Source organism: Nicotiana tabacum, chromosome 12 (assembly GCF_000715075.1).
Source record: "Nicotiana tabacum cultivar K326 chromosome 12, ASM71507v2, whole genome shotgun sequence".
In the NCBI taxonomy this organism is placed as follows: domain Eukaryota; kingdom Viridiplantae; phylum Streptophyta; class Magnoliopsida; order Solanales; family Solanaceae; genus Nicotiana; species Nicotiana tabacum.
The window spans coordinates 24,215,407-24,287,495 of NC_134091.1; the positions used below are offsets into that span (position 1 = coordinate 24,215,407).

The 72,089-nt window shown below is 38.9% G+C and overlaps 3 protein-coding genes and 1 non-coding gene across 4 annotated transcripts; 1 reads left to right on the forward strand and 3 right to left on the reverse strand.

The window, feature by feature from the left end:
• Positions 1-40,621: 40,621 nt before the first annotated feature.
• On the reverse strand, positions 40,622-45,989 carry LOC107824895 (GPN-loop GTPase QQT1). The gene is made up of 10 exons (XM_075226226.1): positions 45,738-45,989; positions 44,392-44,436; positions 44,180-44,259; positions 43,834-43,908; positions 42,795-42,898; positions 42,538-42,694; positions 42,316-42,403; positions 41,691-41,763; positions 41,460-41,591; positions 40,622-41,017 (listed from the first exon to the last, which is right to left on the reverse strand). Exons 1-10 carry the CDS (start codon positions 45,827-45,829, stop codon positions 40,958-40,960), a joined length of 906 nt encoding a protein of 301 aa, XP_075082327.1. The 5' UTR covers positions 45,830-45,989; the 3' UTR covers positions 40,622-40,957.
• A 969-nt stretch (positions 45,990-46,958) lies between these two features.
• LOC142167618 (U5 spliceosomal RNA) lies at positions 46,959-47,075 on the reverse strand. Its single transcript, XR_012697711.1, has one exon. It is a non-coding gene; the product is annotated as a U5 spliceosomal RNA (small nuclear RNA).
• A 2,985-nt stretch (positions 47,076-50,060) lies between these two features.
• LOC107824896 (LIM domain-containing protein WLIM1) lies at positions 50,061-52,066 on the forward strand. The gene is made up of 5 exons (XM_016651705.2): positions 50,061-50,359; positions 51,026-51,122; positions 51,197-51,240; positions 51,349-51,438; positions 51,546-52,066. The coding sequence occupies exons 1-5, from the start codon at positions 50,225-50,227 to the stop codon at positions 51,759-51,761; spliced, it is 582 nt and encodes a 193-aa protein (XP_016507191.1). The 5' UTR covers positions 50,061-50,224; the 3' UTR covers positions 51,762-52,066.
• Positions 52,067-52,923: 857 nt separating this feature from the next.
• LOC107783880 (F-box protein At3g12350) lies at positions 52,924-56,421 on the reverse strand. Its single transcript, XM_016604907.2, has 2 exons — positions 55,334-56,421; positions 52,924-53,596 (listed from the first exon to the last, which is right to left on the reverse strand). The coding sequence occupies exons 1-2, from the start codon at positions 56,246-56,248 to the stop codon at positions 53,126-53,128; spliced, it is 1,386 nt and encodes a 461-aa protein (XP_016460393.2). The 5' UTR covers positions 56,249-56,421; the 3' UTR covers positions 52,924-53,125.
• Between the last annotated feature and the right edge of the window lie 15,668 nt (positions 56,422-72,089).

Genomic DNA, 72,089 nt, shown 5'->3' on the forward strand with positions numbered 1-72,089 from the left:
AACATATGTAGGTAATGCACTCCCCTATAGTTTCTAAGAGCATGCGGGTAAGCTACAGGTAATCCATCAATCGGCAACCCGAAGAGAACCTCCACGTCCTCAAGCGTGATGGTAGCCTCACCGATAGGTAGATGAAACATGTGCGTTTCCGATTGCCACCGCTCTATCATAGTTGTGATCAACGACCAGTCGAACTGCAAGTGGGTGATCTCTATGATCCTATAGAAACTCGTATCCTGAAGGTGTCTAACTATACGGGGATGGAGTGGGTGGTCCCTAATGAACTCCCACCTATCGTCTATACGTCTGGGGCAGAATGTATGGGACAAACACTGTCCATCCCAGATGTATGAAGACCTATGGTTGCCCTGTAGCAACAGTAGCTCTCGAGATGCAGGTCCGGGATGCAGAGGGGGAACCTCCATGACGATGTCTATAAATTGAACAATATTAATTAAAGTATTTTTCTTTTTGATTGCTTAACATCTTTAAATATATTGCAATATCTTTTATATTCATAATTAATCGATATTTTTACTATATTATTACTTAAGTTGATACATTTTCTATATTATTATTTTATATGTTAATTTATTATTTTATATGTTAGGTTATTATTTTATATATTAGTTTATTATTTTATATGTTAGTTTATTATTTTATACGTTAGTTTATTATTTTATATGTTAGTTTATTATTTTATATGTTAGTTTATTACTTTCTATGTTTGTTTCTTATTTTATATATTAGTTTCTTATTTTATAACTATACATGATATAATTAATAAGTATTCATATAAAAATACTTAGTTTGAAAAATATTGTTGTTTTTTATGTTATTTTCTTAGATTTGTTGACTAAAATGCGAGAGAGTTTGTGTTTGAACTATCATCTTTTTTTTTTACATATTTTTAGGGTTAACAGATAATTAAATGATTAATTTCAATAACTACAAAGATACTATGCTAAAGGGCACTACATTTTACTACGCTAAAGGGCACTAGATTACAATTACGGGCATTACATTACAATTACGTGCACAACATAACACTAAAGGGTACTAAACAACAATAAAGTAAAACATAAAATCTAAATAACATTAATTATTCATAAAATAATAATTTATCTATTTTACTAATCTTTTAGCACATAAATAATCTAATCCGGATACAAAAAAATAAGTTAATTTAATCATAAAAAATCACGAAAATACATATACCACAGTAAAAAATAACTAATAAATATTTTTTATAACAACTAATAACATTAATTATTCATAAAATAATAATTTATCTATTTTACTAATTTTTTACCACAATAATAATCTAATCCGGATAAAAAATAACAAATTAATTAAATCACAAAACAATCACGAAAAAACATAGATCACAGTAAAAATTAACTAATACGCATTTTTTATACATGAGTGTTAACAAAAAGTAAGTCAGAATATCTCGATTTAAAAAATTTTGAAAGGTGAAGATTTGATGATTTGGGAGCCGAAACAAGTAATCCACTACGCGATAACGCCTTAGATCCGGTGTTAGCTTGCTACAATACCGAGAAGATACACTTTTTGTGGGACGGGTGGGCTCCACTCAGGTTTTTTTCTTTAAAAATGGAGGGGGGACCGCTGGAATGGGGCAAAGGGGGGGCACTGGTTTCTGGTCGGGGAAGATGGAGTCCCGCATTTTTATGTATATATAGCGCACGTATTTCCTGCGCTATACTATAGCGCGTCCTATATGTGCGCTATACAGCCCGCCTTTTTTGTTTTTTCAAATTTAGCGCAGTTATTCACCGCGTTATATCTTAACAGACAAACGTGCCATTAAGATATAGCGCTGTGAATAACCGCGCTATATATGAAATGGTACCCAATTTTTTTTATACCTATTTATGTTGCTTAAGTCCAAATTAAAGAACCACACTTTGGTTCCGGCTAAGCCAGTCTGAATTTTTATCGCGCAGGTCTAGTCTCAGGTTGTTTCGGTCCCATTGTCACCCTTAGCTGGGACTAATGAAAACACAACATGTGAGCTCAAAGGATCTATAGCAGCTGACAACTTGACAAAGGGCTTGATTAGAACATAACATAAGTAGCTAGCTGGTAGGCTTAGTTTTTGCACCTGCTAGCTTGAGAGTAGTGTAGAAATATGACTTACTGTAAGACATGAAAGGCAATTTTTGTATATAACTAGAGCAGTTAATTAACTAAGCTATTAGGAGTTGTTAGTAGAAATATGAGTTATATGAATTATATAACTTAGTTGTTAGTCGTGTGTTAGAGATTATATTTTTCTTCTCTTTGTGTACGTAGTGGTAATGTGTACAGCTATATCAGTCTATTTATTTTTGTTGATATAGAAAACCTTTCCCACAAGCTCGACGATATTCTCCACTTTCTAGATAATTATGACAGTTAAAACCACGGGTAAAAAAGGGAGCACAACCCTAAATGTTAAAACCACGATATTCTCTTAAATGTTCGCATACAATTAATTCAAATACTTAATAAAGTTATTACAAATAGAAATTAAGATAGTTAATACTTATAGTTACTAAAGTCATTATAGACAAAAATTAAAACGATTAATATTAATATAAAAAAAATAGTTTTTGTATTTCTGTAACGATCTAATCGGTCGTTTTATTTTCTAGATTCTCGTTCCCCTAAATAAGACTCCATGTACGTGTTTTTACTGTTTTATGACCTGCGGGGATAGTTAGTTCGTGATTTGGAAGGGTTCGGGTTGAATTCGGAACACTTGGTTCCTTGGTTTGGCTTTAAAAGGCTAAGTTTGACTTTGGTCAACATTTTGAGTAAACGACCTCGGAACCAGGATTTAACGGTTCCAATAGGTTCGCATGATGATTTTGGACGTGGGCGTATGTTCAGATCGGGTTTTGGATGAACCATGAGCGTTTCAACGCTTAATGTCGAAAGTTGGCTTATTGAAGGTCTAAAAGTTCTTTAAATTTGGTTTGGAGTAGGTTTTGGTGTTATCGAGGTCCGTTTGTGATTCCGAGCTTGGGAATAGTTCCGTTTGGTGATTTAAGAATTGCACGCAAAATTTGGTGCCATTCCGAGTAGTGTAAGTATGAATCGGCGCGTTCGGAGTAAGTTGGAAGAATTTGAAGTTCATAAATTGATCCTATTGGTTTTGGGTTGCAATTCTTAGTTTTAATATTTTTTTTCACATTCCGAGGGTGCGAGCGAGTCCGTCTCATGCTTACAAACTTATTGGTATATTTGGACGAGGCCTCGGGGGCCTCGGATGCAATCCGGACAATGCACAGATCGATTTAGAGCTCAAAGGGCTGCTGGTGCACCAGTTCTGGTGTGCCCGCATCTGCGAGCTTTTGGCCATAGATGCGAGCTCGCAGAAGCGAGCCCAGGGCCTCAGAAGCGCAAGGTAGGGGGACTGTCTTGTGGTCGCAGAAGCGGGGAAAGGGCCGCATCTGCGAAGGCGCAGGTGCGGGATTCCAACCGCAGAAGCGGCCTGGGACTATGGCCTGTAGACCGCAGAAGCGATGAAAGTTCCGCAGATGCAGACTCGCTTCTGCGAGGAAGCGACCATAGGTGCGCTTGGAGGCTGGCCAGGCCTGACCGTAGATGCAACCTAGCTTCCGCAGAAGCGGGAGACCGTCCAAAGAAGTGAAATCACTAAAGGCAGTGAGGTCGTTTAAGATGGACTTAGACCATTGTTTTGACTCATTCCTTTCACTTTCTTGGGCGATTTTGGAGCTTTTGGAGAGAGGTTTCCACCTAGCTATTTGAGGTAAGTAAATTTTATGCAATGTGAGTTAAATATATAGATTATGGGTATATGTTAACATGAAAATTTGTAAAAATTATGGGTTTAGATGAATAACCCTAGGTTTTGATAAAAAGGGGATTTACCCACGAAAAAGTTTATGTGATTGAGTGAAAAATATATATTTGAGTTCGTGAGGTTATGGGTAACAACTTTCTTCGAAAATTTTCGGAATCCGGGCACGTGGGCCCGGGGGTAAATTTTTAAGAATCTTTCAATTTGGGTTGGGTAATTACTTTAATAGTTAAATTATGAACTTGGAATATATATTGATTAATTTATAGAACATTTGGCTAGTTTCGAATTTTTCGGCACCGAGTTGAAGCTTTAGAGTGAATTTGAGACCGGAAAGCGAGCTTTGAGACAAGGTAAGTCTCTTGCCTAACCTTGTAAGAAGAAATTTACCCCATAGGTGATTTTAATTGCTATTTACTTCTAATTGTGGGGGCTACGTACGCACGAGGTGACGAGAGTCCGTGCGTAGCTACTAATCATGCTTATGTTCGGGTAGTTTAGGACCCGAATCATGAAATACTTGCAATATTGGCACCCTACTGGTTAATTAAAGTGCCTAAATTATATTAGAACTTGATAAAGGAATTGTAAAAGACTGAATTTCATTTACTTGAGTTTTGGCGGGTTTTTTGATCGTTAATAGAAATTGTGCTTCTTTGCATATTAGCCTTGTAATAACTTCTAAATCGGATGTTCATAAATTATCCCCTCTTCTTGTGGCGCGGTCTGAACGCCTCGACAGTAGATAGATGCATCTATGGTTCGTGCCGCACGACCCTCGGCAGTGTACACGTTATTCTGGATCGGGCCGTACGACCTCGGCATAATCGTGCATGATAATACTTAGAGTTTAATTATCTATTTGATATCATTTCATGGCTTGAGAGGTTAAAATTTTATAAGACAGGAATTAACTTGGGATTTATTATCTATGAAAGGACTATTTATTTTATGCTTGTTAATAAGTTATTATTGTTATTTACATAGCCCATGCTTATTTAGAGCTTCTGTATTTTATTGTTAGCCTATAGTAAGTGTCGATGTCGACCCCTCGTCACTACTTCTTCGAAGTTAGACTTGATACTTACTGAGTACATGTTGTTTATGTACTCAGGCTACACTTCTATACTAACCGTGCAGGATCTGAGGCAGGTGCATCTGGCGATCACACCGGCATACATCCCCGTTACCCTGAGGCCTAGTGGTGAGCTGCTTCTTGAGCCGTTCTGCAGCACCTAGAGCCTTTCTTTTGTACTTATTTTCTGTCTATTTTACTTCAGATAGTAATTTGAGTTTTGTATATTCTACTAGTGCGCATACACTTGTGACACCATATATTGGCACACACATTAGTAGACTTTATGGTTTTGGAGTACTTATATATATCTATGATTGCACTCACTTGCTTTCGTTTTATTTATTAAATTTTCTACTTCTTAAATCTCTTAAAAAGTAAAATTTATTTACTTAGAAACTTATTAAAAGGAGTAATCGCACGTTTAGTTCACCGTTGGCTTGTCTGGCGGCGACGTTGGGCGCCATCGCGGCCTATAGAAGAAATTGGGCCGTGACAGTTTCACTAAATATGTTCCTAAGTTATATCTAGATGACAAGTTTACCAAATTTTCAAACAAATTAAACATGTTCGCATAGGCAGCTGCCTCCATGTAAGTCACTGTATGCTAGTTGAACTCTTTCAGCCTCAGTAAAAAATTTTCATTTTCGTCGGCAACAAATGCATCACTTTCAACAAGAATAAGAGTATACTCAGGAGCATGATCTTTCACAAATTTAAGCCACTAAAATAGATAAATTTAGTGGCCTAAATCAGATTTTAATAAGAGATTTTAATTTTTTTTAATAATATATATGCACACACAAAAAGTTAGTGTTGCTTTTTTTCATACTTGCTTAATTATAATCTATTATTTTCTAAAGATATATAGCCTATAACTTCACATAGTAATAGTATTATTTATATCGGTAAGAATTAATTCTAGTTAATAAGATGTTAGCAATGTGATTGTAATATATTACCTTGGATGTTGTTGTAAAAATTTTATTTACTAACAATTCAAATTTTTAAAATATTTCTATTGTTGAAAAGTATGCACTCTTTCTTTTTATTTCTTAAAAAGATTGTGTACTTTTTAAAATAAAATAAATAAATATTGTCTAAGCCCAATTAAATTTAAATTCACAGGAAAACAAATTGGGTCCTCAAAATTTTGAGGCTTAAAAGCAAATGCTTTATTAGCCTTCCTCGTGAGCCGTCTCTGCCTTAGAAATTTGAAACAAAATATGAAAATAAATAAGATTAATTATGAGTAACTTACATTTTTCCCGATATTGTTAATGTTATCACATTTTAGTAAAGAGAAATCTTAGAGAATGAAATCTGAAGGTGGGAGTTTCCATATATTAGATCCTACATCGGTTTGAGATTTAATATGATTCCCTTTATATGGTCTTGAAACTTGAGTAATTATCGCCTCGTGAGCTATAATTTTAAAATTGAGTTAATTCGAAAGCTTATATTCTTATAATGATATTAGAATCAGTCTCATCTAGAATTATTGCTTACTCGATATTGGACCCCCATCTTATAATATTCACGCTTCGAATATTGGGCCACTTTTTAGATGTCTAGTCTAGGATATCGGGGTGGTGTTGAGTCTGACATCAGTGTGGGATTTGGATTATATGCCTTTTTATATTATTTTAGGCAATCCGCACCATATGGCTACTTCTAGTATTGTGTTAGGTCCAAAGTTGTCACGACCCGAATTTTCACCGTCGAATTGTGATAGCGCCTAATGCTGCACTTGCGAGACAAGCTAATATTTGAGCTTTGCAACATGAAAATCTTACAATATATACATAGAATCACTACAACACAACACATGAAAATAAAATAAGAAGCGAAATTTATATAATAATACTGCACAATTAATACTGATAGGTCTAACTACCCATGATCTGGTGTCACAACTCACGGACTACTACGATTAACTACAAGTATTTATCTGAAAGAAAGAGGTACAACTGTTTATGAACTAATAAAAACAGTAGATGAATATATAGGAGGGGACTCCAGGAATCTAAGGACGTCGGCAGATCTACCTCAGGTCTCCTGCGCAAATGTCAGCTACCAACTCAGGATCAGTTCGGACCGACACCTGGAACTGCACAGAAAGTGCAGAGTGTAGCATCAATACAACCGACCTCATGTTTTAATAAGTGTCGAGCCTAACCTCGGCGAAGTAGTGACGATGCTAGGACAAGACACCCACATATAACCTGAATAGTATAATCATGCTAATGGAAATAACAGTAAATAAAGAAATAAAGCAGAAAATAATGAGAAGGGACATACAGTGGGGGATTTCAATATAAGGAGTGAGAATAACGAAAAGACAGAATTAAACAGTAATCCGTAAACAAATTAAGCAATTAAAACAGTAAGGAAAACTGTACGGCATCACCCTTCGTGCTTTTACTCTCAACCTCACCAAATAATAAATAGAACGGTCGTGTATTAAACCTCTCATATTATGCACGGCATCACCCTTCGTGCTTTATCACTCATAAATCATGGCACGGCATCACCCTTCGTGCATTAACACTCACATATCATGGCACGGCATCACCCTTCGTACTTTACGCTCTTCCTCACAATATAAATAATGCATGCACGGCATCACCCTTCGTGCTTTACACTCCTCCTCACAAATCACAGAATCAATAACAACAGATAAACAGAAGTTTCCCAAAGAAGCCAGTATTTTACCAATGTGTAATATCATAATGTAAACCTCAACCTTGAACCAATATTCAAATATTACCAAATCTCGATGAAACCAGACATAAGTTACCCAACATTTCAAATAACAATGCTAAGCAAGAATAGTAGGATTAAAGGTTACAAAATTTATAAAGAATAGGATTTCACTCTCATGCTATGACTCGACAGCAATGCATAGATGCTCGTCACCTCACTTATACATCGTATTTAACAACCAAACATGTAGCAAATAAACACATATTACCTATTTCCTCAAGCCAAAGTTAGACACGACACTTACCTCGATTCGCAGGCCACTCACTGCTCAAGTACCGTTTTTCCTTTAGAATTCATCTCCAACTCACTCGTATCTAGTCACAAATAGCTTAATACTATCAATTATCGCTAAAGGAATCAACTTTAATGAATAATTACAGATTTCCCACATTTTTTCAAAAATTTCAAAAACCGACCCCGGGCCCGCTTGGTCCAAACTCGAGATTCGGACCAAAAATCCGTTTACACATTTACCCCCGAGCCCGAGTATATAATTAGTTCCGGAATCCGACCTCAAATCGAGATCTAAATCTCTAAATTTGTAAAATTCCCAATTCCCCCCAAATCCCTAATTTCTATCCTTAAAGAACAAGATAAAAGACTAAGAATTCAATAAATGATGATGGAAATTGAAGAAAACAAGTTAGAAAGTGAAAACCTATGATTGGGTGTCGAAATCCTTCTTCAAAAATGGCCCTAGGTCGAGTTCTATGGAAGAAAATATGAAATTTTGAACAAATCCCGTTTTGATGTCTCTTTTTAAAACACTGGACAGGCCTTCATCGTGTTTACGAGAGGCCTGTCGCGATCGCAATGCACAGCGGCCTAAGGCCTTCGCGTTCGCGAATCTTTCAACGTGTTCGCGTAAGGCATCTCCCCCCAAGCCTTCGCGTTCGCGACCCAGTGGACGCGTTCGCGTAGAAGAATATGACCCCCTCCCCCAGGTTCTTTAACCTATCGCGTTCGCGGGAGACTGATCGCGTTTGCGAAGGGTACCACCCCCAATGCTTCGCGTTCACGACCTGTCCTTCGCGTTCGCGAAGAAGAAATTACCTCCCAGCGTAGTTTACACTTCGCGATCGCGAGAGTTGCTTCGCGATCATGAAGCACAAAATACCTGTGCACCAGCAACAACAAAACAGCAGAAATTCTAAGTCCGAAATATCCTGTAGCCTATCCGAAACTCACCTGAGCCCTCGGGGCTCCAAACCAAAGATGCACACAAGTCTAAAAATATCATACGGACTTGCTCGTACAATCAAATCGCCAAAATAACACCTAAAACTACGGATTTAGCATCAAAATCAATGAAATTCTCAAGAACACTTAAAGTTACTATTTTATCAATCGAGGGTCTGAATCACGTCATATAAACTCTGTTTCACACCAAATTTCACAGACATGGTTTAGATATTATGACGCATCTGTACTGGGCTCCGAAACTAAAATATGGGCCTGATACCATAAAATCAAGCATTAAGCACATACTTTAAAACCATAGATTTTTCTGAAATTCAATTTTAGTCAAAAAATCCATTTCTCGGGCTATGGATCTCGGAATTCGATTCCGGGCATACGCCCAGATCCCATATATTTATTACGGACCCATCGGGACCGTCTGAACACGGGTCCGGGTCCGTTTACTCAAAATATTGATCAAAGTCAACTAAAAATCACTTATAAATTTCAAAAATTATTATTTCTTCTATTTTTCACGTAAAGGCTTTCTAGAATTACGCCCAGACTGCGCACGCAAATCAAGAAGGATAATTATAAAGATTTTTAAGGCTAACGAGCGTGAAATAAAGTCCTAGAACATAAGATGACCCTTTGGGTCATCACAATCTCCACCTCTAAAAAAACGTTCGTCCTCGAATGAACATAGAAAAGTACCTGAACTGGCAAACAAGTGGGGATATCTACTCCGCATATCAGACTCGGACTCTCAAGTAGCTGCCTCAACGGGCTGATCTCTCCACTGCACTCGAACTGAAGGATAACTCTTCGACCTCAGCTGTCGAACCTATCGGTCTAGAATGGCTATCGGCTCCTCCTCATAAGTCAAATCCTTATCCAACTGGACAGAGCTGAAATCTAACACGTGGGACGGGTCACCATGATACTTCCGGAGCATGAACACATGAAATACTGGATGGATTGATGATAACACTGGAGGCAACACAAGTCTATAAGCCACTTCCCCACTCTCTCGAGAATCTCAAATGGCCCGATATACCTAGGGCTCAACTTGCCCTTCTTCCCAAACCTCATGATACCCTTCATGGGCGATACCCGAAGCAATACTCTCTCCCCGACCATGAATACCACATCACGAACTCTGCGGTCGGCATAGCTCTTTTGCCTGGACTGAGCTGTACGAAAGTCGATCCTGTATAATCTTGACCTTGTCCAAGGCCTCCTGTACTAAATCTATACCCAACTACTGAGCCTCCCCCGGCTCAAACCACCCAACTGGCGACCTACACCGTCTACCATATAATGCCTCATAGGGAGCCATCTGAATGCTCGACTGGTAGCTGTTATTATAGGCAAACTCTGCAAGGGGCAAGAACTGATCCCACGATCCTTCAAAGTCTATAACACAAGCGTGGAGCATATCTTCCAAGATCTGAATAGTACGCTCGCACTGCCCGTCTGTCTGAGGATGAAATGATGTGCTCAACTCAACCCGCGTACCCAACTCACGCTGTACTGCCCTCCAAAAGTGCGAGGTAAACTGCGTACCTCGATCAGAAATGATAGACACGGGCACACCGTGAAGACGGACGATCTCCCGAATATAAATCTCGGCCAACCGCTCCGAGGAATAGGTAACTGCCACATGAATGAAGTGCTCTGACTTAGTCAGCCTATCCATAATAACCCACACTGCGTCGAACTTCCACTGAGTCCGTAGGAGTCCAACAACAAAGTCCATAGTGATATGCTCCCACTTCCACTCAGAAATATCCATCTACTGAAGCAAACCACCGGGTCTTCGATGCTCATACTTCACCTGCTGACAATTCAAGCACTAAGCCATATAAGCAACTATATACTTCTTCATCCTCCTCCGCCAATAATGCTGCTGCAGGTCCTGGTACATCTTGGCAGTGCCCGGGTGAATAGAATACCGAGAACTGTGAGCCTCCTCAAGGATCAAATCACGAAGCCCATCAACATTAGGCACACATACACGACCCTGCATCCTCAAAACGCTGTCATCTCCAATTGTAACCTGCTTGGCACCACCGTACCGAACTGTGTCCCTAAGGATCAAGTGAGGGTCATCATACTGCCAATCTCTGATACGCTCAAACAAGAAAGACCGAGCAACTGTACAAGCTAGAACACGGCTGGGCTCCGAAATATCCAACCTCACAAACTGATTGGCCAGAGTCTTAATATATGAAGCTAGCGGCCTCTCACCGACTGGAATGAATGCAAGGCTGCCCATACTCACTGCCTTCCTACTAAATGCATCAGCCACCACGTTGGCCTTTCCCGAGTGATACAATATGGTGATATCATAGTCTTTCAATAGCTCCAACCATCTCCTCTGCCTCAAATTGATATCCTTCTGCTTGAACAGATACTGAAGGCTGCGATGATCCGTGAAAACCTCACACGACACGACATAAAGATAGTGCCTCCAAATCTTCAGCGCATGAACAATGGCTGCCAACTCTAAGTCATGGACAGGGTAATTCTTCTCATGAACCTTCAACTGACGAGACGCATATGTAATCACCCTGCCCTCCTGCATCAATACTGCTCCGAGCCTAACACGGGAGGCATCACAATATACCGTGTAAGATCCTGACCCTGATGGTAATACTAACACCGGTGCTGAAGTCAAGGCTTTCTTGAGCTTCTGAAAGCTCACCTCACAATCGTTCGACCATCTGAATGGGGCACCCTTCTAGGTCAACCTAGTCAATGGGGCTGTTATAGACGAAAACCCCTCCACAAATTGACGGTAATAACCCGCCAAATCCAAGAAACTCTGAATCTCCGTAGCTGAAGTGGGTCTAGGCCAGTTCTAAACTACCTCAATCTTCTTAGAATCCACCTGAATACCCTCTGCTGATACGACGTGACCCAAGAAAGCAACTGAATCCAACCAAAACACGCTCTTCAAAAATTTAGCATACAACTGACTGTCCCTCAACGTCTGGAGCACTATCCGGAGGTGCTGCTCATGCTCCTCCCGACTGCGGGAGTATACCAAGATGTCATCAATAAATACAATCACAAATGAATCCAGGTAAGACTTGAACACTCGGTTCGTCAAGTCCATAAATGATATTGGGGCATTGGTCAACCCAAAGGACATCACCAGAAACTCATAGTGCCCATACCGCATCCGAAAAACTAATTTAGGGACATAGGATGCCCTAATCCACAACTGATGGTAGCCAGATCTCAAATCAATATTTGAAAACACCTTGGCACCCTGAAGCTGATCAAACAAATCATCAATCCTCGACAACGGATACTTGTTCTTGATAGTGACTTTGTTCAACTATCGATAATCTATACACATCCTCATAGATTCATCCTTCTTCTTCACGAACAAAACCGGCGCAGCCCAGGGCAAGACACTAGGTCTAATGAAGCCCTTGTCAAGCAAATCCTGCAACTGTTTCTTTAATTCTTTTAACTCTAGTGGGCCATACGGTATGGCAGAATAGAAATGGGCTGAGTGCCCGGAACCAGATCAATGCAAAAGTCAATATCCCTGTCGGGTGGCATCCCCGGCAGGTGTGCAAGAAATACCTCAGGGAACTCACAAACAACAGGCACAAAATCCATAGAAGGAACCTCAGCACTAGAGTCACGAACATAAGCCAAATAGGCCAAACACCCCTTCTCAACCATACTCCGAGCCTTCATATAAGAAATAACTCTGCTGGAAGAGTGGCCAGGAGTCCCTCTCCACTCTAATCGAGGAAACCCCGGCAAGGCTAAGGTCACTGTCTTGGCGTGGCAGTCCAAAATAGCATGGTAAGGTGACAGCCAATCCATACCCAATATAACATTACAATCAACCATATCGAGGAGCAAAAGGTCTACACTGGTCTCAAGACCTCCAATAACGACCACACACAAGTGATATACACGATCTACAATAATAGTATCCCCTACGGGCATGGACATATATATAGGGGCGCTCAAAGAATCACGAGGCACAACCAAATATGAAGCAAAGTAAGATGACACATAGGAGTAAGTAAACCCCGGATTAAATAGAACTGAAGCATCCCTACTGCAAACTGAAACAGTACCTGTGATAACAGCATCGGAAGACTCGGCCTCAGGTCTGGATGGAAAGGCATAACATCAGGGCTGGGCCCCACCACCCTGAACCATGTCTCTGCGATAACCCCTGACTGGCAGGCCTCCACCTCTAGCGGCCTGACCTGCACCTCTAATACTCTGGCCCCTACCTCTGGCTACCTGACCCCTACCTCTGGCTGGCTGGGCAGGCTGTGCGGCAGCTGGTGCCGGAACCATGGCACGAGAATTCTTGTATTGTGAACTGCTCGACGCGTGAGGGCAATATCTAGCAATGTACCTCGGCTCACCACAAGTATAACATGACATTGGCTGCTGTGACTGCTGGCCGGCAAACTGACCCTGTCGACCTGAATAACCACTCTGAAAACTCTAAAGAGGAGGTACACCGATAGGAGCTGGCTGATCACAATAAGGCATATAAGGGCCACGACCACCTGGGCACTGTGGGAAGTCTGAAGTGCTGAATGAAATGGCCTGGAAGAATGGCCTCTACCATAAGTACCCCCACCTCCATATGAGACACCGTTGAATCCCCCGGAATGGCGAGGTATCTTGTCTGACCCCTGACCTCCCAATCCAAGAACCATCTCAACTCGCCTAGCCACATTTGCCGCATCCTGAACATAAATCTCGCTCCCCGTCTCCTTAGCCATCTGCAATCTGATAGTCTGAGCAAGACCCTCAATAAACCTCCTCTCTCTCTCTCTCTCTCTCTCTCTCTCTCTCTCTCTCTCTCTCTCTCTCTCTCTCTCTCTCTCTCTGTGGGGAGCAAAAGAATGGCATGACGGTCCAAATCTACAAAACGAGTCTCATATTGAGTAACAGTCATGCTGCCCTATTGGAGACGCTCGAACTGACGGCGACGCTCCTCTCTAGTAGTGATAGGCAGAAACTTCTCCAAGAAGAGATGTCAGAACTGATCCTAAGTAAGAGCAGGCGACCCAGCTGGTCTAGTCAACAAATAATCCCTCCACCATTTCTTGGCGGAACCAGTCATCTCGAAAGCAGCAAAGTTCACCCTATTGGTCTCCAATATACCCATATTCCGAAGAACCTCATGGCAGTTATCAAGGTACTCCTGGGGGTCCTCTGAAGTGGCACCGCTCAAATGAACTAGGAAAAGCTTGGAAAACCTATCCAATCTCCACAAAGCCTTAAAGGACATAGCTGCCCCATCAACGGGCGGTGCTGTAGCAACCGGCTGAACTACCCCAACTGGATGTGAGTCTGAAATTGTGGAGCCACCTGCTCCGAAGAGTGGGTGGCAGGAGTCTGGGCTCCTCCTCCAGCTTGAGATACGGCTGGTGCCATGGGGAATGCGCCAGTCTGGGATACACTCTCCATAAGGCCCACTAATCGGACCAAGGTATCCTGAAGTATCAGGGTAGCAATAAACCCCTCTAGGACCTGAGCTGGTCCTGCCGGAACGGTCTGAGATGGAGCCTCCTCATCTAACTCTACCTGAGGCTCCGCAGCTGGAGCTGCTGCTCGGTCCCTGGGCTGAGCCCTGCCCCTGCCTCGGCCTCTAGCACGGCCTCGGCCTCTTCCCCTCGTAGGAGCTGCTGCTGGAGGATCCGGCTGCTGATCAGGAAAAGGCAGAATGTGTTCTCACCATCTGCGAGAGAATAAGAATAGAAGAGTTCAATCAGTATTGGGATAACAAGAATCTCACGACAGAGTTGAATAAAAGTGAACTTGTTCCTAACTTTATATCCTCTGGAGATAAGTACAGACGTCTCCGTACCGATCCCCCAGACTCTACTAAGCTTGTCGGTGAATTGTGAGACCTAAGCAACCTAGTGCTCTAATACCAACTTGTCACAACCCGAATTTCCACTACCGGACCGTGATGGCGCCTAACGCTGCACTTGCTAGGCAAGCCAACATTTGAGGTTTGCAACATGAAAATCTTACAATATATACAGAGAATCACTACAACCCAACACATGGAAATAAAATAAGAAGCGAAATTTATATAATGATACTGCGCAATTAATACTGATAGGTCTAACTACCCATGATCTGGTGTCACAACTCACGGACTACTACGATTAACTACAAGTATTTATCTGAAAGAAAGAGGTACAACTGTTTATGAACTAATAAAAATAGTAGATGAATATATAGGAGGGGACTCCAGGAATCTACGGACATCGGTAGATCTACCTCGGGTCTCCTGCGCAAATGTCAGCTACCAACTCAGGATCAGCTCGGACCAACACCTGGATTTGCACAGAAAGTGCAGAGTGCAGCATCAGTACAACCGACCCCATGTACTAGTAAGTGTCAAGCCTAACCTCGGCAGAGTAGTGACGAGGCTAGGACAAGACACCCACATATAACCTGAACAGTATAATCATGTTAATGGAAATAACAGTAAATAAAGAAATAAAGCAGAAAATAATGGGAAGGGGACATACATTGGGGAATTTCAATATAAGGAGTGAGAATAACGAAAAGACAGAATTAAATAGTAATCCGTAAACAAATTAAGCAATTAAAACAGTAAGAAAAACTGCACGGCATCACCCTTCGTGCTTTTACTCCCAACCTCACCAAATAATAAATAGAACGGCCATGCATTAAACCTCTCATATTATGCACGACATCACCCTTCATGCTTTATCACTCATAAATCATGGCACGGCATAACCCTTCGTGCATTAACACTCACATATCCTGGCAAGGTATCACCCTTCCTGCTTTACGCTCTTCCTCACAATATAAATAATGCATGCACGACATCACCCTTCGTGCTCTACACTCCTCCTTACAAATCACAGAATCAATAACAACAAATAAAAAGAAGTTTCCCAAAGAAGCTAGTATTTTACCAATGTGTAATATCATAATGTAAACCTCAACCTTGAACCAATATTCAAAAATTATCAAATCTCGATGAAACCAGACATAAGTTACCCAACATTTCAAATAACAATGCTAAGCAAGAATAGTAGGATTAAAGGTTACAAAATTTATAAAGAATAGGATTTCACTCTCATGCTATGACTCGACAGCAATGCATAGATGCTCGTCACCTCACTTATACATCGTATTTAACAACCAAACATGTAGCAAATAAACACATATTACCTATTTCCTCAAGCCAAAGTTAGACACGACACTTACCTCGATTCGCAGGCCACTCACTGCTCAAGTACCGTTTTTCCTTTAGAATTCATCTCCAACTCACTCGTATCTAGTCACAAATAGCTTAATACTATCAATTATCGCTAAAGGAATCAACTTTAATGAATAATTACAGATTTCCCAAATTTTCCCAAAAAAGTCAAAAACCGACCCCGGGCCTGCTTGGTCCAAACTCGAGGTTTGGACCAAAATCCGTTTACCCATTCACCCCCGAGCCCGAGTATGTAATTAGTTCCGGAATCCGACCTCAAATCGAGATCTAAATCCCCTAATTTGTAAAATTCCCAATTCCCCCCAAATCCCTAATTTCTACCCTTAAAGAACAAGATTAAAGACTAGGAATTCAATAAATGATGATGGAAATTGAAGAAAACAAGTTAGAAAGTGCAAACCTATGATTGGGTATCGAAATCCTTCTTCACAAATCGCCCTAAGTCGAGATCTATGGAAGAAAATATGAAATTTTAAACAAATCCCGTTTTGAAGTCTGTTTTAAAACACTGGACAGGCCTTCATCGCGTTCGCGAGAGGCCTGTCATGATCGCGATGCACAGCGGCCTAAGGCCTTCGCGTACGCGAGTCTTTCTACACGTTCGCGTAAGGCAGCTCCCCCCAAGCCTTCGCGTTTACGACCCAGTGGACGCGTTCACGTAGAAGAACATGACCCATCCCTCAGACTAGTTTACACTTCACGATCGCGAAGCACAAATTACTTGTGCACCAGCAACAGCAAAACAACAGAAATTCTAAGTCTGAAACATCCCCTAGCCTATCCGAAACTCACCGAAGCCCTCGGGGCTCCAAACCAAACATGCACACAAGTCTAAAAACATCATACAGACTTGCTCGTACGATCAAATTGCCAAAATAACACCTAAAACTACGGATTTAGCATCAAAATCAATAAAATTCTCAAGAACACTTAAAGTTACTATTTTCTCAACCGAGGGTCCGAATCACGTCATATAAACTCCGTTTCTCACCAAATTTCATAGACATGGTTTAGATATTATGACAGACCTGTACTGGGCTCCGGAACTAAAATATGGGCCCGATACCATAAAAATCAAGCATTAAGCACATACTTTAAAACCATAGATTTTTCTGAAATTCAATTTTAGTCAAAAATTTATTTCTCGGGCTATGGATCTCGGAATTCGATTCCGGGCATATGCCCAGATCCCATATTTTATTACGGACCCATCGGGACCGTCGGAATATGGGTCCGTGTCCGTTTACTCAAAACATTGACCAAAGTCAACTAAAAATTACTTTTAAATTTCAAAAATTATTATTTCTTCTATTTTCCACGTAAAGGCTTTCCAGACCTACGCCCGGACTGCGCACGCAAATTGAGAAGGATAATTATAAGATTTTTAGGGCTAACGAGCATGGAATAAAGTCCTAAAACACAAGATGACCCATTGGGTCATCACAATCTCCACCTCTAAAATAAACGTTCGTCCTCGAACGGACATAGAAAAGTACCTGAACTGGCAAACAAGTGGGGATATCTACTCCGCATGTCCGACTCGGACTCCCAAGTAGCTGCCTCAACGGGCTGATCTCTCCCCTACACTCGAATTGAAGGATAACTCTTCGACCTCAGCTGTCGAACATGCCGGTCTAGAATGGCTACCGGCTCCTCCTCATAAGTCAAATCCTTGTCCAACTGGATAGAGCTGAAATCTAACACGTGGGACGGGTCACCATGATACTTCTGGAGCATGGACACATGAATACTGGATGGACTGATGATAACACTGGAGGCAACGCAAGTCTATAAGCCACCTCCCCACTCTCTCGAGAATCTCAAATGACCCGATATACCTAGGGCTCAACTTGCCCTTCTTCCCAAACCTCATGATACCCTTCATGGGCGATACCTGAAGCAATACTCTCTCCCCGACCATGAATACCACATCACGAACTCTGCGGTCGGCATAGCTCTTTTGCCTGGACTGAGCTGTACGAAGTCGATCCTGTATAATCTTGACCTTGTCCAAGGCCTCCTGTACTAAATTTGTACCCAACAACCGAGCCCCCCCCCCCCTCCCCCGGCTCAAACCACCCAACTGGCGACCTACACCGTCTACCATATAAGGCCTCATAGGAAGCCATCTGAATGCTCGACTGGTAGTTGTTATTGTAGGCGAACTCTGCAATGGGCAAAAACTGATCCCACGATCCTCCAAAGTCTATAAGACAAGCGCGAAGCATATCCTCTAAGATCTGAATAGTACGCTCGGACCGCCTGTCCATCTGAGGATGAAATGTCGTGCTCAACTCAACCCGTGTACCCAACTCACGCTGAACTGCCCTCAAAAATTATGAGGTAAACTGCGTACCTCGATCAGAAATGATAGACACAGGCACACCGTGAAGACGGGCGATCTCCCGAATATAAATCTCTGCCAACCGCTCTGAGGAATAGGTAACTGCCACAGGAATGAAGTGCACTGACTTAGTCAGCCTATCTACTATAACCCACACGGCGTCGAATTTCCTCTGAGTTCGTGGGAGTCCAACAACAAAGTCTATAGTGATATGCTCCCACTCCCACTCAGGAATCTCCATCTGCAGAAGCAAACCACCGGGTCTCTGATGCTCATACTTCACCTACTGACAATTCAAGCACCTAGCCACGTAAGCAACTATATCCTTCTTCATCCTCCTCCACCAATAATGTTATCGCAGGTCCTGGTACATTTTGGCAGCGCCCGGGTGAATAGAATACCGAGAACTATGAGCCTCCTCAAGGATCAACTCACGAAGCCCATCAACATTAGGCACACATACACGACCCTGCATCCTCAAAATGCCGTCATCTCCAACTGTAACCTGTTTGGCACCACCGTGCCGAACTGTGTCCCTAAGGACCATCAAGTGAGGGTCATCATACTGCCGATCTCTCATACGCTCAAACAAGGAAGACCGAGCGACTGTACAAGCTAGAACACGGCTGGGCTCCAAAATATCCAACCTTACAAACTGATTGGCCAGAGTCTGAATATCTGAAGCTAGCGGCCCCTCACCGACTGGAATAAACGTAAGGCTGCCCATACTTACTTCCTTTCTACTCAAAGCATTGGCCACCACATTGGCCTTCCCGGGATAATACAATATGGTGATATCATAGTCTTTCAATAGCTCCAACCATCTCCTCTGCCTCAAATTGAGATCCTTCTGCTTGAACAGATACTGAAGGCTGCGATGATCCGTGAAAACATCACACGACATGCTATAAAGATAGTGCCTCCAAATCTTCAGCGCGTGAACAATGGCTGCCAACTCTAAGTCATGGACAGGGTAATTCTTCTCATGAACCTTCAACTAACAAAACGCATATGCAATCACCCTGCCCTCCTGCATCAATACTGCTCCGAGCCCAACACGGGAGGCATCACAATATACCGTGTAAGATCCTGACCCTGATGGTAATACCAACACCGGTGTTGAAGTCAAAGTTGTCTTAGGCTTATGAAAGCTTACCTTCAACTGACGAGACGCATATGTAATCACCCTGCCCTCCTGCATCAATACTGCTCCGAGCCTAACACGGGAGGCATCACAATATACCGTGTAAGATCCTGACCCTGATGGTAATACTAACACCGGTGCTGAAGTCAAGGCTTTCTTGAGCTTCTGAAAGCTCACCTCACAATCGTTCGACCATCTGAATGGGGCACCCTTCTAGGTCAACCTAGTCAACGGGGTTGCTATAGATGAAAACCGCTCCACAAACCGACGGTGATAACCCAAATAATCCAAGAAGCTCCTGATCTCCGTGGCTGAAGTGGGTCTAGGCCAGTTCTTGACTGCCTCAATCTTCTTAGTATCCACCTGAATACCCTCTGCTGATACGACGTTACCCAAGAAAGCAACTAAATCCAACCAAAACTCGCACTTCAAAAATTTAGCATACAACTGACTGTCCCTCAAAGTCTGGAGCACTATCCGGAGGTGCTGCTAATGCTCCTCCCGACTGCGTGAGTATACCAAGATGTCATCAATAAACACAATCACAAATGAATCCAGGTAAGGCTTGAACACTCGGTTCATCAAGTCCATAAATGATATTGGGGCATTGGTCAACCCAAAGGACATCACCAGAAACTCATAGTGCCCATACCGCGTCCGAAAAGCTGTCTTAGGGACATCGGATGCCCTAATTCTCAACTGATGGTAGCCAGATCTTAAATCAATCTTTGAAAACACCTTGGCACCCTGAAGCTGATCAAACAAATCATCAATCCTCGACAACGGATACTTGTTCTTGATAGTGACTTTGTTCAACTGCCGATAATCTAAACACATCCTCATAGATCCATCCTTCTTCTTCACGAACAAAACCGGCGCACACTAGGTCAAGCAAATCCTGCAACTGTTCCTTCAATTCTTTTAACTCTGGTGGGGCCATCCGGTATGGCGGAATAGAAATGGGCTGAGTGCCCGGAACCAGATCAATGCAAAAGTCAATATCCCTATTGAGTGGCATCCCCGGCAGGTCTGCAGGAAATACCTCAGGGAACTCACGAACAACAGGCACAGAATCCAAGAAGGAACCTCAGCACTAGAATCATGAACATAAGCCAAATAGGCCAAACACCCTTTCTCGACCATACGCCGAGCATTCATATAAGAAATAAATCTGCTAGAAGAGTGGCCAAGAGTCCCTCTCCACTCTAATCGAGGCAACCTCGGTAAGGCTAAGGTCACTGTCTTAGCGTGAAAGTCCAAAATAGCATGGTAAGGTGACAGCCAATCCATGCCCAATATAACATTTAAATCAACCATATCGAGGAGCAAAAGGTCTACACTGGTCTCAAGACCTCCAATAACGACCACACACGAGTGATACACACAATCTACAACAATAGCATCCCCTTACGGGCATGGACACATATACAGGTGCGCTCAAAGAATCGCGGGGCACAACCAAATATGAAGCAAAGTAAGATGACACATAGGAGTAAGTAGACCCCGGATCAAATAAAACTGAAGCATCTCTACTGCAAACTGAAACAGTACCTGTGATAACAGCATCGGAGGACTCAGCCTCAGGTCTGGCTGGAAAGGCATAACATCGAGGTTGGGGCCCACCACCGTGAACCATGTCTCTGGGACGACCTCTGACAGGCGAGCCTCCACCTCTAGCGGCCTGACCTCCACCTCTAACAATCTGGCCCCTACCTCTGGCTACCTGACCACTAGCTCTAGCTGGCTGGGCAGGCGGTGCGACAGCTGGTGCCGGAACCATGGCACGAGAACTCTTGTACTGTGAACTGCTCAACGCGTGAGGGCAATATCTAGCAATGTGCCTCAGCTCACCACAAGTATAACATGACCTCGGCTGTTGTGGCTGCTGGCCGGCAAACTGACCCTGTCGACCTGAATAACCTCTTTGAAAACTCTTAAGAGGAGCTGCAATAATAGGAGTTAGCTGATCAGAATAAGGCATATAAGGGCCACGACCACCTGGGGCACTGTGGGATGTCTGAAGTGCTTAATGAAATGGCCTGGAAGAATGGCCTCTACCATAAGTACCCCCGCCTCCAGATGAGGCACCGTTGAATCCCCCGGAATGGTGAGGTCTCTTGTCTGACCCCTGACCTCCCAATCTAAGAACCATCTCAACTCGCCCGACCACTTTGGCCGCATCCTGGAAAGAAATCTTGCTCCCCATCTCCTTAGCCATCTGCAATCTGATAGGCTGAGCAAGACCCTCAATAAACCTCATCTCTCTCTCTCTCTCTCTCTCTCTCTCTCTCTCTCTCTCTCTCTCTCTCTGTGTGGGGAGCAAAAGAATGGCATGACGGGCCAAATCCACGAAACGAGTGTCATACTGAGTAACAGTCATGCTTCCCTGCTGGAGACGCTCAAACTGACGAGGCCGCTCCTCTCTAGTAGTGATAGGCAGAAATTTCTCCAAGAAGAGATGTGAGAATTGATCCTAAGTAAGAGCAGGCGACCTAGCTGGTCTAGTCAACAAATAATCCCTCCACCATTTCTTTGCGGAACCAGTCATCTGGAAAGCAGCAAAGTCGACCCCATTGGTCTCCAATATACCCATGTTCCGAAGAACCTTATGACAGTTATCAAGGTACTCCTGGGGGTCCTCTGAAGTGGCACCGCTGAAATGAACTGGGAAAAGCTTGGTAAACCTATCCAATCTCCACAAAGACTCGAAGGACATAGCTGCCCCATCAACGGGCGGTGCTGTAGCAACCGGCTGAACTACCCCAACTGGATGTGAGTCTGAAATTGTGGAGCCACCTGCTCCGGAGTGTGGGTGGCAGGAGTCTGGGCTCCTCCTCCAGCCTGAGATACAGCTGTTGCCATGGGGAATGCGCCAGTCTGGGCTACACTCTTCATAAGGCCCACTAATCGGACCAAGGCATCCTGAAGTATCAGGGTAGCAATAAACCCCTCTAGGACCTGAGCTGGTCCTGCCGGAACGGTCTGAGCTGGAGCCTCCTCATCTAACTCTACCTGAGGCTCCGCAGTTGGAGCTGCTGCTCGGGCCCTGGGCTGAGCCCTTCCCCTGCCTCAGCCTCTGCCCCTCGTAGGAGCTACTGCTGGAGGATCCGGCTGCTGATCAGCGGAAGAGGCGGTACGTGTTCTTGCCATCTGCAAGAGAACAAGAATAGAAAATTTCAATCAGTATTGGGATAACAAGAATCGCACGATAGAGTTGAATAAAAGTGAACTTGCTCCTAACTTTATAGCCTCAGGGAGATAAGTACAGACATCTCCGTACCGATCCCCCAGACTCTACTAAGCTTGTCCGTGAATTGTGAGACCTAAGCAACCTAGTGCTCTGATACCAACTTGTCACGACCCGAATTCCCACCGTCGGACTGTGATGGCGCCTAACGCTGCACTTGCTAGGCAAGCCAACATTTGAGGTTTGCAACATGAAAATCTTACAATATATATATAGAGAATCACTACAACCCAACACATGGAAATAAAATAAGAAGCAAAATTTATATAATGATACTGCGCAATTAATACTGATAGGTCTAACTACCCATGATCTAGTGTCACAACTCACGGACTACTACGATTAACTACAAGTATTTTTCTGAAAGAAAGAGGTACAACTCTTTATAAACTAATAAAAACAGTAGATGAATATATAGGAGGGGACTCCAGGAATCTGCGGACGTCGGCAGATCTACCTCGGGTCTCCTACGCAAATGTCAGCTACCAACTCAGGATCAGCTCAAACCGACACCTAGATCTGCACAGAAAATACAGAGTGCAGCATCAGTACAACCGACCCCATGTACTGGTAAGTGTCGAGCCTAACCTCGGCGAAGTAGTGACGAGGCTAGGATAAGACACCCACATATAATCAGAACAGTATAATCATGCTAATAGAAATAACAATAAATAAAGAAATAAAGCAGAAAATAATGGGAAGGGGACATACATGGGGGATTTCAATATAAGGAGTGAGAATAACGAAAAGACGGAATTAAACAGTAATCCGTAAACAAATTAAGCAATTAAAACAGTAAGGAAAACTGCATGGCATCACCCTTCGTACTTTTACTCTCAACCTCACCAAATAATAAATAGAACGGTCGTGCATCACCCTTCGTGCATTAAACCTCTCATATTATGTACGGCATCACCCTTCGTGCTTTATCACTCATAAATCATGGCACGGCACCACCCTTCGTGCATTAATACTCACATATCATGGCACGATATCACCCTTCGTGCTTTACGGTCTTCCTCACAATATAAATAATGCATGCACGGCATCACCCTTTGTGCTTTACACTCTTCCTCACAAATCACAGAATCAATAACAACAGATAAACAGAAGTTTCCCAAAGAAGCCAGTATTTTACCAATGTGTAATATCATAATGTAAACCTCAACCTTGAACCAATATTCAAAAAATACCAAATCTCGATGAAACCAGACATAAGTCACCCAACATTTCAAATCACAACGCTAAGCATGGATAGTAGGATTAAAGGCTACAAAATTTATAAATAATAGGATTTCACTCTCATGCTATGACTCGACAGCAATGCATAGATGCTCGTCAGCTCACCTATACATCGTATCTAATAACCAAACACGTAGTAAATAAACACATATTACATATTCCCTCAAGCCAAAGTTAGACACGACACTTACCTCGATTCGCAGGCCACTCACTGCTCAAGTACTGCTTTTCCTTTAGAATTCACCTCCAACCCACTCGTATATAGTCACAAATAGCTTAATACTATCAATTATCACTAAAGGAATCAACTTTAATGAATAATTATAGATTTCCCAAATTTTTCCAAAAAAAGTAAAAAACCGACCCCGGGCCCGCTTGGTCCAAACTCGAGGTTCGGACCAAAAACCGTTTATCCATTCACCCCCGAGCCCGAGTATGTAATTAGTTTCGGAATCCTATCTCAAATCGAGATCTAAATCCCCAAATTTATAAGATTTCTATTTCCCCCAAAATCTCTAATTTCTACCCTTAAAGAACAAGATTAAAGACTAGTAATTCAATAAATAATGATGGAAATTGAAGAAAACAAGTTAGAAAGTGCAAACCTATGATTGGGTGTCGAAATCCTTCTTCAAAAATCGCCCTAGGTCGAGTTCTATGGAAGAAAATATGAAATTTTGAACAAATCCCGTTTTGAAGTCTGTTTTAAAACACTAGACAGGCCTTCATCGCGTTCGCGAGAGGTTTGTCGCGATCGCGATGCACAGCGGCCTAAGGCCTTCGCATTCGCGAATCTTTCTACGCGTTCTCGTAAGGCAGCTCCCCCCAAGCCTTGGCGTTCGCGAACTAGTGGACGCGTTCGCGTAGAAGAATATGACCCCCTCCCCCAGGTCCCTTAACCTATCGCGTTCGCGAAGGGTACCAACCCCAATGCTTCGCGTTCGTGACCAGTCCTTCGCGTTCGCGAAGAAGAAATTACCTCCCAGCCTAGTTTACACTTCGCGATCGCGAAGCACAAAATACCTGTGCACCAGCAACAGCAAAACAACAGAAATTCTAAGTCTGAAACATCCCGTAACCTATCCGAAACTCACCGAAGCCCTCGGGGCTCCAAACCAAACATGCACACAAGTCTAAAAATATCATACAGACTTGCTCGTACGATCAAATTGTCAAAATAACACCTAAAACTACGGATTTAGCATCAAAATCAATAAAATTCTCAAGAACACTTAAAGTTACTATTTTCTCAACCGAGGGTCCGAATCACGTCATATAAACTCCGTTTCTCACCAAATTTCATAGACATGGTTTAGATATTATGACAGACCTGTACTGGGCTCCGAAACTAAAATACGGGCCCGATATCATAAAAATCAAGCATTAAGCACATACTTTAAAATCATAGATTTTTCTGAAATTCAATTTTAGTCAAAAATTTATTTCTCAGGCTATGGATCTCGGAATTTGATTCCGGGTATACGCCCAGATCCCATATTTTATTATAGACCCACCGGGACCGTCGGAATACTGGTCCGGGTCCGTTTACTCAAAACGTTGACCAAAGTCATTTAAGAATCACTTTTAAATTTCAAAAATTATTATTTCTTCTTTTTTCCACGTAAAGGCTTTCCGGAATTACGCCCGGACTGTGCACGTAAATTGAGGAGGATAATTATAAGATTTTTAAGGCTAACGAGCATGGAATAAAGTCCTAGAACACAAGATGACCCCTTGGGTCATCACAAAAGTTTATTTTTTTAATCATGGTATTAGAGTCTAAATTCATTTTAATTTCTATGTTGGCTCATATATTTTATTGCTTATGCTCTAGATGTACTACAATTCTTTTTGGGGGCAAGCGAAGCTTAATAAAATTGATTGCCTAAAGAAATAATTTAATAAGATATCATAAATATTTTGGTAAAAATCATGTTTGTTTTGATTTACGTTCGCTCTTTTAATTTTTTGAGATCCAAAACTATAAATTATTTTTTAAAGAATTAATTTCTTCATATATTTCTTTTGTTAACAAACAGAAATAGTCAATTTAGAAAAACCAAGTTAAAAATGAAAAATAAGATTACTAGAATAAAATGAATGTTCGCGAAGAAGGAAAAATCAGAACTAAAGGGGTAGACAAATGTACTAATTTTTGAGAGATAGAAACTTATCTTACTTTGCTCACTCACTTAAACACCTCAATCAAATCTTTAAAATAAAAATAGAGACCTTTAGTTATCATCATTATAAAAATTATATACACTACAAAAAAAAATATTGATTAACTTTTTATATTTTACATTTGCATTACATATTGGATAAAAATGTAACTACAATTATCATTTTAAAACTTGATTGTTTTCTTTTATCCATCATTTGGACTTTTAATTTAATACAAACTTATTTACCATAAAGGATTATCATCTTTGGTAAAACATTACAATTAATTTTTAAAGTTTCGGTATTTCCTTGTGTTTATTATTTGAACTTTTACATTTTTTTTATTTTCTTGTATGGTCACATTTTGAATACATTAAATATCTTTTTTATGTTTCCAAAGATGTTATTTTTAACTTTTTACTCTCACAAATTTTTTAAGTTGTCATGGTTACTAAAAAAAAATTAGTCTAAATACTTGTCATTTTAGAAAACTAAAAAAGCATTAATTGTTTTTTTCATTTTTACACTTATGCTAATAGATTTTGAAAGAGGTTTATATAGTAAAGGCAAGAGTAGTAATAAATTGAGATCAAAGAATAAATAAGATAATTTGATCAAAGTGTCCTTTAATTAATATTTTCTTAAGAGGTGTATAAAAGTCAAACATGAGAACTAATACATTAAGAAAAGAAGTAAATGATGTAGGAAGGCATTAGATACTATTTTCGAGTCTTTTTAATTAATACAGAACTTCATAATTTCCCTACATAGTAACATAGGAATGAATAAAATCTTTTTTCTGTTATAAATATATTATATTATGGATATTTATTTAGTACTCCGTTATAAATAAGCTTCCTAAAAAAGTTTATCCATATGAGACTCTACCGTAAATATGTTTATCTATTTAGTACTCTTTTGAAAATAAACCTCCTGAAGAAGCTTATCCTTTCGGTACTCCGATATGGATAAATATTACCCCCGATAGAAGATTATCTATATCTGGTACAATTTCGGTACTCCGTTATGGATAAATATTACCCCCGGTAGAAGATTATCTATATTTGGTACAATAGCAGCTTGCAGCAGCAACTTACACAGCAACTTCCTTTCTTCTATAAATAGAGGAGATTTCAGTTCAATATGTACATCAGTTTGAAATTAAATAATATATCAGTTTCTCTCTTACTTATCTTTACTTTACAGTCTTTATTCTATAACATGATATCAGCACGAGACTCTGCCATCTCGAGCAAATACTTTAAAAGGATCAGAGGTACAAACTTTCTTTTTCTAAATAATGTCAAATATTTCTAAACTTGAATTTGTAGCCCTGGATATATCGGGCAAAAGCTACATGTCTTGGGTGCTTGATGTTAAAATTCATCTTGATGCGATGGGTCTGGCAGACACCAACAAGAATAAAAATCAAGCATCAAACCAATACCGTGCCAAAGCAATGATATTCCTACGCTACCACCTTGATGAAGGCTTGAAAATATAATATCTCACTATTAAAGATCGAGATACTGTGAAATAATTTTAAATATAGATATGACCACCTGAAGATGGTCTTTCTTCCACGGGCACGTTATGGTTGGACTCATATAAGGCTACAAGATTTTAAATCTATCAATGAGTATAATTCTGCTATGTTCAGAATTATTTCTCAATTGAAATTATATGGTAATAATATTACTGATCATGATATATTGGAGAAAACTTTTACCACTTTTCATGTGACGAATATGCTCCTGCAGCAGCAATATCGAGAGATAGGATTCAAAAACTATTCTGAACTTATCTCACATCTTCTTATAGCCGAGAAACATAATGGGCTATTAATGAAAAATCATGAAAGTCGACCTACTAGTTCTTGTCCATTCCCTGAAGTGAATGAGACGAACTTCCACCAAGCTAAGCGTGGAAGAGGTCGTGGCCCCAGTCGTGGTCATAGCTGTGGTCGGGGAAGAAACTCTAATCATGGTAATAATAATGCACCAAAGAACCCTCCTCACCACCACCAGTGGGAAAGGAATGAACAAAAGCATAAAGCGGTACAATTAGCAAAGGCAGAAAATGCATGCTATAGATGTAGAGGAAAAGGACACTGGTCACGTACCTGTCGTACGTCAAAGCACCCGGTTGAACTGTATCAAGCCTCCCTGAAGAAGACAGAGAAAAATGCTGAAGCAAATTTTATTTCTGAATATAATTTAGACTTCATGCATTTGGATGTAGCTGATTACTTTGCACTCCCGGAAGGAGAAACAAGTCATATGATCGGTGATGAATCTGTAAAAATGTAAATATTTTAATTTTTGTTGTTTGTAGTAGATAGTATGGTTACGTAATTGTTGTACATCAATAAAAGTTATGCTTTGATAATGATGTTTACTATCATATTTATTTTATTTATATTATTTTGAAGAATATGGATAATTCTTAAATTATGTTTGGATCAAAGACCAATCATGAAGATATTTGTGTAATTGATAGTGGAACAACTCATACCATATTCAAAAATCATAAATACTTTTCTTATTTGCATAAGGAAAAGCAAATGTTTCAACAATTTCTGGTTATATAAGTTTAATTGAAGGCTCCGAAAGAGCCACTATATTTCTGTCTAAGGGAACAAAACGTATTATAGACAATGCATTATTCTCCTTCAAGTCCCGAAGAAACTTGTTGAGTTTCATAGATATCCGTCGAAATGGGTATCATGTTGAGACGATAGACGAAATGAATATGGAATATCTTTGTATTATAAAGAATGTTTCTGGCGAGAAGTGCATTGTAGAAAAGTTACCAACTTTATCTTCTGGCTTATACTATTCAAAGATTAGCACAGTTGAAGCACACTCTATCGTAAACCAGAAGTTTACTGATCAAATACTTTTGTGCTTTGTCATGGCCGTTTAGGCCATCCTGGATCAATAATGATGAGACGAATTAGTGAAAATTCGAGTGGGCATTGTGAGAATCTAATTTTTTACCGTGCTTGAATCTTTTCCCACTCATCTCATCAATGCCTCACTTCCCACTTTCCCCACTCATCTCCCTAATACCTAACTTTCCACTTCCCCCACTCGCACTCTCACTTTCACCACCCATGTGCCCCACTCATATTTTCTTCCCCTCCAAGCACTACTTACACACAAATTGCACTATATATATTCATATACATAGCAATAGAGTGGGGTGGATATAGATAGAGATAACACGTAAAAAAAAATAGAGAGAGAATGGGTGGGGGAAGACACAAAAAGAGAGCATCTATAGAAAATTTTCTAGGAAAAGCTAAGTAAAAGAGCAGCAGCTCCTTTTTTTCAAAAAAACAAAAGACAGCAACTTCTCACCATTTTCAGCCATTAAACACTCCAAAACCTCCCAAAAACCACCTAAAACGACCCAAAATGCAGCTATGTAAGATCTGAACGTGGATTCGAATTTTCCAGTCAGTGTTGAGGTCTCCTGTCGAGTCTTCGATTCGGATTAGCTCAAAGTTTTCGTCTTCGCTCTTCTAGATAAAGTGCTATTGTTGTACTAAAGCGTGATTTGGAAGTTACTTATTAATATATGAAAGGTTCTACTCTATTGAAGGTCCAATTTTAAACTTTCTTCTGCATTTTTAATTCCTTGATTTGTTCCTGTTGATGTTCGAATGAGCATTTGTTTGGATTGGTGTTTGCTTTTGCTCTTGCATGAAATGTACCTCGTAGCTCTTATTTAGTTAAATTAATTTTTTTTCTGGTTTTTATATTAAGAAAGAAAGATGAGCCTTTAGGTGGGTTAGAGTGAATTTATTTAATAGCCCAAATTAAGCTGCTTTGAGAGTTAGTATTTAGTCCACTTTCAACTTTTCTTTTCATTTTTATTGACCTTGTAGGCCTATATATTTTCTTAAAGTGATCACGTAAGATTATGGTGTTGCTTTATTTTCTTCATCATATTGTTAATAATTTATTAATGTTTGTTTATTGAAGCAAGGTCATAATTTGTTTATTGAAGCGAGGTCAGGAATTAGATTTAAAATGAAATATAGCATTGCCGGGTAAACACAATTGGGTTGGAGCTATGGGTTCAACGCATTGAAATCAATTAATTGGTAATAAATAGGCATCGAGTTTGCTAGACATAGTGTTAAAGAATTGGTTTGGGCTAAAGTTTATCATGAAAATAGTTTGACTGTAGGAATAAAGGGAACTAATTGGACCAAACAATTTTTAGAAATAAAGTGTATTTGAGTTTTAGTTTTTTTAAAAAATATTTATTGGCAGCCTAATAATTAGATCGTACTACATTTTTCACAACTATTCCCGAACTCTTAGCCTCGTAATACAATAATCTCAAAGTAAAAAAATAATTTAATCATAGTTTGCTTTAAGCGTGATTAATAAATCATCGTGACCATGGATACGGTTCCCGTGACATGATCATGATATGTAAATCCCAACTCAAATGCGCGTTTCACACGACTTGACCCCAACTTTAAATAATTAAAATAAATATGTTGTGAATCACGGGTATATTTCACGTGGTGTGATTTGCGATGTGTACAAAAATAATAAGTGCGCAACATCGTGACTTATTTAAATAAATTTCATAATTGTTTAAAATAATTAAAAGCGGTACAGAAGCGGTAATGCATAAGAGGCTCTAAAACATGTAATAATTCAGATAATTAAGCCAAATATTAATTGTTAAGCGACCGTGCTAAAATCACGGAACTCGGGAGTGCCTCACACCTTCTCCCGGGTTAATAGAATTCATTACCCGGTCATCTGTGTTCGCAGACCATAAATAGAGTCAATTTCCTCGATTTGGGATCTTAAAATAAACCGATGACTTGGGACACCATAATAATTATTCCAAATGGCGACTCTAACTCGATAAATAATCTCATTTTGATTAATATCACTTTAATTGAAAAAACTCCCATATCCTTCGGGAATGACAGTTCTGGCGACTCTGATGGGGAAAAAAACCCAGAATCTCTGGTTCATGGTTCAGAATTCGAACTTAGAATAACTGTTATACTTGGCTTTTGTTTATTATCTGATTTTTACGTATTTGAGCCTAATGTGCTAAATATTATTTTTTACCGCTTTGATATTTGTGTGAACTGTATATAAACTGTTACGAAACCCTTCTTCCCTCTGAGTCTTCTTGAAATTAAATTAGGCATTTGCTTGACATAGCCTGCTTTCTTTGAGATAGCCGAGGTGCTTGTCACCCGGTGAAGGATTTTAGTCATACATATTTTAGGTAGGGAGCACCACCAGCTAAGCCGGAAAGAAATGCTACTGGTACGCTGACCCTCCTCGGCTCGAGTTGTCCGCTCTAGTAAGCCTGTCTAGATACCTTTTTCTCCAGGATTTAAACCAAGAAGAACAAGCCTCATACCGAATCCCTAGTAGGAACGTTTGTTGCATCACGTGCATTTGACTTTGGGGACTCAACATAGGAGTTGGGTCCGTCTAGGACAGGTGTACCAAAAAATAAAAGACCATCCTGATGCATCCTACGTTCTACTTGTGCATTTTGTTTGATTGTTTGCATATTGACCGGCTTCTAGAATAAGTACAGTAAATTGAGAAAATGCAGGAGTGAGAGGCAAGAGAGAAAATTCATTCGATTTTCAAAAATTTTGCTATTTGAAAAATCCTGAAACTCTGTCGAAATTTTGAAAAAGAATAAAAAGGAAGAAAAGTCATTTCAAAATGAGCTAAAATTTTCAAGAGTCATGTTTCCCTTATTCTTTCAATTTTGACTGAACTACGCGAGTCTGATTCTCACTGTATGTGAGATACGTAGGCAACCTTTATCGGGTCCGGCCCCTAATTTTCAAAAATCCAAAAATATTTTCCTTTAAATTTATCTTTGAGACATCAAATATAGAAATTTTAAAAAAAACAAAAATTTGAATTCTAAAATATTTTTGTTCTTTAGAAGTTTTTCTTTCGAAAATTAAAAAGAAAACTCAGAATCCAAAAATATTTTCGGAAATTCAAAGACAAAACTTCAAAATCCTAAAACTTTTTCTTTCTTCTTTAGAAGTCTTTCTTTCAACAATTCCAAAACAAAAACAAAAACAAAATCGAAATCCAAAAAAATATTTTTTTTTCTTTCTTCTTTAGAAGTCTTTCTTTCAACAAATCCCAAAAACAAAAATCCAAAAAGTATTTTCCTTGTTCGGAGTTATCATGGTCTGAATTGTATAAGAGTAAGAGTTAGTTTATTTACTTTATTCCTGATCTTCCTGAACTACGTAATGATCTGATTTATGCGGCGTCATGATACGTAGGCAATCCCCATCGGATTCGATCATAGCCATTAAATAAACTGAGTGAAAAAAAAAGAGAAGAAAGAAAAAGAAAGAAAAGAGTTACAAAAATAACAAAGAAAAACCGAGAGCGAAAAACCAAAAAAAAAAAAAAGCAAGAGTGAAAAAATTCAAAAAGAGAACTCTTTGTCCAATTTGAAAAAGAAAATCGCAAAAACTTTCCGTAGGTATGCTATCAAATGGCATGAGCAAGCCGCCAGGGTAAAGCCTCCAATGAACGAAGCATAAATGGTTACGGTCTTTCTACAGACCCAAGAAGCGGACTACTTCCAAAACATGATGTCCGTTATGGGTAATCCATTCGCTGAAGCTATCAAAATTGGGGAGATGGTTGAAAATGGTTTAAAAACAGGCCGAATCTTGAGTCATGCTGCCTTTAAGGCCACATCACAGACCGTTCAGAATGGTTCGGGGGTTTGATGAATAGAAACATGAGGGAAGAGGGAGCCATCATGGTTTCGAGTTCGAGGGGGGCTGCAGGTCATTCAACTAATCATATATGCTTCCTAAGGTCCCACAACACTATTATGCCCATAAAGATACTGCTTATGTCGTGGCACCGCCTCCCTATGCGGTGATGAACGCGCAACCATATATGCGGCCACAGCATTATACACAAAACCGAGCTCCACATCCCAGAAATGCCCGTCCCTATCAAGCTCCATATAATCCCCAACCAAATGTTCCCCAACACAATCATCGCCCAAGAGAGCCCCTCAGAAGGAATCAGTTCACCCCTATTGGTGAATCATATTCAAATTTGTTTCAAAAGCTAATCGGGCTAGGTCTGCTGCAGCCAGTGGCCCCAAACAGGCCAAACCCCGAGTCCCCCTCGCACCAAACTGTTGCTAGATGTGAATACCACTCTGGAGCAGTGGGATATGATACGGAGGACTATTGGACCCTCAAAATGTCAGTTGAAGAATTGATGATCCATCATTGAAAGCCATAATATCCATTGCCGCGGCAGAACGGAAACCTAAAAACGGGCGCCAAACTTGAAAAGTTCTCTATCTGATGGGAGTCTCGGTAGCCGGTCTTGCTATCTTTTCTGCATCCGGATTATTTCAGGGTGTAATCCGAATTTTTTACTTCACTGCTTTGCTTTCTGATATAAACCCTTCTATCTTTAAAAAAAAATTTAAAAAAATCAAATGAAATGAATATTTCATTGTCGAGGAATGTTACTTTTCTTAATCTTGTCACTTTTCTTATTCTCTTTTTAGTTCTGTTAATGCAGATTTTAAGGACATAACATGTTTGCGGACTTCATGCCCAGATCCAAAAATGTTATTAGACCCCGAAATAATAAATCAAGAAACAAAATATTTTGAAGACAAGGCTTGTAAGAAAATAAATAGAAAATTGGAACGAAGTTGAGATCCCTCTCTTCGGATCATTATTGAAGTCGAGATTGAGGATAAAGATTGGATCAAGAACCGATTGTAACAATTGACACTGATTGATAAAAAATGATTGGCCGCAATTTGACACGGGCAATTATACTAACAAAGAATGGTTCGTGTCTACAACAAGAAAGTGTGGCCCAGGAAATTTGAAATAGAACAACTCATTCTGAGACATATCCTCCCACCTCATGAAGAAGCTAAAGGGAAATTGGCTCCAAATTGGAAAAGTTTATACATTGTAACGCGAATACTTCCAAAATAGAGCGTTGTACCTGGGAAGCATCGGAAAAAAATATCCCTGAAACAACTGTCAATGCGGATGCAGGCAAAAGGTACTATGTTTGACCCTCTATGTAGCATTAATATTCTCTTATTGGGATGAAGAAGGCTTTCATTCTCGCTATCCAAATATCATTAACCCTTTTGCTAATCCTTTTGAGCCGGTTACCTTTCTTTAATTACCCTTTTTGGAACCCGAAAATGTTATTAAAAAAAACAAGAAAGAAAAAAGGAGAAAAACAAAACAAAACAAAAAAAAGAAGCAAAATAAAAACAAAACAAGATAAAAATCAAAATAAGTTCATGTTAATTGAACTACGTTTAACTTGATTCCGAAAGGATACGTAGGCAGCCTCTCTCTGAGGTTCAGTCACACCAAAACAAAAATAACATTCCCCCAAAAGTTGAAACTGGGGCAGATGTTACAATGGTTCGGCGATGATCTTGCCTGAGAGGTTTCAAAGTTGTAATTTAATCCAAATCTTTTTTACCCAAATCCTTTTCAAGTCCTTCCGATTAATCAATGAGAATGTTCAAAATTGGAAGAGTGTTCGGATTTCGTAAGTTTTTTCGAGATTTGATACGTGGGCCCCACTGTCGAATATTTAAATGAATTTCAGATTTTTATCCGGAAAATTAGTAAATTCATATGGAATTAATTCGTATTGAGTATATCGAATTGTTTGTGAATAGATTTGATGCTTTTGGAGACAAATTCAAAAGGAAAAGCTGTGGTCGAATAATTTATTGGAAATTGCAAAGCAAGGTAAGTGTCGTGGTTAACCTTGACTTGAGGGAATAGAACCCTTAAACTATTTGTTATGTGAAATGCATGTGAACGACGTATAGGTGATGTGACGAGTGTCTATACGTTGTCAAATTAATTATTTGCATAATCACTTTAAAAAAATCATAAATCGTTTTAAATCACGAATTAATTGTTATAAAAACTATTTCTCTCCTATTCTTTGTCAAATATTAATTCTTGAATTCCTGCAATAATTGTTATATGCTATTTGATTTATGTGTCTTAATTGTTATTTGATATTTAGCATACTAAATATTAACTGCCTATTGTCTCCACGATTTTCACAATTAATTGCTAATTACCGTTGTTTGTTCATAAATAAATTATAATTATTGTGTGCCTTGATGCTTAATAGTTTCTCATTGGATATGGTAATTATTGGAGTAATTGTTATTATATTTATGAGCTGTTTAAAGTTATATTGGGGGAACGGGTTGCACGCCGCAACGTAAATGAAAGTTTATATATATATATATATTGGGGGATCTGATTGCACGCCGCAACAGACTTATTTAAAAGTCTATATTGGGGGATCCTTGGATTGCACGCCGCAACAGATTTATTAAAAAGTCTATATTTGGGGATCGGATTGCACGCCACAACAGACTTACGCAACAGACTTATTTAAAAGTCTATATTGGGGGATCGGATTGCACGCCGCAACAGACTTATTTAAAAGTCTATATTGGGGGACCGGATTGCAGGCCGCAACAGACTTATTTAAAAGTCTACATATACTTGATTAAAATAAATATATGGGAGGATTGAAAATAAATATGTTGTGTGAGCTGGTTGCACGCTGCAACGGAAATTGTTTGAAATAATAATTGGTTATGACTGCTGAGTTGGCTTCAACTATTAAAAATGAGTTACCTGATTTATTTATATTACTGTTGTTGTTGCTACTATTGCGTACAGGTTAATGTGAGTGACCTGCCTTAGCCTCGTCACTACTTCGTCGAGGTTAGGCTCAGCACTTACCAGCACATGGGGTCGGTTGTACTGATACTACACTTTGCACTTCTTGTGCAGATTTCGGAGTTGGTCCCAGCGGCGTACCATAGACTTGCTTGGATTTCAGCTACCAGAGGAGACTTGAGGTATAACTGCACGGCGTCCGCAGTTCTGAAGTCCTCGTCTACATTACTTTAGCTGTGTGTTTGTTTTCAGACAACTTTATTTTATTCAGACCTTTATTTGTATTATTCTAAAAGCTCGTGCACTTGTGACACCAATTCTAGGATAGTATTTAGATTCCGTTATTTTTATGGATTATTCACTACATTTCAGACTTTACTTCCGCATTTGTTTCTTTGATATTAATAAATTTAAAAATTATTTTAAAATGGATTATATTATTCTAACGTTGGCTTGCCTAGCAAGTAAAATATTAAGTGCCATCACGGTCCCGAAGATGGAAATTTCGGGTCGTGACACTAGACCATCACCAATGAAGGTTGGCATTGAATCTCCTGCCTTTTTAGAACGTATACATGGGGATATATGTGGACCTATTCACCCACCAAGTGGGCTGTTTAGATATTTTATGGTCCTAATAGATTCATCTTCAAGATGGTCTCATGTGTGCCTACTATCATCTCGCAACCTGGCGTTTGCAAAGCTATTAGCCCAAATAATTCGATTAAGGGCACAATTTTCAAATTATCTTATAAAGACTATTCGCCTTGATAATGCTGGAGAATTCTCGTCTTAAGCTTTTGATGATTATTGTCTATCAATTGGGATAAAAGTTGAACATCATGTAGCTTATGTTCATACTCAAAATGGCCTTGCAAAGTCATTTATCGAACGCCTGCAATTGATAGCAAGACCACTACTTATAAAAACAAAATTGCCCACTACTGTTTGGGGCCATGCTATCTTGCATGCAGCATCACTTATCCATCTCAGACCGACACATTATAATAAATATTCTCCGTCACAATTAGTTTTTGGTCATGAACCAAATATTGCCATCTATGAATTTTTAGATGTACTGTATATGTGCCAGTAGTATCACTACAGCGCAGTAGGATGGGCCCGCAAAGAAGGTTAGGAATATATGTTGGGTTTGAATCACCCTCTATTATTATCTATCTTGAACTATTGATGGGAGATTTATTTACTGCTCGGTTTGCAGATTGTCGGTTAGATGAAACAAATTTCCCACAATTAGGGGGAGAGAAAAAGGAAATCAAAAGAGAAATTGTGTGAAAAGTTTCATCATTATCTCATTTTGATCCACGTACCCCTATATGTAATTAGGAGGTCCAGAAGATCATCCATTTATAAAATATAGCAAATCAAATGACAGACACATTTAGTGATTTGAAAAGGATAATTAAGTCATATATCCCTGCCGAGAATGTGCCTATCCGAATTGATGTCCAAGCAGGACCATCTACTAGCATGAGAGCTAGTGAACCTAAAGCATGCCTGAAGCGTGGTAGGCCTTTGGGTTCTAAGGATCGAAATTCTTGAAAAACAAAATCGACAAATGATCAAAACGATACTATGAAAGGATCTCCTAAAGAGATCCAAGATCTGATTAGTTATGAGATTCCTGAAGAAATCAATGAACCCGAAACTCAAGTGAGTGAGAAGCTTTTAATAAGTTCTACTGGTGAAGGGATTAATTTAAATCGATCTCAAATAGTGGTGGATAATATTTTTGCATATAATGTTGCACTTAACATTATGCAAGATGGTGAGGATCTTGAACCCCGATCTGTCGAAGAATGTCGACAAAGATCTGATTGGCGAAGATGTCAAGAGGCAATTCAATAAGAATTGAACGCACTTGCTAAAAGAGAGGCTTTGGACCAGTACCAAACACCTACTGGTATAAAGCCAATTGGTCATAAATGGGTTTTTGTGCGAAAAAGGAATGATAAAAATGAAATTGAAAGATAAAAAGCTCGCCTTGTAGTACAAGGATTCTCACAACGACCTGGAGTCGATTTTGATGAAACATATTCACCTGTTATGGATGCCATAACATTTCGATATCTCATCAGTCTAGCACTACATGAAAAGCTTGAAATACATCTAATAGATATAGTTACAGCTTATCTGTACGGTTCACTTGATAATGAAATGTATATGAAAATCCCTGAAGGATTTAAAATGCCTGAAGCAAATTCAAAATCTTAGGAAATGTATTCAATCAGATTACAAAGATCTTTGTACGGTTTAAAGCAATCTGGGTGTATGTGGTATAATCGCCTTAGTGAATATTTGCTGAAAGAGGGTTACATAAATTATGTTATTTGTCCATGTATTTTTATAAAGAAAATGGCATCAGAATTTGTTATACTTGTTGTTTATGTTGATGACCTAAATCTTGTTGGAACTCCAGAAGAGCTCCAAAAGGCAATTGAATATCTTAAGAAAGAATTTGAGATGAAAGATCTTGGAAAGACAAAACTTTGTCTTGGTCTGCAAATTGAGCATTTAGCAGACGAGATCTTTATCCATCAATCTATTTATACAGAAAGGGTCTTAATACGCTTTTACATGGACAAAGCGCACCCATTGGGTACACCAATGGTTGTTCGATCACTTGAAGTGAATAAGGATTTGTTCCAACCTCCAAAAAGGGATGAGGAACTCCTTGGTCCCGAAATACCTTATCTTAGTGCAATTGGTGCACTTATATATCTTGCTAATGCTACAAGGCCTGACATAGCATTTTCTGTTAATTTACTAGCTAGATATAACTCTTCTCCTACACGGAGATATTGGAACGGGATTAAGCATATATTGCGATATTTAAAGGGAACACTTGATATGGGTTTATTTTATTCTAACAAAGGTAGTGCGGATCTTGTTGGTTATGCAGATACATGTTATTTATCCAATCTACATAAAGCTCGATCTCAAACCGGGTACGTATTTATATTTGGAGGTACTGTCATGTTATGGCGCTCTACTAAGCAATCTATTGTTGCTACTTCTTCAAATCATGCTGAGATAATAGCTATTCATGAAGCAAGTAGGGAATGCGTATGGTTGAGATCAGTGATTTATTTTATTCAAGAAAAATGTGGTTTGGAATGTGATAAAAGATCCACAATTTTATACGAAGACAATGCTGCATGCATAGCCCAATTAAATGGAGGATTTATAAAAGGAGATAGAATGAGGCACATTTCACTAAAATTATTCTATACAGATGATCTTCAGAAAAATGGTGACATTGATGTGCAACAAATCCGTTCAAGTGACAATCCGGCAGATTTATTCACTAAATCTTTGCCAACTTCAACTTTTGAGAAGATGGTATACAAGATTGGAATGCGGAGACTCAAATATTTGAAACAAGATTTTTATCAGGGGAGTAAAATATGCGCTATACTTTTTTTCCCTTACTAAGGCTTTTCCCACCGGATTTTCCTTATAAGGTTTTTAACGAGACAACTAGTTATGTGTATTACTAAATATGTGCACTCTTTTTCCTTCACTAGGATTTTTTTCCCACAGGATTTTTCCTAGTAAGGTTTTAATGAGACACATTATCTTTTAATGAATATCCAAGGGGGAGTGTTATAAATATATTATATTATGAATGTTCATTTAGTACTCTGTTATAAATAAGCTTCTTGAAAAAGTTTATCCATATGAGACTCCCCCCGTAAATATGTTTATCTATTTAGTACTCTATTGGAAATAAGCCTCCTAAAAAGAAGCTTATTATTTCGGTACTCCGTTATGGATAAATATTACCCCTGATAGAAGATTATCTATATCTGGTACAGTAGCAGCTTAGAGTAGCAGATTATCTATATCTGGTACAGTAGCAGCTTAGAGTAGCAGCTTACAAGCAGTTTACACAGCAGCTTGCAGTAGCAGCTTACACAGCAGCTTCCTTTCTCTTATAAATAGAGGAGATTTCAGTTCATTATGTACATCAGTTTAATTAGATTTTAGGTTCTTACTTCAATATCACAAGTTATAATTAAATTTTAGTTCTCCAAAGATGACCTTTTTTAGGGAGAAATTCAAAAATAGCCAGATTTACAAGTAGTAATTGAAAAATAGTTATTGTTTCAAAAGTAATCGAAATTTAGCCATTTTTCATGTAAAGATAAATCTGAACGAAATCCAGCATAAAATGCTGGAAGTTCATACACAAGTGCATCAATCTCCAGTACATCATGCTGGACCGGTCCGTGTTGCAGCAAATTAGTGGCTGTTTTTCAATGACTTTGCAAACGCTAGCTATTTTTGAATTACCAGTCCAAAAACTAGCTAGCCCGTGCTATTTTTACCTTTTTTTTAACCACAACAAAACCATCATTTGCCTCAAAAAGTTACAATATATTTAATTGGCCTTCCCATTGATACTTGTCAATATTAAACTTGGATAAGCAACTAAACGATTGGTAAAAGTTTTTGTATCCTTTTGTTTCTTTGTGATAATATATCTTTTTGCTTCGTTATGATAATAACAGCGATTTGACTCCTGAGCACAACTGAAAGATTAAGCAAAGTTACATACTGCCCAAAAGACCATCAAAATAACGATTATGATGAGCAACTTTTGCTAATATTAGAATGAAGGAAAATGCATGTTGTGATCAGAGGATTCCTAAAACCCTGTGCGCAATAAACACAGAGGAACCTACCTATATATATATTCAGTTGTACACAAAAGTTTCATAAAAATGACTAGCTGCATATCTTTACTGCAAAGAAAGTTCTAAACACAGGGACGAGAGCGCACAAAAATGAGCGCTGCACTCCTACCATACATTAGGATAATTAGTTTCTGAAGGATGCAGTATTCAGAGAGATCAGGAAATCCACATTGTGCCACAAGCCCATCATTTCCCAGTGAAGCAACATTTTGTTTCACTACTCCTTGTTATCAGTGTCTTCGTCGTCCTTCATATATTTCTCCTGCACTGCTGCAACTGTAAATTGGCATGTCAAGGTCAAACACAGCAGAATATCAGATCTTGCTCTACACAAAATCAATTACATATCCTCCACATTTAATATCCTTTTTTTTAAATGATTCCAGAAGAAATGAGCACCAGCAGAATAGAGCTAAAGATGGCAGGCTAAGATCGGAAAGTACAAGCAAGAAAGTGATCCTAAAAGTTAAAAACATTCTGTTCTGCGAATCTGGAGAATAATGAAGCGGTGAATCAAAATCTCAACTTACTAATCAGCTTAAATGATCAAATCTATATGGATAAAATCACCAAGTGGAACTCACATCAGAAAGGTTTAACCAAAAGAAATAAGTAAAGCGGGTAATACAATCAACCACATTATTATGCCTGCCTAAATTTTGAAATTGTTGACCTCAATGAATGACATCAATTTATGTTAAACCATGTGAAAAAGGATATCTGTAGTAGTCCCAATCAACAGGACCAACTGCAATTTTGCTGAATTCAACAGCGCTTGCATCTATGCCAGCAAATACGTATCCATTGGTCTTGTCAATCAGTTTAACTAGATTTCCAACACTCTCTTTATCCTGAAATGGTAAATAAGCTCAAAAAAAAAAATCACTATGTTAACAAAGAATACAGAGGATATCTAAGCGTGGAAGTTGACACTCTCAATCACATCATACCTGAATATCTAAAGTCGTAAAGTTGACGAGTCCATAATCTTCTATCACCTCACAAAGCTCCTTTGTAAGTTTTCTGCATTATTTAAGCATCAAAACCAAAAAAACATAATGCTTAGATAAAAAGATTCTTAAACTTCTGCATTTTCGAAGTATTAAACCGGAAAGCACAATGTTTAGATAGAAAGATCCTTTCTGGTTATTTTGATCTTGTCAAGCACTATGATAGTGACCAACTTCCGATTATAAAAGATTAGTGAAAGGAATGCACAAGAAAGAAAAGTGTTTTTTTTTTTTTGCTTTTTCTTCTCCCTCCATCACACTCCCTTAATTTCTGCCAAAGGTACCCATTAAATTGACACGCAACATTTATAAAAACATGAAACGCTCTCTTCAAGATTGTAGTAATATAGCATCAAGTGCAGAACTTATTTACTCCTCAAGCTTGTAGAGATATATAGAAAACCGGACTCCAGCTAACAGATTTCCCAAAATCTGCCCTAGTTTAATTAGAACAGTCAGAAACTACTAAGTAACGACAATGTGTTATATTGTGCCTGCAAGAATTAAGAAGAGTTGAAAAGAAATCAGCTATTATTTGACAGAATGTTCTTAAAGGTTCAAGCACCTATACTTAGCAGAGCGAGGATCCTGACCGAGCTCATACTGCAAATACGATAAATCTTGGACATCTGTGTAGAACTCCAGGTTTAAAGCTGCAAGAAGAAAAGAAATACAAAATAAGCACTTCATAGTAACCTCATGGGTGTTTCAAACCTATAACTCTAATCTCCAAAAAAATATTCCAAATTCCAAAAAGATATTCTCCAGAAGAATATGATGAACTAACCTAATTTTCCATAGCTTTCAATAAGATCAATCTTAGACAGAACGTTGACATGAGGAAGCTCCAAGTGTAACATGGTTGATAATGAGAGGAGCAATGCACTCACATATTTCCCTGGATCACTGCAAAGATGGGCATCAACTAAATGGACTGCGGTCAACTGCATTAAACAAACACCAAATAATGAGCAATTTAGCTTTAAAAGGAAGCATAATAGTGAAGGAGGAAATAGATGAGATAACTCTAAAAAAGAGACTAACCCTAAGATCTAACTTCTTTATAAGTTTCATTATCATTTTCTTTGCATTTTCATGAAGGAAAAATAGTTCCACCTGACCCGGGAAATCAAAAAGAAGATAGTGCTCTGCAAAAATAAAGAAACAAAAGTCAGAACAAGCGGGGGTGATGCTCAGATTACTGCGTTTTCCACATAAGACGATGTGTAAACCGTGCAAGGAATTTCCATGAATGTGCTGAATCTCAAGAACTCAAGGTGCTCAAACAACTTTGCTAAAAATACCAATACTCAAACTATATCTATGCATAACTTATCAAAAGAAAGTTAGCAAACTCAAGCAAGAAAAATATTGTTGTAAATAAGCTTATATTAGTAGTGCTTTTTAGCCCAAGCTTGAGCACGGGTGTCATAGCTCCATCACATCCAACACGTTGATTCAAGTTAGGATTGACAGAAACCAATACTAGTGAATACATAAAATCATCAAATCTCTAAAATCCAGGATGTAAAATGTACTTGAACTATCAAAGGCAGCTCCAAGCCACTGCCAGAATGGAAAGGCAGTAACAACAATTACACTATCTATGTTTTTTATTTATTTATCAGTATTAACACTATCTATGTTGGTTGTGAATGAAATATATTTTTTCTAGCAAATTGGAGGTATAAGTGTATAACATGGTAAGAAGGATGTAAAAAATGGCAGAGAGGAAAATGGACAGATTAGCTGAGAAAATATTGCATCGATGCAAAACGACTGCACTTCCCACATAGAAATGAAACTTTGAGACCCTTAACGACAAATTGTGAACTTCCCCTGATATACGAGACAACATTAAAGTGGTATAAACACTTCCATGATGGAAGGAACGCCAAGCCAGTTCCTTTTTCATCTTCATTGGGACAATGATAGAGTAAACATAAGCATAGATTGATCTAATTTACTAAACTACCAAGCATAGATTGATCTAATTTTACTAAACTACCAAACATAGATCAAAGATAAGTATACATTGATCTCAGCCAAAATTTACTAAACTTCAGATTGAATTGTAAATAACCTTTAAGGAGAGGTTTTAACTTAGACTCTAACCAGTCAATATTCTTCTCGAGATAGTCCATGCAATATACAAGGCCTGCAAAATAATAGAAAAGATTAGTTAACAATAACTTTTGCACCAAAAGTAGGTAATGGAGGTAAAGCAAAGATAACATCATCTACATAATGAACAATAAATTTGCACCAAAAATAGGTATTGGAGGTAGCCCAAGAATCCGCAGCAACATATTCTACCGGCACAGGGCTAATGATATGGTGTAGCATCCACATGTTTAGCAACTTGGAACTTATTTATAAGGAACCGAATGCAGACTAATCTCAATAGAAGGGGGGAAAGGCAAGCTTACCTCCATTGGGACCAAGAGAGTGTTCAGCCATTACATCACTCAGCTTAATTAGATCCTCAATATTCACAGCACACTCATATCTTTATCGGATAAGGAAGAACGTAACTGTCTACACTGTAATCCTACTTAATTAACAATGAACAATCTTCTTGAATTAGACATCAAAATCTGTAATCCATACATTGTCAAAGAAACTCAACTTAAGTGGATACGGTAAAGAATCATTAGCCGGATCCAAATTGATAACAGCAACTTTCCTGCAATCCAAACAATCAAGAGGGATATCAATGTGAGTGATCAGACTACAATTAATTCAAATATCTGCCGCCAATCGCTGGCAATTACCTAACAATTAATCAGTCAACCATCTCCATCCAAACTACGCGGGGCCAACTAAATGAACCCAATATATCCATTCCACTCTATTTCGAGCCTTTCATACCAATATCAAGTAATTTATCTTTTACTCCTCTCATTACACTGACAAAGAAGTTTCTAAACACACCAAAAAGTCAAATAATAATTACAACAACAACAACCCATTATAGTCCCACGAGTGGGGTTTGGGGAGGGTAGATAGTATGTAGACCTTACCCCTACAGTGAATATAGAGAGACTATTTCCAGTAGACCCTCGGCACGAGGAAAAATGAGATTAGAGCAGTAGCAACAAGCATTAGCGAGAACAAGATAAAAGAAAACAAGGTGAATTCAAATAATAATTAAATAACCTATTCTTTTACATCTTAAAATCATGAATTAGTGGAGTAAATTGGCACTCAAATTCAAAATTGTTCTTGCACACAGTAGAAGAAACCAAAGACCCATAAAAATCTGTTCTTTATAATGAAGAATAACAGAAGTTCCAAGAACACTCTTTCTTTCTTCACATATGAGGACTGCGTGGGAGTAAGCTAGTCAGTGCATAAAAGTTGCGACAAGCTTACAAAAACACCTAACCCAACAAGAACCGATACTCATGGCCAAGGGCAGAGCTAGAGGGCCTAATACGGGTTAAGCCGAACACAGTAGCTTTTGCTCAAACAGTGTCTCTGTGTTAAAAACATCATTAAATATGAATAAATATTAAATTTAGAACCAAGTTATTAGCACTTGAAGTCGTTTTAGAACCCATAACATTGAAATCATGGCTTCGCCTCTGCTCATGTCACTCTTTTTACCACATGCTGGAGGTTATTTTTCATTAGAGGAAAACTAATCAGTATCAAGTAGTATTAAACTCCATTCATAAGAAAGCTACTCAGCTTGTGTTATCAGTTGTAACCCAAATCTCCAATCTCTCTTTCAAGTGTGCTCTAGGGTAAGGATCTTAAATGTTCGGTCAAGTAATAGCTCCATCATTTACGCTCAGAATAAAAAAGACGAACTAATCAAAAGAGTAAATTTAGTGTTATGCTTCAATAATTTCAGCAAAAATCTTCAAAAAACATTGATGGCACGCTCATCAAAACCCACAATCAGTGCCCACAAAATCCCATCGAAACAGAAGTCAAAAGCAGTAAATAGAAAACCCAACCCAACAGATAGAAGTAAGTTACCGTCCAATAAGTTGGAGGAATTGAGACATGCCATTGCAATAAGTGGTTTTGCCGGAACCAGGGGGTCCAATCACTACTTGACCAAACACCATTCTTCTTAGTTTTAGATTTTACCCTCAAAGCTCGACAATAAGTATTAAGGTTAAAACCCCAGCTGCCTTTTAGGGGAATTTATAGGCGTGGCCACTCTAATTAGAATCGAATTGGGAATTCTTGGGATTTATGCTCCTCTTCTTTTATTTTATCTTCAGCGGTATAATAATATTTATAGAATTTCTATACTGCAATTGTGTATATATATTGATATTTTTAAACAAAAGAGTAACACCATATGATATTATAATATCTTTAATTAAATTAGCAAACATGTAAAATTATATACAAATTAAAAAATTGTAGCGGTAGTCAACCGAAAATAGATGGATGTTCCTTCATGCTCATAACAAACAGAAAATTAGCATACCATTGAAGCATGTTACCCTTCCTAGCTTCTTCGTTTAATTAACAAGTGCGTATTAAGATTTAAGAGATAAGGCAAGTAGCTGCAGCTCCTAGTATATGGTTCTAAAAGATATAGACTAATAAGAGGAAAGGGACAATCGCTTGGAAATTATTATATAATTATCACGGTGTATAATTACTCTCTAATGATTTTATAGTCTAGTAAATTCTATAGTATTAGTACATTTTATAGTCTAGTAATTATATAGTATAGTGAGTACAACGACCTACTTGTTAGGCATAATGTAATTCCAAATTTTCAATGTAACTCCACCATCATGTTTTTTTTGCACATGTGTAATTAGATAGATAATTTTTCATTTCCATATAAATGTTAAATGAATTTTTTTACATGAATTTGAGAAATATGTGTATATAAAATCTAATACATAGTATTAGTATTAGTTACTAGGTATTAAAAATAATACACATTGTCCAACGCTAGTCGTTTGGTTAAAATGGAAATATGAAAATTGCCTAATTCTTAGGTCATTTTTAAGATCTTAAACTAGTTTGAACTACATATTTGATAGATTCAAATGATCGCACGTAAAAGTAAGATATAAATAACTTTTCCAAACAAGCTTAGGAGACTACTCTAAAATCTCGAGACGGACAAGACAATTACGCAAGTAAATACATTGCCAAAACACAAAATAAAAATAATTTTAAGCTAAGAATTCCTTCCACATAAAATATTTGAACTCGGAGTTGTTGGGGATTTCCCTCAAAGAGAAAACCCTCCAAAAATTGGCGTATGCCACTCAATGCAACGCGCACACGGTATTCTTTAGTAAAAGGCGAAAGAATAGTTCGCTTTGAGCTCATTGCGTAGCTGCGTAAGTTTCTGCTTAGGCTGGTGCCAACGTTAAGTAGGGGCGCCAAGCTGTTCGCTTAGTCACTTGTTTTCGATGTGGGATAGTTTCAGCTATCGAAAGTCATCTCTCGAGGAGGAATCCTTGTTCTGTTCCACCACAAAACAAAAAAGGGCTTTTGCTATTCAATGTTATCTCAATTACACTTCACATACTACTATGGTTAATGGTCCTTGAATGAGTCGTCTTAGTAGTTACTTATTACTTCTATTTGTTTCACATTTATTAAATGTCAATTACCATTTGTTGACCAATCATTTTGTCTATAACAAAAACATGGTTTATCAATATCACTTTGTGTCAAGAAATTTTGTGTTTTTGTTGTTGCTAGTTTTAGCCCTTGTTTGAAGCTCTATAGTTCCGTAGTGAGGGAAAGTTCAGCTACAAAGGGTAGAGAGAGGCCGACGAGAGTTCTAATAATTTTTTTCCTTTCTATACAGGTTAACTTAAGTCATATTTTTTTTCTTGCTTGAATAAAAATAGATAGAACCTTTCTTTTTTGCCATATAACAGGCAGTTCGTTTTTCGCTTTCGAATACCGAAGAGCGATTGTAAAAAGAGCCGTATATAAAACTTTAAAAGAAGATTTAAGATGGGTCTTATCCTACCTTAATATCCCAATATCCACTTTTTTTGTCATTTCAATAAACATCTAAGATTACTTGGCCGTAGAAGTTAACCTCGTGCCATTTTGTTACTTATTAGACAACTCTATTACACTGAAGGATAAAATCTTATTTTACTAAACTTTAGGATCTAAAGAACAATGGATCCCTCCATGAGGCAGATAGGTCTGAATGATTGTATTTCTAAGGACCTCGACTTCTGAACGTCTTTGGGATTCTGTCTTTCTCCATTAATACTAAGAATGTGACACTGGGGATTAAACTTATTATAACATCTAAAGGAAATATTGTGAAAATGCTCAAAATTGATATTTATGAATAACGTTTCACGGATGGATAACCCTACATGATTGTCACACGACAAATGTCATTGTTATATGTTTCGCTGATCACATTCACATACCGGTATGATATTATCTACGTCCACGTTGTTTGTCTTTATAATTTTTGCACACCCCATAAGGAAGACATTTAATAACACCCTATATTTCTTTTAAAATATTTGTTTAAACTATACCATTTATCACTTTCTTAAATTTTCTCTTAATTAACACTTCACTAAATGAATAACACAAAGTTGGACAATTATTTCATAACCGATAAGATCTATTTTTGGATATTGTTATCTACCATCAAAGAGTATGGTGGGATGAGTGAGATTCTCATACTCATAATCAGAGGTATATTTGACATGAATTTAAATTAATCGGACCAATAAATATCAAATATTTGATGGTGAAATAAGAAAGAGTATATTCTTATCTCAAACACTTAAGGGTTCGTTTGGTAGAGTGTATAAGAATAATGTTAAATAAGGTGTATTAGTTATGCAGGGATTAGTAATGCATGGGTTAATAATGCAATATTAGTTATGCAGAGATTACTTTTTATCCAATGTTTGATATTGTGTATTAAAAATTAAAATGCATTGAATAATTTTTAAGAAAATTAATTGTTTACAAAAATATCCTCCATATTCTTTAGCTTTAAGGGACTTTAGGACCATTTTGTATTTTGTCTTTAGTCATGCTATTGCATGTATTAATAGTCTTGGTATTACTAATACTATGGTTTGATATGTATTAGTTATACATAGGATAATATCAAATAGGTTGTATAACTAATACTTGCATTAGTAATAGTGTAATACATAGATTGAAAAAGTATACGAAACAAGAAATTATTAATACCAAAAACTAATGCATACTACCAAACTATACCTAGAGTAATAATAGGTTATTACAGGTGACATTTCAAACTCCCAAATCTCAAATCTTTACAGCTATTACTTCCTCTCTACTCTCCTACTGAAAAAGAAAAGAGTGCTGGCATTGACAGATCAATAATATGATTATGCTATGTGCCTCCCTTAGATGGGGTTTCTGTGTGTGGGGTTAGGTTCCCCTGATATTGGAAATTGAATTTTACAAAATCATGTCTAGCACAACTGTGTACATAAAATGGTCCAGCATAACTTTCTTTTAGGTTGTTGATAAGAATATGGTCCACCAAATAATTCAAATAAAATAAAATAAAATAAAATGAGAAGACTTGGTAATCTAACGGTGCATAATTGCAATGACAGCAGATTGACATTTCATGAGAATGTATTATGAGGATTCATGTGGCAACTTAAAAAAGGTCACATTCTACCAAATTGGGCTCCAACAACCATGTGAACTTTGATGTCTATGCAAGGAACAATCACTTCTTTCATTCATTTATTTTTACTGATTTTTTTCATAACCAATGATTTGCATTTATCAATGAAGGTTTTTACTAAGATAAATAGAGTATATTTCTAAATTATAGGAAATTAACCCAAACAGTCGCCCATCTAATTTCTTAAACCAAAAATAGACGACGGATATATAATATATGTATAATTCATGTATAATATGTGTATAATTATGTATAATCTGTGTATACGGGCTAGAAAAAATAAATAGTGAATCTGGCCGCCAAATTCAATGCTTATTTTTTCTAGCCAGTATACATAGATATTATACATTGATTAATATATATATATATTAATATATATATATATATATATATATATATATATATATATATTTACCGACTATTTTTAGTTTAAGAGATTAGATAGACGGCTATTTGGGTTAATTCTTCTTTATCTTTTAACCTCAACTTTCTTCCTTCTTGTAGTTTCAAAAAGAAAATATAATTACAGATAAGAAACTCTAAAAAATGATAAAAATATTGGAGTAAAAGAAAAGGAAAAAGTCTGCAGAGTTGTTAGGTGCTGTATACCGTGGGCCAAATGATAAAATGTCTATTTCTCTAATTTAGTTAAATTGCTGTTCTCAGCCTCATCATCATATTTCTCTGGCTTCTCATCCTTATCTTAACACCATTCTCTCTAGTGTCTTTCTCCAAAAACCAAAAACCAAGTGCTAACACAAAGAAAGGGGAAAGAGCCACAAAGACCATTTTTGTTTTCTGTAAAACTTGCTCGTATATAGCCATGGCTTTTGCAGGAACCACACAGAAATGCATGGCATGTGACAAGACTGTCTATCTGGTTGACAAATTAACTGCAGATAACAGAATCTATCACAAAGCTTGTTTCAGATGCCATCACTGCAAGGGCACTCTCAAGGTAGGATTCCCAATATTTTTTCCTTTTCATTAAAATCTTTTCCAAGAAGGGAGCTTTGGCGTAATTCTTCATGTGATCAAGAGGTCACGGGTTTGAACCAGGTCATAGGTTTGAGCCGTGGAAATAGCCTCCCGCAGAAATGCAGGTAAGGTTGCATCCAACAAACCCTTGTGGTTCGAGCATTTATTTTCAGGAGACCGAGCTGCCTGTTAAAATCTTTTCCAAGCTTAGAACAAAAAAGCACTACAGTTTTCTCATGTAATTCTTACTTAAAGATTCTATTTTGTCTTTCGTGGCAATCCCAGAGATCATTTTACAGAGTTTCATCTACCTGGCATAAGAATTTTTTGTTCAGCTTAAAGTACTTTTCTTCTTTTCCTCCCTATTTCATACAAAGGTTTTGCAAGATCTAACTCCAATGTTCATTTTCAACTTGGATTGCAAAATTCAGCAATCATCAGGATTATTTCATGCAAATATTAATATGATATAACCACTCTCTGGATAGGTCTATGTGACTTGTTGAGAGTCAAATGAAGTAGATTTGAATTTTTTATTCAATAATACCAACTTATGTGTCTACTTTGGAGATGCTATTGGACTTATTGTTCAAAGTATTGGAGCTTAGATACTAATTCCTGTTCTTCAATTATATTCAATTGGCAGCTTGGCAACTACAATTCCTTTGAGGGAGTTCTATACTGTAGACCACACTTTGATCAGCTCTTCAAACAAACTGGCAGTTTGGATAAAAGCTTTGAAGGTAGAGGATAACATGGATAATTCCAAATAACATTTGCAATACAGAAATTTTATTGACAATTCAAAATATTACAGGTACACCAAAAATTGTGAAGCCACAGAAACCCATTGACAGTGAGGTAATTGACAATGAATGATCAAGTTGATTGTTTGAAACAGTAACCACAAGTAACTGACACAGAATATTACACTTCACTTACTAAATGCAATTTCAATCTTTGAAACAGAAACCACAGGTAGCCAAAGTGACAAGCATGTTTGGTGGAACAAGAGAGAAATGTTTTGGCTGCAAGAAAACTGTCTACCCAACAGAAAAGGTAACATCAGCAATTAGCAATCTTTTTGTTACATAAATCAAAAGTTCACAGCTTAACATTGTTCCATGCTAATGTTGTGTAACAAATATTAATGATTGTGTGAATAGGTATCAGTTAATGGCACGCCATACCATAAGAGCTGCTTCAAATGCAGCCACGGAGGCTGTGTAATAAGCCCTTCCAACTATATCGCACATGAGGGGCGCCTATATTGTAAACATCACCATATTCAACTTATCAAGGAGAAGGGCAACTTAAGCAAGCTTGAGGGTGACCATGAAATGAATTCCACGACAACAACAGAAGTTACTGCAGAGTCATAAACAGCCGACCAAGTTGATTGCTCCTTATCTTTCCGCGATCATGTCTTACCTATCTGCTTTATTGAAGAATCGAAGGCCTTCAGCAGCTTCCATGAATGCACTTCCTTCCCCAGCCTATGTTTTCTCTCATCTACTTCAATTAATTTGATGTTGAACTATATATTGTCTACTTTTGTGTGTAGATTTTTGACCTTTGTTTCTTGTGCTTCACTTGTATTATGTGAATGTTGAATGAGATTGAATATAACATGGTTTTGCTGTCCCAGTGCATGCAAATCTTTGCAATGCACTCTTTCAACCTCAAACTATGGAATTCTTTGTATCTCACATTATCCAAATGTTGGAAGGTGATTCTTCTCCAATTCGATTGCTCTTGTAGAGGAAATCTGGTATTAAGTTTCCCATTATCAGGACAAGAAGAGACAGGCTACTGAAACAGTATAGACTCTAATAATTTGGCCCAAGGCCTTGGAGAAACTTTTAAAGCTGTCATTTCTCCATTGCCAGCTTTTCAAGGCTAGAATGGTCTGGATGATAGTAAAATGAAGAACAAATAGTTCTTAACTGAAAAATAAACTGTACATTAAAAAATAAAAAAGTACAACCTTACCAAGTTTCTCCATTAATGTTGTTTTTGCTCCCTGCTTGTAGAATCATTCTCTCGCCCCAATATCATCCTTTCCCCTACCTGATAATTGTATGGATAGCCATACATTATACCATTAGCACTCTGGAGACTTGACAGACAGAGAAGCAAAATTGTTTGGTAGAAGGAAAGGCAATAAACCGTAACAAGAGGCTAAATTAAAACTTCAGATATAGAAACAAAAACACAAGTTTTGTGAAGAATCAGAAACTTCTCAGAATACAAAACAAATCGAAAGCAACAGTAATCAGCAGGATGTTTTAAAGTTCACAAAACTCACCAGCCATTCAATTCAGAAAAACATTTGGTGAGAGTCATGAGACAGAAGTTGCCAGTAGCTAACCACAAATTACAATCAGTATCGTGGGAGAGGGAATAAAAATATAAAATGCTACACCCACAATGAAAACTTTAAATGCTGATGAATATGAAAGATGAAGTAATCAGCTAAGCGTCTTTACACCCTTGACATGCGAAAATGAAACTGAAAGAATTCAAAAGGGAAAGTATGAAGAGTAGGAAAAGAGTTAAATCCATTCACAGAAATGGAAGCTTGAAAATATCTACTTTACATTGAAATCAACTTTTTATTCTCACGAAATGTTACAACAAAGCCAGAATCTTGCCGGCATCAAGAACCAACTAATATGTACAAAGAATATAAATTGGAAATTTCCTTCTGCACTTTCTGTTTGTCTGACCAATGTATGCGGTAAGATCAAATACTAGAAATATCTGCTGTGTCAAATATCTGACCATTTTGAGCAATATGCCTCAAGTCTATAATGTAATTGTCTCGCAGAAACCCGTATCCAAATGTCCCATTTTCATACTGCCAAATCCTTCCCTCCGCCTGCCTAGGATTTACAGTGCTTCCTGCCAAATCAGGAATAACCAAGTCGTAGCTTGAGTTCATGCAAAGCATGCGCAAAACTCCTTTGTCAGAACTAGACAGAATCTCACATGGGTCATCAGCTTCAGCAAGGGGCCGAATATGTATGCGACTCTCATATATGTTTTCTTCTTCTGAAGATAAAGGGGACTCAATGAATGTGGTATTTGAAGTCCAAAATACTGGGGCATAGGCAGAGAAAGGTTTACATAATTCCACAACCCTTCTGCAAGTGATACCACCAACATCATCATAAGAGACAAGGAAGAACTCCAAAGTCATGTCGTCACAGAATCCCTGCAGTGAAAAGTAAAACCAAAACATCAGATAAGCAGGCTTTTTGCAGTTAAGGTTAAGCATGCCCAGATGTTACCATTCAGCAAAAGGGAAGTACACCGTATGACAAACTGGCAAACGAAATCCTCTGAGATTCATGCAGTTCATCATAATTCAATGGAAGTTAACCATGAGGATGATGGGATGATGTAATAGCATACACCATAAATAAACTAATGCCCAATAAACAGTTAGATATCTTTAGGGTAAGGTCAAGAAGGGATACAGCAGAAAGACCTACAGTTGAAAAATTCCTCGGTAGAGACAGTAGGACACTTAAACCTTCAAGCAAAACCAGCATTTAATTCGAATGTACAAGTCCAGATATACGTATTGCTTGAGAAATTATTACTCAAATCATTTGGGTTTCAAAAGTTTAGGTCTGAGGTACTTGGATTTCTTATGGTAACAAGGCATCATTAGTAACAAGGTCAAATGGTGCTTCTTACTGAAAGGAATAAACTGGTTAACAGAAAAAACACAAACATATCACTAGTAATCACCATACCTTCAGGTCATTATCAGAAATCACAATAAGGTTTCTGGTAAAACGAGTCAGAAATCAGTCCTACTTCACGTACTTAATGGTTAGTGGCATCATAATGTATAGAGCTAGAGCTATGTTTATTAAAGCTTAGGGGGTTTGAAGCACAGTTATCCTATCGGTTTGCGGCTAGGCTTTCAAATGCTAATACTCAATGCACTTCTAGTATTAGTGCTATACATCTTGCTCTTACACTGAAGATTAAAAGTACTTTATTATCAATTCGACACTTAGAATATGTACATGAATATTACCCGGTTAACCAACACAAGCGATTATATCTTATGATAAATCAAGGCTCTACCTAGTCAATACTACAAAGTTTTCCTCTTTACTTACTTTTACTTGTACTTACTCAGTCAGCCTTTGGCCCTGATGGCTACTATTTGATGCTACTTTTTCTCCTCTTTGCTTATCGCCTTTCTCTCCTCTTCCCTCCTCTTCTTCTCCCCTATTCTTCCTTTCCATCTTTTCTTGAGCCGAGGGTCTATCGGAAATAGCCTCTCTACCTCTCCAGGTAGGGGTAAGGTCTGCGTACTCACTAACCTTCCCAGACCCCAGGAAGTAGGCTTTAGACAAAAAGTGCCTCTTGTGCCCCTAGTAGGGAAAGCAGTTGAGATAGAGAGAGCAGCTCTCCCTTAAAGTCCTTTATAGATTTCTAACGGCACTCTCCCTTGATTTCCACAATAATGTTTGCTTATGAAACCTTTTTTCACGTGGTTCTGGGTACGGAGTAGGGGCATTGCTGATTGCACCTGATGAATCGCACACCCCCATTGCCATTAAGCGGAACTTTTAAGGAAGTTTGATTGATAAGGGCATTCTGTGAATGGAGGAATTGGCACAAATCTGATCTGAAGTAATGTGTTGCCGCGAATCGGCTGAAAGAGTTTCAATAGGCCAGGAAACCAACCGTGGGATTATACTGGGTATGTTGTTGTTGTTGTTGTTGTTGTTGTTGTTACAAAGTCAGCCTTTGGTTGCACCTTAACCTGCTAGCTAGTTATCTCTATAAAGTTTGATGCTTTACTTATACTTATGCAAGTCATTAACAACAAACCAAAGGCCAAATCTTAATGGGGGAAAAAAAAAAGAACTGCTGATAAAGATCAAGTTTTGCCATAATATATAAACAGAAAGAAGCAGAACAAGACCTTCCACAAGCCCTGTAAAGGCCTGGCTGGTGTAGGCGAGCAATTCACGATTTTCACATAATGTTCAGGCTCCCACTTCCTTTTCCCCTGCCTTTCCTTCTCCTTCCTTCTCTGCCTCCTCGATGACCCGTTCCCACCGGGACTCGTCTTGTTGGCGAAATACTGATAAATCTCGGACATCAACCTATCTGGCAAGCTTCCAGGGGACCCACATAAATCCTCATACTCCTCTCCCCTCATGTTCCCTGAGCTTGAAACTTTCCTGAATCCTCCTCTGTTCTGTGGAGAATTACAAGAATACCCAAGTGCACTGCCACAATTTTCTTCCACAACAACATGAGTTTTTCCCATGAAATTCACATTCACCTGAATCAATTCACTCTCCCCAAAACCCAAATCATCAAAATTCATCACATTTTCAGATAACAACTCAACTCTCCCTTCAGGATCGAGATAATTGACAATTTCACCCTTAGAGTTAAAACCCATCCATAAAAATGGCAACTTTATCACTCCATAAGTACAATTTCTTGCGGGTTTAACCCTTGAACCAGCTATATAAAATGAACCCCACTCAAAAAAGATTAAAGAGGAATCAGTATCAGAATCAGTACCACTGAGGCGCCAGAAGCCAATGAGATTCTCATACTCTAAAAGGGTATTGTAAAGAAGCTTGTAAGGAATTCTACCGTTATTAACCCATTTGTTGATATGGGTTTTGGATCCCCATTTGCGGTGACACATGGAAAACCAGAGTCTTGGGTCATCACGGCAAAGAGAGACGAAGCGCTTTGAAGTGCAGGCGAAATTGGAGATATCTAAAGGGGTGAGGAATGAGAGGATACAGAGCTGCACATCTTCTGGGAAATCAGTGAATGATAAGGAAATGGTTTGAATTTCATCTGCTTTTGCCATTTTCGCCGAAATTGTCGAGATACTTGATTATGGATTGAGGGTTTGAGAAAGAAGATAGGATTTGTTGAAGGAAACAGGTTTGGTTGAACAGAAGATAAAAGTAGGAGAAGATTTTGATGAGGGAATGATGCTATTTGGGAAATGGGATTATTCTCTTCTGATCTGTGGAGTCTGTGGATTAAGCTGAGGAACTTTCGAGGAAACTTGTACGGAAAAGTAAACAAAAAATATACGCTATGGAGTAATACTTAGTAAAAGGTAAAAACTTACACGAGTAAATTCATTAGGATTTAACAGGGTAAAGATATTAGAACATGTTGCATATTTCGTTTTTCAGTTTACCAACTAAAAGTTTAGAATTTTCGTAATTTGATAAAGATAAAAAGTAATAAAGATAATCCATTTTTCACCTAATTACTTAATTTAAAAAAATATGATAATGTAAATTTAAGTAATTTGATAATCTAATTATATTATGGTGCCTAGCTTCATTTTTTTGAATTTCTTTTTACAATGTTGTGGAGGTAGTGAAATTGTTGTATGGACGGATGCTTTGACAGGTGATAGTATGTTAAGGTAAATAATTCAAAGGTATCAAACACCAACATCTCTTATATATGCAGAATTGCCCGACGGTCTATTATGCTCCATCCGTTCACTTTTAATTATTCATTTTTTTTGGACTTTTTACGTCTCTTACGAAATAATAAATGAAATATGTATTTTACAATTTTACCTATAATAATAATAAATATTTTCAAAGGAAATAATTTGAGGAATGAGTAGTTAATGATAATGGTAAAACAGGAAAAAAAAATTATTTTTCTCTTGATTTAGTATAGCGGATAAGTACAACAACAACAAAAAAAAATCCAATAATTTCCTACAAGATAGTGGGTAAGTAAAAGTGAGAATATATATATTTTTAGTATAATAAACAAATAAAAGTGAACGGAGGAAGTACATCCTATGTTTTATATGTTTGACGAGGTTAAATATTCGCTTGACGAGTGTCAGTAGGCTAATCGAAGTGCCGCTCACGTCGTTCCGTTTGCAATTAGAACAATAACAACACAACTACAAAGTTGAAGTAACATTGCTAGAAATTAATGAACTGAAATAACATAAGATCCCCTAGAAGAAGAAAATAACATAAGATCCCCTAGAAGAAGAAAATAACATAAAATCACACCAATACAGTGTTCAGCCTATAGTTCCACAGCTGGTGCCGTAGTTGCGCAATGCGCCTCACTGCAACTAGTCATACATTTTCCAAGGCTCTCTTTATCTGCTGTAAAACGTAGTGAATAGCAATTTGTATAGTTATGAACTACTTTTTTTCAATAGTAATGGTCATAAAGTTCCTGCATTGGTGTAAAGCACACCCAACATTACAAGCATGATCATTTTTTGGGGAAGAAGAAAGTGCAAATGAAGTGCATTTTGCAGCACAAGTGGAAAGACACATTGGAGGGTTCAAAATACAATCAGTAGTTTTCATCTCGTTGAGGCAATTACTTGTTCATTCGGAAAAATTCTCAGCTATAGACGATCCTGTTATAAAAAGAACTAGAAATGCTAGAATCACTTTCCCCTCCATTTGGTTTTTGGAAATTGAGGTACAAACTCCTCGAGTGATAGCTAGTTTTTGCTTACCTCTAATTAGGTATGTAAATTAAGAAGGGGTTCCAAGACAATTTATAATGTTTATTTTTCTACCCTTTGGTGAGTGTTACATGATTTAACCACCCACTAATTGATCACTTGTTTTGTATGTGTACACCAGATTTTGGCTCCTTTTAGTAGCAGCCTCAGGCTCATGTAAGGTTGGCATGTGGGCCGGTTAGGACCGGGACCGGCCCAGGACTGCAAGTCCATATGGACGGTGGGCCTAAACGGTCCTAACCGGATAGGACCGGGGTCGTGGGGAGGTGGGCTGGGTAGTGGGCCGGTTCAAGCGGTCCTAAACGGGCCTATCCGGGCCCAATGGATAATTTTAATTAAAAAAAAATTGACCGCTTGGCCATTTAAAAACTAGCCGTTTGGTCTGCCAAAATAGCCGTTGGCTATTTGCAAAATAGCCATTTAATCCCCCAAACTTTGTTTTAACCCCAAACTTTTTATAATTACATTTTTTCCCTATTTTAAACTATAAATACCCCCTCATTCTTTCATTTTTCTCACAAAATCATCAATATCTCTCAATCTCACTCTAATATTATTCTATAATTGCTTACTTAATTGTTACATTTTGTGCAAAATTGTGAAGTTGGTGAATTGAAGTCTTCAAATCTTCAACGATAATTAATTTTCAACAAGTTATTCGTCGATTCGGTACACTCATTCCAACTCTTAAGTTTTAATATTATAGTTTTGTTTGTTTTATTTACTTTGTTTGATTAATTAGGATGGCTTATTCCTTAACAAAATGTTTAGTAAAAATAAGGGAAAATCCAAGAGTGGTGAATCTAGTAGCCAATCTGTTCCTCCTCCACTTCCCCCGGCTCCCCGACCCAAACCTGTTACCCGTCCTACACCTCCTATTCTTGATAGCGATAATAGTTTATTACAATTTACCGAGAGTCAATTTTGCCATAATATTGCACCCGGTGAACAATTAAACCATGAATATATGAATGCTCTTTATGGTAATCCAACTATTGATGAAGATGATGATGAAGAAATAGATTTTGATGAAACGCAATCGGATGACGATACACCCACTAGTCCTGCTCCTGAAGTTAACCCAACTAATAATAATTCAAATGATGCCCCGTCTGACCCTCTTGTTACTGCCCCTACTTTTTCTAGACAACCTTCTAAACGGGCAGAAACATCTCTTGTTTGACCATTTTTTACTCAACTAAGAGAAAAAAATAGAGCTAAGTGTAAAGATTGTGGCAAAGAGTTAGTTTTTAAATATGTTGGAAGTCGGGGAGGGGTGGGGAGGGGGGGACGGAAAGTTTGACTAGACACATATTGCTACACCCTCAAGATAAAGCTAGATATTTTCGTATGAAAGCTTTGGCCGATGGAACAAGTGCACCTAGTTAGGCTGACCTTAGTACCGGGTCAAATCAATTTTAACCGAAAATAAATCAATTTCAACCGGGAATTAACACTGTTACCGGTGGTATTTTATATTATGATCCAAAAAAAGATCGGGAAGAATTGGCAAAAATGGTTACTGTTATGTGCTTACCCTATAGTTTTTCTTCTAACCCTCACTTTGTGCATTATATTAGAAAAGTTTATAATCCTACTTATAAAGGTTTTTCTCGCACAACCGTAAAGAGCGATATTTATAAATATAAACATGAATATGAACAATATTTGCGCTATTTATTTACTCATATAAATTGTCGTGTTGCTATTACAACTGACATTGGTAGAAGTGGTAATGACTGTGATTACCTTACTGTTACCAGTCATTGGATTGATGAGGATTGGATAATGTAAAAGCGCATTATTGCTTATAGAATAATTAATTCACGTCACACAGGGCAGTTTAATTCTAGCACGATTACAGATATTTGTAGATATTTTTGCATTAGTGATAAAATAATGTCAGTTTCAATGGATAATGCTACTAGTAACACAAATGTTGTATCCTTGCTTACCACTACACTAAGTCCTGCATTTAGTAATATTTTTCATGTTAGATGTATTTGTCATATTTACTATTTAATTGTGGGTGATGGTATGCGAATTTTAAATGTTGAAATTGAAAAGGTTAAAATGGCTCTTAATTGGATTTTTTATTCAAACCGTAGAAGTAGACTTAGAGAATATTTTAAAAGATGCGATAAATTTGGCCTAAGAGAAAGAAAGGTTCCTAAACCTTGTCCGACTAGATGGAATTACATGTATGAAAGTTTAGTTGTTGCATATGAATATAGCATTCTCATAAACTCAACGTTTAATGCTCATGTAAGTGATGATGATGAGCACCTTACAAATGCGTATTGGGCTAATGTTAAAATGCTTGTAGATTTTTTAGAAAAATTTCATATTACTACAAATGAATTTTCTGGGCAATATTATCCTACTATTTCTAACTGTTTAGTTTATATTGCAGAACTTGCAAATTTATTTGATTATTTTTCAGAGGGTGGGGAAATTTATCAACTTGCTATTGATTCTATGAGAAAAAAGTTTAAAAAATATTTTTTTTCCTATTCCCCCTATTTACAGTGTTGCTGCATTGTTAAATCCTACTATGAAATTAGGAGGTCCTCAATTTTGGTATGAAACTGTTTATAATAGTTTAGCACTTGAAGATGAGGAGTTGTCTAAACTTCCGGACGCAATAGCCTCAATTAAAATAAATGTTCAAACAATTTATAGTGCTTATCAAGTTGCATTAGATCATGCTAGACCAAATATTCCAACTCCTACTTCTTCTAGTTCTCAATCATCTAAAAGAACTGCGGGAGTAAGAGCACTTAGTTCTAGGGCAGGGTTCAGGGGTTCTCAAGGTTCTAGTACTAGTGATTTTTCACAACTAATTGAGCTTGAAGTTTATTTGTCACAGGGAATTGAGGAAGTGAATCCCGACGGCTCCTTTAATATTTTGGAATGGTGGAAGGAGAAAGAAAAATACTTTCCGATTCTTTCAAGGATAGCCCGAGACATTTTAACTATTCAAGCTGCAGCAGTGGCATCAGAGAGCGCTTTCAGTCAAGCAAGACTTCAACTCGGTGATTATAGAGTGTCTATGAGGGAGAGCTTGGAAAAATCAGTACTTTTCAGAGATTGGATCCGTTCGGAAAGAAGAAATTTTGGACTTGCTGAATCACAACCAGAGGTAGACGAAGCTTACGAAGAAATGCTAGCTGAACTTGTGGAGGATGATGCTTCGCCTGGAAGCGGTGATGACCAAGCTTCTTTTCCGCTACCATCAACGAAAATTTCTCCGGACCTTGAAGGATTTATGAAATTTGTAAGAGATACCATGTAAATTAATATGTAACTTGTATTTTGGCACATCTTGATTAGTTTCTTTTTCTTCTCAATGGTGATATTAGCACCTTGTTGTGCTCATTCCATAGGAGGGAGGAAGACTAAGAAAGATATTTTCATGATTTTTAATGCTATAATAAAATTATAACGCATTGCTTTGAATATCTCTTTAAAATATTTTTGTCTTTTTATATATCTTAAGTTGTATATATAGTATAATATATATATATATACTATACTATATATATATACTATACTATACTATACTATATATACATAGTATATAAGCCATATTCGATAGTATACATCTTAAGATATACTATATATACATCTTAAGATATATATATATATATATATATATATATGTGTGTGTGTGTGTGTGTGTGACAATTCTATAATATAATTTACAAATTGCCTTAGATATTTTTATTACCATTTTTTTCTCTAACTTGTATAAAATTTTTTTAAAAAATAGAAAGTATCTGTTGGGCCCACTTAGGCCCGTTTGGGCCCGCTTAGGCCCGGGACCGGCCCACTTAATCCGGGACCGTTAGTTCGTGGTCCCGGTTCCAACAAGAAACCCGCAAAATTCGGGACCGCTTAGGACCGGCCCGCCTAGAACCGGCCCACTTAGGATCGGGCCCGCCCCACATGCCACCCTTAGGCTCATGTTAATGAGTCAAAAAATATGATTCTGACTTTTAACATATCACAAGTGTTGTATTTTTTCATCAAATATGTGAAATAAGAGATAGCAACCGCAGTCCGCAACTTATGTTAAAAAATTCAAAAGACATTAAACGCGATTCGACATTAAATCATAAGTGCTGTATTTTTTTTCTTTTAAATATGTGAAACAAGTGGTAGTAACTAAAAGATTATATGAAATAACCGAAATTTTTGGCTTAATTATCTAGGTTTAAAATAATTTTGATAATGCAAAAATAATAATTTGTAATGTAATTATGATATTTAACTTTTACTTTATAACCTCATGTAAATACCATGATATCCGTTAAAGTTCAACACAATTGAATTTTTTCTTTTGGAAATTGGAAGCAACTACTAATTCATTACGTTTTTACCATATTACACCGGGGGCGAATGTAGAGCAAACATTATGGGTACTCGTGAACTTAGTGTATACGGTCGAAATAGATTTCGACCTTCGCACGTCCGATCGAGTTCGAACGATGATCGATCGAAGTGAGATTCCGAAGATGGAACAAACAAACCTCGAACCCGGGGGCCGATCCATGTCGAGTTCGACATCGTTATCGAGCTCGAATCCAAATCGAACTATGATGCAGAGTAAATCTATCATGCTTATAATCCAGAGACCAACCAACATTGACCCCGAATCAATTCGAGAGCTCGATCCAGAATCGGGCTTGAGCCAAGATCGAGAGCTAGAGTCAAAATCGAGCTCAAACCAAAATCGAGGGCTCTAAGCAAGATCGAGCTCGCAGACAAAAGCCGTTGCAAACCCACTAGAGAGAATCTTGGCAGAAATTGTGGAAAAGATGATTTATCATGGGTCTCCCACTGAGTGATTATTTTATTATGCTTAGAGCAAAGTCCCTCCACTATAAAAGGGCATGGTTATTATTTCTGTAAGGACAAGTTTTCTCCAGGCTTATATTGTAATAAAAATACTATATTCTCCCATAGTAAAGAATCGTTCTTTCAGGCTACTTAAATTATTTCTACTTGTTGAATCCTAAGATTTATTTTCTTTACAACCTTATCTATTTCACATTCTTTGCAATCCATATTTATATTTCTATTCATCCTTACAATTTGTGTTAAGTTGCGCCACATATCCTTGGAACTACGTATAAATTTAACTCTACCCATTTTTCGAGTAAACAGTTTGGCGCCCACCGTGGGGCCAAGGATAACAGTGGTTATTTGATACGAATCTGAAAAAACATGCCATTGTGTTTTGCGCTTGTCTCCAAAAATATCTTAAATTTCGGATTAGCCACGACTAACCATCAATCAAATGGCTTCACCAATCGACAACGGGGCCGGTCTTCAGGACGAAAAAAACAACTTGGCACCCGGTATTGAAGGACCACTCGTAAACACCGTTGGAGCTCGAATCGGAGCGCCAATAGACATCAATTCGCATATAGCCATTGAGGCGAACCTGCATGTTGAACCCGAAAATAGCATCCATGGTGGCACTCGGTCTGCGGCTCGAGATACCCATAACGTCGAGTAAAACGGTGTTAGCTTGCGTGTGATTTTCGAAATGTTGCAAGCCCAACAGGCAGCAATAGCTCAGTTGCAGAGCCAAACCCAGCTACAAAGCAGGCCAGAGCCCAATCCACCTCGAGAAATCACCCACAGAACGGAGCCAGCCATAGTGAAGTCAAATGAGCGAGAATCGGGGACTACTCCCGAAATTGCTAAATTGCTCGAGGAACTCACAGAGCGAGTCAAAGTCAACGATAAAAAAAGTAGAAACTCACAACTCTAGGGTCGATCGGATTCCGGGAGTTCCACTAATGATAAAAGGGTTGGATTCGAAAAAATTCGTGCAAAAACCTTTTCCCTCGAGCGCAGCCCCAAAACCAATCCCCAAAAAATTTCGTATGTCCAAAATTCCCAAATATAACGGAACGACCGATCCCAACGAGCACGTCACTTCTTACACATACGCCATCAATGGCAATGATTTAGAAGACGATGAAATCAAATCTGTATTGTTGAAAAAATTCGGAGAGACCCTCTCGAAAGGGGCAATGATTTGGTATCACAACCTGCCACCAAATTCAGTCGACTCGTTCGCCATGTTAGCAGATTCTTTTGTGAAAGCACATGTCGGCGCCATAAAAGTCGCAACAAGGAAATCGGACCTCTTCATGGTAAGGCAAAAGGATAACGAGATGCTGAGGGAGTTCGTATCTCGTTTTCAAATAGAACGAATGGACTTACCACCAGTCACAGATGATTGGGTTGTTCAGGCTTTCACTCAAGGTTTGAACGAACGAAGTTCGACGACTTCACTGTGATTAAAGCATAACCTGATCGAATACCCAGCCATCACGTGGGCCGACGTGCACAATCGGTACCAATCAAAAATTAGAGTCGAAGATGATCAATTGGGGTCTGAACCTGCTATTCCAAGGGATACTAATCGAGAACGAGGCCCGATCGGGGATCGATACCAAGCGTACAACGGAAGCCACAGAGTCAGTGGATCGAGACATAACCTCAGGCAAAATAACAAAAGAAATGATCAAGGTCAAGGGTCCTGGGGGCTGATGAACAAAAGTAGGTTTGATATGCCTACCGGATATAAGGAAGCACCTCGGTGATCGGAGTATAACTTCAGCATTGATACATCCGCCATCGTATCGGCTATTGGACTCATCAAAGACACCAAATGGCCTCGCCCATGCAAACCAATCCTGCCCAGAGGAATCCCAATCAAATGTACGAATATCATGGCACCCATGGCCACAGAACGGAAGATTGCAGGAAACTAAGAGAGGAAGTAGCCTGGTTATTTAACAAAGGGCACCTTCGAGAATTTGTGAGCGATATGGCAAAGAACCATTTTAAAAACAGGGATCTCGGCAAGCACATCGAACAAGAAGAACCACAGCATATCATTCACATGATCATCGGCGACGCCGATACCCCTCAGGGACCAGTGCTTAAGCACACTAAGACGTCGATTGTGAGAGAAAAGCGATCTTGAACTCAAGATTACACACCCACGGGAACGTTGTCCTTCAGTGATGAAGATGCAGAAGGTGTCATACAACCTCATAAAGATGCACTTGTAATATCCGTACTCATGAATAAAACTAAAATTAAGCATGTGTTGATTGATCCAGGTAGCTCGGCCAACATCATCAGATTGAGGGTCGTAGAACAGCTCGGCCTGCAGGATCAGATCGTACCCGCAACCCTGGTTCTAAACGGATTCAATATGGCATGTGAAACCACCAAAGGCGAGATAATTCTACCAATAAACGTGGCCGGAACCATCCAGGAAATGAAGTTTCACGTGATCGAAGGCGACATGAGATACAACACCCTTTTCGGAAGGCCATGGATCCACAACATGAGAGCTGTACCTTTGACCCTACACCAGGTCCTCAAATTCCCAACATCGAGAGGAGTCAAAATAGTGTACGGAGAACAGCCAGTCGCAAAAGAAATGTTCGCCGTCGAGGAAGCGAAACCAATATCCTCGCCTTCGCCAGTAAAGGGATTGGTGTCAGAAGGGGGATGAGATACCAAATAGCAATCACAGACATCGGATTTGACCCAACCAGATAACCGGAAAGATCGAAGAAGATAATGATCAAAGGATCCCTCGATCTTTCGTAATTCCTGATGACTCTGATGCCACCAAATCAACGATTGAGGAATTGGAGAAAGTCATACTAATCGAATACTGGCCCGAATGGAAGGTATACCTGGGAACGGGGCTATAATGTGATGCCCTTCGGGCTAAAAAATGCAGGGGCTACTTACCAATGCCTAGTGAATAAAATGTTCGAAGAATAAATAGGTAAATCAATGGAAGTTTATATTGATGACATGCTAGTTAAGTCCATGCGCGCAGAGGACCATTTGACCCATTTGCAGGAAACGTTCGATATTTTGAGGAAATACAACATGAAGCTCAACCCCGAAAAATGTGCTTTCGGGGTTGGGTCGGGCAAGTTCCTCGGCTTCATAGTGTTAAATCGGAAAATCGAGATTAACCCCGATAAAATCAAGGCCATCGAAGACATCACCATCGTGGACAACATGAAAGCTGTACAAAGGCTAACATGGCGGATAGCAGCCTTAGGCCGATTCATTTCGAGATCATCAGATCGAAGTCACAAATTTTTCTCTCTACTTAAAAAGAAGAACAATTTCGCTTGGACCCCGGAATGCCAACATGCATTAGAGGAACTGAAACAATATCTATCGAGCCCACCGCTACTTTACACTCCAAAAATAGACGAAAAACTCTGCTTGTACTTGGCAGTATCGAAAATCGCAGTAAGCGGTGTCCTAGTTCGGGAAGAACAAGGTACGCAGTTTCCCATTTATTATATAAGTCGGACCTTAGGGGAAGCTGAAACTAGATATCCGCACCTAGAAAAACTAGCACTTGCACTGATAAGCGCCTCTAGAAAGTTAAGACAGTACTTTCAATGTCACCCCATATGCGTATTAACCACTTACCCGCTTCGTAATAATTTGCACAAGGCCGAACTATCAGGCCGATTAGCTAAATGGTCCATCGAACTCAGTGGATATGATATCGAGTATCAACCCTGTACGGCCATCAAGTCTCAAATTTTAGTAGACTTCGTGGCCGATTTCACGCCAACCTCGTACCCGAAGTCAAAAAGGAACTCCTGTTGAAATCGGGTATGTCATCGGGGGTATGGACCCTTTTTTACGGACGGAGCTTCAAACGTGAAGGGGTCCGGGCTAGGCATAGTTTTAAAGCCACCCACGGGTAACACTATTAGGCAATCTATTAAAACTACTAGGTTGACTAACAACGAGGCCGAGTATGAGGCAATGATTGCAGGTCTCGAGCTAGCTAAAAACTTAGGAGCAGAAGTCATTGAAGCTAATTGTGACTCCTTGCTGGTGGTAAGCCAAGTAAACAAAACCTTCGAAGTTCGAGAAGATAGGATGCATCGGTATTTGGACAAACTATATGTCACTTTGCACCATTTCAAACAATGGACTTTACAGCATGTTCCACGAGAGCAAAACAGTGAGGCTGATGCACTTGCGAATTTGGGATCGTCGGTCGAGGAAGGTGACTTGAGCTCAGGGACTATCGTTCAACTCTCAAGATCCATAATCGAAGAAGGTCACGCTGAGATAAATTCTACAAGCTTAACCTGGGATCAGAGAAATAAGTATATTGAATACTTAAAGAGCTCAAAGCTCCCATCGGACCCTAAAGATTCAAGGGTCCTACGGACTAAAGCTGCTCGATTCATGTTGGCTTCAGATGGAACACTATACCGAAGGACATTCGATGGACCATTGGCAGTATGCTTGGGTCCGGGAGATACCGATTACATCCTACGCAAAGTGCACGAGGGCACTTATGGGAATCACTCCGGCGCCGATCCATTAGTCCGAAAAATAATCAGAGCAGGGTATTATGGGATCGATATGGGCAAAGATGCGAAAGAATTTGTTCAAAAATGTGACAAATATCAAAGGTTTGCGCCAATGATCCATCAACCCGGAGATCAACTTCACTCAGTCCTATCCCCATGGCCGTTCATGAAATGGGGAATGGATATCGTCGGCCCTCTACCATCGACCCCAGGTAAAGCCAAATTCTTTTTATTTATGACTGACTATTTATCTAAATAGGTTAAAGTGCATGCGTTCGAGAAAATAAGAGAGAGAGAGAGAGAGAGAGAAAAGTTATAGACTTTATCTGGGATCATATCGTATGTCAATTCGGGATACCTGCCGAAATAGTGTGTGACAATGGGAAACAATTCATAGGCAACAAAGTAACGAAATTCTTCGAAGATCACAAAATAAGAAGGATATTATCAATACCGTACCACCCCAGTGAGAACGGATAGGCTGAATCAACGAACAAAACTATCATTCAAAACCTAAAGAAGAGGCTGAACGACGCTAAAGGAAAGTGGAGAGAAATCCTACCCGAAGTCCTTTGGGCATATCGAACAACGTCAAAATCTAGTACAGGGGCAACCCCGTTCTCCTTAGTATATGGGTTCGAAGCATTGATACCAGTCTAAGTCGGCGAACCCAGTGCCAGATTTTGATACACAACAGAAGAATTAAATAACGAGGCTATGAACACTAACCTCAAATTATCGGACGAAAAACAAGAAGCTGCTCTCGTCCAATTGGCCGTCCAAAAGCAACGAATCGAAAGATACTATAATCGAAGAACCAAGCTCCGCCATCTTAGTGATAAGGAATGTCACCCTGAATACCCGAAATCTGAACGAAGGAAAACTAGGACCGAACTGGGAAGGACCATACTAGGTTCTCGAGAACGTCGGAAAGAAATCTTACAAGCTCGGCATTATAAACGGCAAAAAACTATCAAGCAATTGGAATGTGTCACATCTAAAATGATACTACTGCTAAGGTACGACCCTTCCATATTCATTTACATTTCAAAACTGACCCCTGCAGAAATCTGAGCAGGAGCTAAGATGGATCCTTCGATACAAAGCCATAGATCTGAAAGCACGCGTTGCACTCTTTTTCCCTTAGACCGATTTTATCCCAAAATGGGTTTTTCGGCAAGGTTTTTAACGAGGCAACCAATGATCGTGCTGCACTAACAAATAGTATTTGAGGCCTCTTTATAATCGACCTCGAATACTGGGGGGCATTAGCCCTCAAATATATCAAGTTCCGAAGCAAGAAAGTTATTTGGCAAACAACGGGGTTCCAATAGGAAAAGTTGTAAGGGACAAATGGTCAAGACGAACCATGCTCACGTAGTTGGCCCGAAAGGTTGTAAGAGCCAAATGGTCAAGGCGAACCATGCTCACGTAGTTGGCCCGAACCCAGGCGCAAAACATGAACACATGTATAGTGACTTGCAAAGAAAGTTCTTTACCGACATCTTATATCCAAGAAAAATTCCTCTATTTGGAGATTTATTACGCAAACAGAATTAAGATAAATTTGGCCATTAAGCCTGCGGGCTATTTTTAGTTTGAGTTCGAGCAAGCACTCACTCGACCTACTTTTGGCCATTAAGCCTACGGGCTACACTACATCGAGTTTGAATCATTCACTCGACTACTAAGCCTACGGGCTACTTTTAGTTCAAGTTCGAGCAAAGCACTCACTCGACCATTACGCCTACGGGCTACACTACATCGAGTTCGAATCATTCACTCGACTACTAAGCCTACGGGCTACTTTTAGTTCAAGTTCGAGCAAAGCACTCACTCGACCATTACGCCTACGGGCTACACTACATCGAGTTCGAATCATTCACTCGACTACTAAGCCTACGGGCTACTTTTAGTTCGAGTTTGAGCAAGCACTCACTCGACCATTATGCCTACGGGCTACATTACATCGAGTTTGAATCATTCACTCGAATACTAAGCCTACTGGCTACTTTTAGTTCGAGTTCGAGCAAGCACTCGCTCGACCATTACGCCTACGGGCTACACTACATCGAGTTCGAATCATTCACTCGACTACTAAGCCTACGAGCTACTTTTAGTTCGAGTTCGAGCAAAGCACTCACTCGACCATTACGCCTACGGGCTACACTACATCGAGTTTGAATCATTCACTCGACTACTAAGCCTACGGGCTACTTTTAGTTCGAGTTCGAGCAAGCACTCACTCGACCATTATGCCTACGGGCTACATTACATCGAGTTTGAATCATTCACTCGACTACTAAGCCTACTGGCTACTTTTAGTTCAAGTTCGAGCAAGCACTCACTCGACCATTACGCCTACGGGCTACATTACATCGAGTTCGAATCATTCACTCGACTACTAAGCTTACAAGCTACTTTTAGTTCGAGTTCGAGCAAAGCACTCACTCGACCATTATGCCTACGGGCTACACTACATCGAGTTCGAATCATTCACTCGACTACTAAGCCTATGGGCTACTTTTAGTTCGAGTTCGAGCAAGCACTCACTCGACCATTACGCATACGGGCTACACTACATCAAGTTTGAAACATTCACTCAACTACTAAGCCCATGGGCTACTTTTATTTCGAGTGCGAGCAAGCACTCACTCGACCATTATGCCTCCGGGCTGCATTATATCGAGTTTGAATCATTCACTCGACTACTAAGCCTTCGGGCTACTTGTATTTCGAGTTCGAGCAAGCACTCACTCGACCATTACGCCTACGGGCTACATTACAACGAGATCGAATCATTGACTCAACTAATAAGCCTAAAAAGCTAAATCACTTCAGGTTCTCGCTCGATCATAGAGGCTATGAAGTCCAAATTTGATTAAGTATGAATGTTTTCACAAAAAAGAAGCAAGTCGGCAAAATTATCTATATACAAATTAGTCTAAATGATTGATTACAACGTAAAAATTAAGGACTAAGCTTCCTGGTCATCCTCAGGAATGGTCTCTTCTCTATCGGGCTCCCCCATTCTCGGATCCACTCTCACTCCCATTATCATCATCATTATTGCCATCGGAAACCAGGGCTTCAGCATCGGCTTCAAGTTCTTTGGCCCTTTTTATCTCTTCAGCGAGATCGAAACCACGAGCATGGATCTCCTCAAGGGTTTCCCTCCGAGATCGGCACTTAGCAAGTTCGGCAACCCAATGTGCTCGAGCATCAGCGGTCTCGGCTGACTCTCTTGCTTGGACCTGGGCAGCCTCAGTATCGGCCTGATAGACGGCCACGAGTGCACCCGCATCGGCCTTTGCCTTTTCGGCATCAGATTTGGCCTTTGCAAGTACAGAGGCCAACTGAGCCTCGAGCTCCTCAATTCTTCTTGCTTGAACCAAGCCTTTTTCATTCATTCTTTGAAGTTGGGTTTCGACCGATGATAACTGGGCTCGAGCAATTTATTTCTCTGCAGCAAAGTGGTCCATACCTTCTTTCCACTGCAAAGACTCCGCTTTTATCACATCAACCTCCTCACGAAGCTTCCCGATCATCTCAATTTTTTGCTGCAACTGTGAGATCAAAAATTTAGCCATCGTTCTGGTATCAAGCCCATAGGCTTTTAAAAGTATCATTACCTGCTCAGACAAGTCAGTCTGATCTCGATAAGCCTTGGCCAACTCATCTCGGAAGTCTTTTATTTCCTCTTCTCTCTGCCTTAAGAGAAGTGTTAGGGATTTCCTCTTATCAGTAACCCGTTGAAGGTCGGCCTCATATCGACGCAACTCATTTTGGGATCAAGAACATGTTTCTCGATGAACTACCGCTGCCTACAAAAGAAACAGGAAATGAAGTTAACGAAAAGTAAACATGAAGATAGTACCGACAAAATAATTTTAAAACTTACCTGATTCAAAGCTTGCCGCACCCCATGAAAAAGATCCAGTTCATCACCAGTACCGGCAACGTCCTTGACATCGATAAACATGTCACGAAAGGGATCCTCTCCATTGTGAGGCATGTCTAGATCGAGGTCTCCTAGAGCTTGAGCTTCTCGAATCACCCCTTCGGAAAAAATGGGAAAAGGTGGGCGAATCTTCGGTTGCTGCTGCCTTAAAAGAATCACTTGGAACATTCTTTTCGGTTCGAAGGGATTCGAGGGCCCTTTCAGACATATCCCTCATCCGTTGACTCTGATGAAATGAGTCTTCGATCTTCGATAATTCGGGGATTCCACCCGAATTGTTCTCCTGTATATCCTCAGTCCGAGGCGGAGCCTCATGAAGCGTCATCGATCCAGCAGCCGATGGGGCATCAGTGGTTCTCTTCGTTCGGGCCGCCAGCGCGGACCCATCATTTTCTTCCTCTTCTTCATCTTCATCCCTTAGACGCAGAACTAATTCCACGGTCAAAGGAATGGCATTCTTGTTCGGCTTACGAGCCGTCCTCTTCTTCGGTTTTGGATCTTCGGGAACGGTGGCTCTTTTCCTTTTATTTCCCTTCACCGGCTTTGGGACAGAGGCCAAAGTTTCTTCCTCTTTGGACAAGGGCCTTAAAACCGCATCTTTACCAGACCTGCATATGGAAAATTTTGTTAAGATATTCGGAAACTACCTCGTTCGAACTATCAAAGAGTACAAGAAAGGGGCTTACCATAATTTTTGGCCTCCCACCGACCCTTTGACAAATCGCGCCATGAGCGCTCGGCGTATGTGGAGGTCTAGACAAGAGCTCATACCCAGTTCTTGAGATTGGGAACTGCTTCGGGCATCCAGGGA

Excerpts from the sequence above, each read along its gene's own strand:
- LOC107783880 (XM_016604907.2), bottom strand. The coding sequence starts at position 56,248 with ATGGCAAAAGCAGATGAAATTCAAACCATTTCCTTATCATTCACTGAT. Across the intron at positions 53,597-55,333 it reads CTTTACAGGGCTTGTGGAAG|GGATTCTGTGACGACATGAC; the intron begins GTCTTGTTCTGC and ends TTTTCACTGCAG.
- LOC107824896 (XM_016651705.2), top strand. The coding sequence starts at position 50,225 with ATGGCTTTTGCAGGAACCACACAGAAATGCATGGCATGTGACAAGACT. Across the intron at positions 50,360-51,025 it reads ACTGCAAGGGCACTCTCAAG|CTTGGCAACTACAATTCCTT; the intron begins GTAGGATTCCCA and ends TTCAATTGGCAG. Across the intron at positions 51,123-51,196 it reads TTTGGATAAAAGCTTTGAAG|GTACACCAAAAATTGTGAAG; the intron begins GTAGAGGATAAC and ends AAAATATTACAG.
- LOC107824895 (XM_075226226.1), bottom strand. The coding sequence starts at position 45,829 with ATGGTGTTTGGTCAAGTAGTGATTGGACCCCCTGGTTCCGGCAAAACC. Across the intron at positions 44,260-44,391 it reads CCGGCTAATGATTCTTTACC|ATATGAGTGTGCTGTGAATA; the intron begins GTATCCACTTAA and ends TATCCGATAAAG. Across the intron at positions 41,018-41,459 it reads TTGATTGGGACTACTACAGA|GTTGCAGCAGTGCAGGAGAA; the intron begins TATCCTTTTTCA and ends TGCCAATTTACA.